The 72,089-nt window shown below is 41.8% G+C and overlaps 2 protein-coding genes and 1 non-coding gene across 4 annotated transcripts; 1 reads left to right on the top strand and 2 right to left on the bottom strand.

Moving 5' to 3' along the window:
* Window positions 1-12,707: 12,707 nt before the first annotated feature.
* Window positions 12,708-12,790, top strand: trnal-cag (transfer RNA leucine (anticodon CAG)). Its single transcript has one exon. It is a non-coding gene; the product is annotated as a tRNA-Leu (tRNA).
* Window positions 12,791-14,380: 1,590 nt separating this feature from the next.
* On the bottom strand, window positions 14,381-32,524 carry gng2 (guanine nucleotide binding protein (G protein), gamma 2). Of its 2 annotated transcripts, none has more exons than XM_069662129.1 (4): window positions 32,436-32,524; window positions 19,760-19,836; window positions 16,112-16,232; window positions 14,381-15,447 (listed from the first exon to the last, which is right to left on the bottom strand). In XM_069662129.1, the coding sequence occupies exons 3-4, from the start codon at window positions 16,196-16,198 to the stop codon at window positions 15,319-15,321; spliced, it is 216 nt and encodes a 71-aa protein (XP_069518230.1). In that variant the 5' UTR covers window positions 16,199-16,232; window positions 19,760-19,836; window positions 32,436-32,524; the 3' UTR covers window positions 14,381-15,318. The 2 variants fall into 2 exon arrangements, with proteins under 2 accessions (XP_069518230.1, XP_069518229.1); XM_069662128.1 differs by lacking the exon at window positions 32,436-32,524 and adding an exon at window positions 32,037-32,272.
* Window positions 32,525-38,220: 5,696 nt separating this feature from the next.
* frmd6 (FERM domain containing 6) lies at window positions 38,221-71,160 on the bottom strand. The gene is made up of 14 exons (XM_069662468.1): window positions 70,995-71,160; window positions 58,668-58,964; window positions 56,793-56,883; window positions 53,599-53,678; window positions 51,785-51,861; window positions 51,510-51,696; window positions 49,038-49,193; window positions 48,450-48,515; window positions 46,965-47,033; window positions 43,440-43,614; window positions 42,088-42,396; window positions 41,842-41,973; window positions 41,629-41,720; window positions 38,221-41,504 (listed from the first exon to the last, which is right to left on the bottom strand). The coding sequence occupies exons 2-14, from the start codon at window positions 58,764-58,766 to the stop codon at window positions 41,202-41,204; spliced, it is 1,836 nt and encodes a 611-aa protein (XP_069518569.1). The 5' UTR covers window positions 58,767-58,964; window positions 70,995-71,160; the 3' UTR covers window positions 38,221-41,201.
* Window positions 71,161-72,089: the final 929 nt, after the last annotated feature.

Below are 72,089 nucleotides of genomic sequence, written 5' to 3'. Positions count from 1 at the left end.
TCCACCAGGCGGTCCACCCCATATATTAACACCTTCGTTATTTTTTTGTCTTTACAGGGTTTGTCGCCGTGAACCTTGCTCCTGAATTTTGTCATAATGCTCAGGATTGACTCCCGGGCAAATTTGCGCAAATAGAGGGCCTTGATTTTACTTGCCACCCTTTCCCTGATTGATTGTTTGATTGGTTCAGGCTGTGATTCGATTTCCTGATCAGCAGTGCCAACCATCTCTTGCTCGTCATTCATTACCATCTCCACAATCTCAAACGATGTCCGTTCTGTGTCCTGAGAAGATCTGGACTGAAGCAGGTCGAATTCTTCACCGTCAAAGCCAGCTGTATTACTCGTCTGTTCCTCCAGGATCATCTGGACTGCCTTGACAGACGACATGAACTCGCTTGTAACAGACTGAGCTCTATATGGTTCCTCTTCTTGCAGAGGAGTGACGGGGGTCTTGAGTGTTTCATCTTCCTCCCCCTCCTGCTTGCTGCACTGTGCTAATGTTGAGGTAGATTCATCATGCTGACCCTTGATTTTAACCCAGCAAAATGAAATCTTTAACACACAGCTTTTCAGGATTTTCCCGACATGTTTAACTAATTTCCAGCGTCTAATGGAGAAAGGCTTGCCTCCCTCGGTCTTCTTTGTGCTGTTTCCACCACTTTGGGAGAGCTCCTTGTTTACTTTCTCCATTATTTCTGTGACCATGAGTTCTGTCACCTCCTCTGCCACGGGGCAGCAGATGTCACCTTTTACACCCACCACCTCAGCTATAGTCTGTGCAATGGTGTCACCCATGTCACCCACACACTCTTGGACCTGCTTTTCAGATAGAACCAAGCTCTTCTGTGATCCTTTGGATCCAGAAGAGATTTTGGATGATCTGGATGGCACGTCACTCTTCTCCATCAAGTCTCTTTTGAATATCTCACTCATGAGATATTTAGACATAACATCAATTATATCTAAACACATGTCCATTAAGATATTTTTCGTTTCTTCGTCCACAGATCCTCCCTCCAGATTGTCCCATTGTACCGCTGTCAGTTGGTCCAAAAACATGCGGACAATTGGACGAATTCTCTCGCTTGGGGCTAGTATATGGCTTTGATCCATGTTCTTCATTGTTCTTGTGGTATTCATTGTTCCAGTTGTTTGTTGTTGCTGTGTTTCACTTTGGGAAGGTGAAAATGTTAAATTTTTTGAAATGCCTGACATACAGTTAAGTCAATGTGTGTAAAGTCGGCCGTGTTGAGAAAAACGATTCAAATTTTTGGGTCCTATTTATAGGAATCTGAGACCATGACTATGACAGCATAATGACATCACAGATGTCTGGCTTTGATCATTCTGGCTTTCATCCTCTGATGTCATGATCCTCTATGATGTCATGACATCCCAGAACATTGAAGACCTGCTTGTGGAATCTGAAACCATATGACTATGACATCACAGTCATTTGGTGACTGTGACATCACTGTGACATCACGGTCATTCGGTGACTGTGACATCAAAGTAAATGGATTTACATTACCATGGATTTATTGTCATGTTAAAATGTATTTCATTTACTTGTAGACACTTAAAATGCACACTTTCAAATACAGTTCATGCAGTGTAATGTCTGCACAGTTCACTCCCTATTAAGTGATGTTGTCTCGTGAGTCGGACGGCAAAATTTTTTCCCTGGTCAAAAATTGTCCCATTTGGACGCTAGAAACCACACCACAGTTGTGAGGCAAACGGCTAGATGGTGATGTTTCTACATCCTTTAATGTTCTAGTCCAACCTTTTCCCATAAAGGAAGAATAAATGACCATAATATTGCTATGAGAAAAGAAAATGCACGTCTTGGTTTATTTTTGATCATAAAACCACAGTTAGTTGTGTTCAGGTGGCCATGGGACATCCAATCCACCTACAAATAGTGCTATTACTCCATGCCTATTTCTAAAATGTAAATAAAATATTCTATTTTGGTACATCTTCAAGATTTGTATCTCACCATTTGAATCATTCGGTGTTCTTAAGAGCCAAAGAATTTATCCAAGCAGTTTTTTTTTTGACATTGACAATTGTCAAATTTGTGCAAAGTATTTCATAAAACATGTTTGATTGACAATAATACATGCTAATTTATTCACATTTTGTACTTCTTATAGATGAAGTGGATGTTGGCAAGCAAGCAAAACTAAGTCATTATTCACGTTCTAGTTTTTTATTAGACAGATAAAATCATTTTATGGTTTCAGTTTGGTAAAAACATCAAATTCAGACTAGGAAAGTGACCCAGATCATTTGAGGCTGATTTTAAAGTGGACCTTGGAGTCACAGCAGGACGTCTAAACAGTGTAATAAAGATGTATACACTTTAAAATGATGAAAGTGTTGTTGATTGATTTATTGGTTTGTGTTTATCAGCTTAATGTTGGAAAATAAACATTGTTTAAACATCCGACAGATGCCCAGATCAGACAGGACGTTGGCCAGAATATTTCAGAACTTGTAGCATATCAAATTGTTCATCTGCACATAAAATGTATAGTATGATATATGCACACTGTGGCAACATGTTTCAACATTACTACAATGGCCAGGGAGGTCACCCAGCTTAAGGCCAGTTATGGTCAGCACGACTTGTATTTTGGGACTATTTTTGAACTATGACGACAAGTCTTGATTTTGACGTTATTTTCCAAACAAACTGTTCAAGACTGAAAAATCCCAAACCACCAAAAGCCACAGTGCATGTGACTGTAACCACAACTATACATGGAAGGGAAGGGTACATGGAAGGTGCTTAACAGCATGATCAAAAAGGGCACAGGGAAATTGGACTATCCAGATCACTTTAATAAAAATAACCAATCAGTTATAACACAAACAAAGGAGACTGCTCGTGAAATCAATGATTATTTTGTGAATGTTGGCTATAATTTAGCAAAAGAAATTGTGGACCCATAATAACTGAGGGTGTAAATGAAAACCTCATTAAAATAAATCCAAATACCACTTTTTTGAAGAAATTGATGAAATGGAGTTAGTTGATGTGGTTACTGATTGTAATGATATTGACATGGCATTAGTTAAAAATATTATAGATGGCATAGCGCAACCGCTGCCCTCTTTCTCAAACTACAGACTAATTTCTCTCCTTCCACAGTTCTCAAAAATCTTAGAAAAACTTTTTGTCCAAAGACTCGATCAAGACTGAAAAATCCCAAACCACCAAAAGCCACAGTGCATGTGACTGTAACCACAACTATACACACAGATGGATACGTTTGACATTTGATACGTTTATGATATTAAATAAATTGATGAGGCTCTTAAAGGGGAGTTAGGGCAGCAAAGATGGACAGAGGTTTATTCAACAAATGATCCAAACATAGCCTATAATGACTTCCTGTCTACTTTTACCACCCTATACGACAAACACTGTCCTATACGAACACTGAGGAAGAACAAATATGAAGACAAACCCTGGATTACTAGGGGACTAGAAAATGCTTGTAAAAAGAAAAATTCACTGTGTAAGCAGTTCTTAAAATCTAGAACAAAGGAAGCGGAACATAAATATAAGAAATATAAAAATATGTTGACTAGTATAATGAGACTAAATAAAAAAGATTATTTCAACAAACAATTAGAACAGCATAGAAATGATACACAGGGTACATGGAAGGTGCTTAACAGCATGATCAAAAAGGTCAGTTAATTTCAGTGTGGTACTGTGATAGGATGCCGACTATGCAACAAGTCCAGTCGTGAAATTTCCTTGCTACTAAATATTCCACAGTCAACTGTGTCGTATTATAACAAAGTGGAAGCGATTGGGAATGACAGCAACTCAGCCACGAAGTGGTAGGCCACGTAAAATGACAGAGCAGGGTCAGCGCATGCTGAGGTGCATAGTGCGTAGAGATCGCCAACTTTCTGCAGAGTCAATCCCTACAGACCTCCAAACTTCATGTGGCCTTCAGATTAGCTCAAGAACAGTGCGTAGAGAGCTTCATGGAATGGGTTTCCATGGCTGAGCAGCTGCATCCAAGCCATACATCACAAAGTGCAATGCAAAGCGTCGGATGCAGTTGTGTAAAGCACGCTGCCACTGGACTATAGAGCAGTGGAGACGCGTTCTCTGGAGTGATGAATCATGCCTCTCCATCTGGCAATCTGATGGACGAGTCTGGGTTTGGCGGTTGCCAGGAGAATGGTGCTTGTCTGACTGCATTGTGCCAAGTGTATATTGGTGGAGGGGGAGTTATGGTGTGGGGTTGTTTTTCAGGAGCTGGGCTTGTGAAAGGAACTCTGAATGCTTCAGCAAGAGATTTTGGACAATTTCAATATTTGAGGACCTCTAATGCAACTGGAAGAATGTAGAACTATTATTTTGTATTTTATAAATTATTTTATGTATTTAATTTCTATTTTCTACCATGTTATTACATTATTATTTTATGTAATTTAAGTCTTCTCTCCTATTCTAATGTACCTTGTATGTTAAGAGGAATGTATTATCGCTTACTGCCTTAATGTTTGTAAATGAATCAGCCTTAATAAAAAAAAAAACTAAAAAAACAAAGAAGTGAACGAGAGCTGCCATCTCTAGTTCAAGTTCGCGCGAGAGCCGGAAATAGTAGTCCTTAATTCTCTTAACTTTTCCCATTCATTCTCTATGGTAGTTCTTATCACTACGGATGTAATATATTTTTGGCCACAAGCTGGATTTTGGGGGCGCTGTTTCACCCGTTTGGTAAGGGTAAGGAGACCCCGTTTTTTCACGTTTGATTTATGATATGGGCAGCATTGACAGCAGCAGTAAACGGAATAGTTTGTTTTCTCCTTAGTCCAACGATTTCTTTCGACTCTGTCGAAAAGTCCATTTAATCAAAAGTAAGTCTGGCACATTTTTTTTCCAACAAGTTAATTAAGAATCCAATGTTATATTGAGAAACCTGTTTAATGATAGTTTGAATTAAGTTTTATGGACAGGTTCGTACTGTGTTGTGTTCGCTAAGGTAGCATGCTAGTACATACACACAAGATAGGTAACGTTAATGCTTTTTTTTTGCTGTATGTCAGCCTTAACAGTGCTTTAAGCTATTTTTATCGAGTACATCTGGAAGAGCTGTCAATCTTATGTTTTTCATTTCTCTCCTGTTGATCCGAATCCCTCCTTTCTTTGACTGTTTTGTCTTTAAAATTCATGTCATGTTTGAAGCCTTTTGTGCCATCATTGTGTTAGTTCATTAATCCTCATTGTGAATATATTGCTGCAGTTGAATTTCGGCAGGGCTTATTGTACTTTTTAAGTCAATAAATACTGCAGTATATTCCTATTCTATAGCCTGCATGTATGATGGAGTTAAATTGCTATGACAAACATACTAATACATAGGTATCACACTGAGACACAAGTGTGTAATATCAGTGTTGTTAAATAGTGATTATTAATGCTGATTATTGTTTACATAAATAAAACTGTTGATATAACAGTTTACATTATCATTATCACTCCATAATACAGTGCTTTGTCTTTTAAATTCATATCAAGTTGAAGCTTAGGGACATCATTATGTTAGTGCATACATTCTCAGTGTGAATATACTGCTGCAATTGTATGTCAGCAGGGCTCAGTGGGCTTTAATGGGTAAATACTGCAGGTGTTTAATATCAAGTTTTGTAACCTCATTATTAAAAATGCAGGTTGTATTTAACTCAAGTAACAGTGTTGAAATAACAGTGTGATTAATATACATTGTATTTTGCTCTGCACAGCAAATGATGAAGAAGACAACTCCCATGAACTTCTTCCCAGGAAGGAAGACAGTGTCCTTCAGGAAGGGTCCATCAGGCCATCTGCGCCAGGACCCCTCTGATGAGGCCATGAGAATCAAGACAAATCCTTTCCTTCAGGCCAAGTCTTCCCCTCAAAAACACGACCTTGTGAGAACAAATGCTCTCACTCTGGTCCTTCAGAGGGGAGGGGATGTGTCTGACCGCCTGGAGGTGATGGGGGAGTATGTGCTGCAGTTTGGGCGGTACAAGGGAAAGTCATTCAGGTGGCTCCTTGAAAATGATGTCGGCTACACCATCTACCTGATGAAAAAGGTAGAAGAGGAGGAGGGGGCCGGAACCTTCAACCCTCAAGGACACAGCAAGGACAGCCTGCTGTCATTTCTTGAATATGCCAACAGCTTCCAGGAGATTAAGGACCTCAGGGAGTACTTACTCTCCAGGAAGCCGGTACCACCAGTGGCATCAGAGGGTGACAACACTGTCGGCTTTGGAGCCAGGGCCAAGGACACCTGGAAGCAGATCTGGGAGAGCAGGGCTGATGGTTATGCTGACTTCATTTTAGGAGTGAAGTGCATAAAAAACAGCAAGATGTACAATCTGCAGCAGTATCTTCTCCAGCAGCAGAGGGCTGAGTCCTGTCCAACACCTGTCATCACTACATCAGCTGCCACAACACCTACATCCAGCACTCTTGGTCAGTTCACAAATATATGCAAATGCTGATTTTATATGAACATTACATTTTTTTAATACATAATTAATGTTGTTGTTTCATCTTCTAGGGATGGAGGAGGACCAGGAACTGGAGAGGGAAATGTTAAACCTGCCCCCTTATAAGTTTGACCCTGAACCCCGTAGGTGGAGCTAGTTTCATAACAGAATTTAAACTCTTACTGTACATGATTAAAGTCTAATGCCACCTGTGCTTTCAGGGCCACCAGCAGCAGTCCCCAGAGCCACGGCTGTGTCTGCATCAACAGGTTTTTCTTCATCAGTGTGCAGGGAGGATTCTGTTTTTAACAGGATTCACCTGCCATTGCTATGTTCTTCAACTAGTTTGTTATTTTGGCCGTGTTCTGGCCTGTTCTGATGCTCATGTTCTTTTGTTCTCCCACTAACCTAAGGAAGTAACATTTCAGCAATGATGGTAAGTGTTTTCTTTTTTTGCATGCTTTCTTATGCTGTCAGTCAATCATTTGGCATGTGAAATACCATTCTGGCTTTGAAATTTAGCTTAGATATAGGTTAACATGCCAAATCCTTGATTGGCAGGAGTAGCGGTTGCTATATATTGATACTGTTTCTGTGCTCTACCTGTTTTCACTTCTAATGTTTAAAAGCATTATGTTTTTCCATTTCAAATAAAAAGCAATTCACAATAAAACCAAAGAGGGTATTTTCAGTCTTTAATGCCAATTAGTGACAGAGAAAACAGGTAATGACAGACTGTGAAGCTAAACAAACAAAAATAAGTAAAGTGAATGACAAAGAATTGTTTTTACAGCGCACAGGACGAAGCCAACCGCCACTGCTACCGTCTCCAGACCTGCTCAGGCCAGTGACCCCACTGCATGCACCCCATGCAATGTTGCCCCTGTGAAAGGTAATTGTATTGTTTTACTTGTAATTTTAAGCGAGGATGTCCAGAATGTTTTACATTTAAATGACGCTCCTTTTTTAATTCCATCGCCACAGCGAAGGCCCCGCTGCCAGTCCCTCCTCAGCTGCTTGCCATTGCCCCACAGCTTGGGATTGAAGAGCCGGAGCCTACTGTGCAGAGACAAAGTATGAAATGTTCTCATAAGTAGTCCTTTTATACTTACTGTGTATCACACATAAATATCAGTTCATTCTGACAAATCAGAAACACATTTTCATTGTGATATATGTAGCACTCGTGTTGAATAATTTGGTGCTATGACAACATCTGGTGTCTGTTGAAATTGATTCTTGACTTTTGTTGTAACTTTTTTCCAAAGCACACAGAGTACCAGTCTCACGCATTTCTACTTTGGAGTCTGGAGGAAGTGCAGCCCCGTCTCGTCCTGAAGGTAAATGCTTGAATGTCTCAATATAGCGCTATGAGTAAGAAAATCTTAAGCACATGTTCATTTTTAATGCATATAACTCACCTGCCTTATCTTTATGTATCCTACCATTGTAGATTCATCTTTACAGAATGTTGCTCCTGTGGAAGCGCAGGGAGATACCATCCCTGATGAAGGTATGGATTTCCTTGACGCAGTTTAAGCATAGCAGTGATTAATGTAGAGCTCTCTTGTCAGTGAATGAGAACGTGCTGTCGTGTTTTATGGTGTTTGTTTTTTACAGCGTTGCCATGTCCTGAACCTCCTGTCAGGCAGCCTGCAGCCTCTGTCCCTGCGTATGATCAGGATGTTGCGCAGTGGAACTGCTCCAAACAGCAGAAACTTTGGATGAAGAGTGAGCTGGAAGTACTGGGGCTATGGCCAGGGTCACGTCCAGTTCGTCATCCCGTGAACATGCTGTCCCTGTGGCGTCATCCACCTCAGCCTGAGCTCATAGACTCAGTCTGTGAGCTGCCTTCACCAAAGTACTCCACCCATTTTTCATTTGGAAGCCGGAGCATCAAATTATGGAGAGGCTGAGGAACAATTATTTGCTTCCTTGTCTCCATGATTGTCCTAACCCCCAGGTAGCTTCTTCTGGCGTTGGAAGGCCAAGAGTCATCATTGGCACCAGCGGCCAGTACTACATTCTAGCCTCGCGGCTCACCTGCAAGGCCTGTAAAAAGTACTGGTATGCTGACAAGCCCCAATGGCTGGAGAAGCTACCAAGGCGCATCAGCAACATTGTGCCAGCTTTCCTGACATTCAAAAAGGCCATCTGCAGATCTGTCATGGATGAGCTGAGGCGCAGTGGCAGATCAGCAGAGGACATGTCAAAGCAGCTGACAGAGGCACTCCATCTTAAATACAAGAGAGCTCACCTGGCCTACCTGCAGAGTGTCCAGAACATCCGGGATGCTGAGGCAGGAGTCTACGGCCAGAAGACCATCACTGGGCTCCTGAGACAGACAGAAACTCCAGCTCCATTTGGTGGATACTCCAATCCTGATGGCTGGAATGGAGTGTCTGTCTCCTCTCACTACCTGGTGGAGTGCCAGGTCAGTGAATATCAGCGGCAGGAGCAGCTCCTCACTCTGCTGCTACAGGGGACCTTCGGACAGGCACTCAGGTCGGATCACACCTGCAAAGTGGCTAGGAAGGTTGTGCTTTCATCTGGCACAATGTCTTCTTACGCCATTATGAATGAGAGCTGGATGATCCTGAGCTGGGTGATGCTGCAGTCTGAGTGTGACCTGTCCCTTCATCCCATGTACGAGGGTCTGGCTCGACGCTACTCTGCAGCTGGAGTGGAGAAGGCCAGCTGCCAGTGGGTGGACAGGTATAAAGAACAAGTGTTAATTCACAACATGATTTCTTTTTATAGACTAACTGCACATTTTTATATATATTTTTGAATTGTCGGCATTGGGTGTATTTCTGTTCTGACTCTTGTTATTAGTCCAAATAAATACAATAAATATTATAGGTAGAACACATACAGTAAAATATTTGATACTAGAAATATGCTACATTTGAAATAAAGACTACTTTTAACAAGATATTTTTCAAACATAATGAAGTTTCTTTTTAATGTTTTAGGGACTGCTGTGCTGCCTTTAAGGTCCTGGACTCTGGGGCTCAGGAGCACCTATTCTGGGACAGCTGGAGGACAACAGAGGCTATTGTGACAGAGGCAACTGCAGGAAACCTGGCCAACACCTGTGCATCAAGGAGCAAGTTTAACAAAGACATCACCATCAAGTTAGACTTGTTTCATTGCATGCGGCGCTTCACCAGGGAATGTGTCTCTGAGCACCATCCTCTGTTCAGCTCCTTTTGCCAGTTCCTCTCTGCAGCATTTGTTGTTGTAGATCAGAGTGATCTGCAACGGCTCAAGGATGCATACACCTTCTGCAGAATCTCTCCTGCTAATCCCACCAAGCAGCACATCCGGGAGCACTGCAGGACAAAGGTGCCAAAGCCCAGAGAGCTGCTGAAGAGAGTTGAAGACGTCCTGCATCACTTCTACCTGGCAAAGGACCCCAATGATGTGCTCCTCTTCAAGGCCTCCATGCTGAAGGTGTGGAGGATTCAGCGCATCCACATCCTGAGAGGCTGCCTGAGTGACCCAGAGCTGGGAGAGGGAATCCTCTACCGGTATGGTGGCACCCTGCAGCTCAACTACACCAAGGGTGAGGGAGCTGCTGTACCTATTTGGATCCCTATGAGAGGCACATCCCAGCAAGAGGGGTTCCACTCTCACCAGGCCCAGTGGGTGACGGGCAACCGGGTGTCCTGTGAGCTTTTTCAGGCCCAGGCCATGACAGGGGTTGTGCGCTGGAACTTTCAGAGGCTGGTGGACCTTAAGCAGCCTGGTGTGGAGCTGCCTGCTGTATTTGACCCTCTACTGATTGCAGAACTGAACACAGCTTCTGTACAGGTGACAGGGAGGGAAAAATACCCAGTTCTGCAGGTGTCAAACAGGGACACAGGGGAGAGGTTTGGGCTGCAGTATGTGGAGCCAGGCTGCCGTCCTGTTGTTCTGAACTTTGACAGGAACAAGGCACCGCAAAACATCTCAGCTCCTGCAGCCGTGGAGACACAGCAGCTGTCCTCTGCCCAGGATGAAGAGCATCACTGCCTTGATGCTGGAGCTGGCACAGACTCTCAGGTAATCTAGATTAATCATTCACTGTCCATTACTGACTGACAGACTGCTTTACTCAATCCCTGTATTTATTGCCTCGATTCAGGAAACCAGTGGCATCGTGCAAGAGGATCCAGTTGGAGCTGTGCCGATCCTGTCATCTCAGCAGGGCTCTGTCGCAGTGTCCCATTCCCAGCCACGTCCTGCACCCACGTCCGCCACAGTCAAAGCAGAAACTCTGGCTTTGAAGGACACAGGTGATTCCAACTGCCCACCAACCATCTCTCACACAGACCTCATGAATAAAAACAGCCTTGAACATTTCTTGGAATTAATGTCATAAAAATTATGTTAATATATTGCCCATGAACAATGATTACTGACGATGCTGCTGTATTCAAGATGTAAAACCAATGGAAAAATTATAAGAGATAACACATTCAACATATTTAACTGTACATTTTTTATATCAAAGACTTTTCCTACATGCCAAAAATACATACAACATACAATGTAATCACTGTGCCAAACCACATTAACAGACATATGCTTTAATTTTTAGACTTGCCAAGGGTGCCATTGCTGCCTGTTTCCTCCTCTCCCCGAGCCGCCCGGACTGGTCCAATTAAGACAGGAGGGCTGATTCAAGTCCTGGACCACAGTCGGTGGACAGAGCCCATGAGAGCTGCCATCGATGGGCTGCTGATAAAGCACCATGGGGCCAAGGACCTCTTGAAACGGGTGGATTGTGATTATTCTGCCATGGTACATACGGCCTGCACTGACCCCAACAGCCTCCATCCTACCACATGCCAGCATATCTCCAGATATGTTAAACATCTGGCCAAATTAAAAAACACAAGCTCCTCCCTCAATACTAGCCCTGAGAAAGTCTTGGAGACGCAGCAGCTTTGGCAGAGTTTGACTACAGGAAGCCAAACAGTCAGTGTCCCTGTCACAACCCTCCCTCCAGCTACTTTTAATCCTCCACCTGTGACTCCCCCCCAGGAGGAGTCAATGAGCCGGGCTACAGTAGAGAAGATTGTGACAGAGATCCTGGAAAAACAGCAGCAACAACAACAGCAGCTGCAGCAGAAGAAGTTGACCAGGAACTGTTTGGCCTGTAGTCAGCCAAAGTCAAGGTATCTTGGGGATGGCTCTTCAATTCATTTTTTTTACCAGACCAAAACTGTAAAGTACTTTTACTGTTCCACAAAGGTCTTTAAGGCCTATGAAGAAGAAGGCCTGAAAAACCCCAGGATGTCTTTTGACGACTTTGCTGCCTCCCCGTTCTTTGAGCGGGAGCTGGAGGCTGCTAAACAGAGGGGGGCAGAGTGGAAAAAGGTTGCAGACGAAAGGGCAAAGAGGAAGTCAGAAGTGCAGCTGCCAACAGGTCGCCTGTGCAGGTTCGGTCACCGGCCACTAAAGCAGGGTCCAGACAGCCCTCACCTACACACAACCTTCCCCGGGTTATAATCGTTATAATCTCAGAGACTTGATTGCAGGACTTTCACTATTAAGTATTTTTACCACATAGTACAAAATAAACAAATAATAATCAAACATTAATATTTATATGCTAAGCTGAATGCTTACACATGTTCAACAGACATCTATTGTTTATTCCTATTGTCTTGATATCAATTCAATTTTCATCAGTAGCAGCATTTTTCTGTTATCTTTAATTTTCATCCTGAGAGATTAATAGTTTCCACATGACACGACACATTTCGGCGTATATGTCACCGTTTGACCTCATACACGTACACGAGTGAAATATTCTCGGCCGCTGCTGGGATGTTTAGTTTGGGTAGTCCTGGATACGAACCCGGTTCTTTCCGAGGGGCCAGCTCAGTCTTCTACACCTATCCGCGTCTGGCCTTCGCGGGGGTGCTTCCTTTAACTTCCCCTTTAACTGCCGAAAACGGAAGCTACGAATCGCAAACTAACTTAAGCGTCGTTGTCGAGTGCCAAATGTAACAGTTGACTGTAAACTGTAACTGATTAGAATTATGACGTATTTCTGCTCTAATATCAGCAGCGTCATGATAAGTCGTTGTTTTAGCGGCTCCTCAAACGTTTAGATCGAAGATATGGAACTACACATACGAGCATATGAGCACAAAAATAGTGATGACGTTATAATGACGTTGTGTGACGTAGCATTTATATGTCAGGATGGCCGAGCGGTCTAAGGCGCTGCGTTCAGGTCGCAGTCTCCTCTGGAGGCGTGGGTTCGAATCCCACTTCTGACAACAATCTTTTTTCCTAGTGTACAATATGCTTTTAATGAAGTATGAATGCAATGTAGAATGAAAAATATTTTTTTAAATACAGCTAACAAACAAATGTTGCTCTTTTTGATATGATCCCTTATGGTTGTGAAAAGTTGTTTGTGGTGTGCAGAATCAACAATCAGTTAACTCACCAGTTATGCTCTCAGATGTTACTTTACCCCAGGATTAGCCTTTAGTGTTAGTTTTGCAGTCTTTTCTGAAAGTCCCACTTCTGAAAGAAACGTTTTGCTGAAGTCTGCTGGATAAATGTTGTCATTTTTTGTATTGTATTGTGTTACTATCGTTGATGCTCCATAGAATAAACATTCAGCTAACACATCAATTTTGTTGTCTGCAACCTCATGTAACTCCTAGGATATAACAATAACAACATAGTCTCAATACATTCAAATACATTTTTCTAGTTACCATTTTTACTGATATGCATCTACAGTATACTCCTGTCAAGTTCCTTGTATGGAAAAAAAAAGATCTACAGATTCTATTTGTGAAGGCCATCATTTTGCACATTGCGTTTTTCTTCCTTATCATTTTACAGTTGAGCACATTATTGCCACAATGAGCAATAATGTCAGACGAACATCACCCTGCAGTTTCCCTAACAGTACCTGTAGAGGGCGTATCATCTCCTGCAACAAAGTAGTAAGTAGTGATGGTCTTTGGAAATGCTTTTCCAAAACTGCTATACGTGTTTTTACAAACTTTTATTTTGCGAACAAGTACTAATAAATGCCAGACTTCTTTATTTTAAAAACATAAAATAACAAGAGTGTTAGAGGATATTTAAGAGAGCAGTATGTCAGTGTAAATGACAGGGGATGCTTCTGAAATTATACCTTAATTTACGGTAAAGGTGTAACCATAAAAACATGGTGGGTGTGTCCGAAACCGCATACTGTCATACTAATCATACTAAACGTGACGTAAAATTGAGTATGTCATGCATTCCCATCTCATAGTATGCAATTTTGTGTATGCGAGAAATGCCCGGATGTTTGAGTATGAGACGGGAGCTCACTGGTTGTACTCAACCGCCCCAAAATGAATTGCGGCTATTCATCAGCTTCTACTATGGCGGAGATGGACCGGAGATCATACCGGACATACGTAAACGATTAAGTCACGTGATACGGAGAAGACGGCTCTGAGTATGATGCGAACGGCATCCTAATAGTCAGGTTAGTATGCAGTATGCAATACATACTGTTTGAGTACGTTAGTAGGCAGTACCATAGTATGCGGTTTCAGACACAGCCGGTGTACTAAGAGCCTCAACTAAGAGTTGTAACTTTTACTTGCAGAATAATTACATCATACATTTTGGTAAAACAAAAGTTAGTTTTAGAAAATAATAAGAGAAACCTAAGTTGATCATTTTATTAGTTAGCATATAAATACATATATTTAAAATATATCTAAGCCACCATATCAGTCCAAAAATCGGTTTAATTTTAAGCAGATAATCTATTAAAAAAATAATAGAAAGTTGTTATTTAGCCTGCAATGCAAAGCTTGAAATTGTGAGTGATTTATATGTGAGAGATGTCCTTGTTGAATCATTCTTTTTTTAATATGTTTTGGCACATCCATCTGGAGGCCGCCCCTGTTTCATACAATGTCCACATGAAAGGAAATAGAGAAGAAGACTGTCTGTTAATTTCATGCAGTAGTTAATGATACAAACACAAACATTCAGATCTCACAGCACAGCACAGTTTACTTGCTAGTCATTTTATACAAATAGTAGAAAGAGGGTTTGTATCTGAAGGAGACAAACTGCATCACATTTGCCAGATAGATGTCGATACACGGAGACTGATTTTCACACAGGTATTTTTAAAGAGAATCACAGGGTCGAATGTTTCACACATCCCATTAAAAAAGCTTTCACTAACCTGTTTGTAAGAAAAAAAAAGTGAACAGAGTCGTTCAGTAATCACGTACAGTTATAGAAAGATATCTAGGTCATAGGTAAAGTTGAAATAAACATAAAATAAACTTAAAAAAAACATTCCAATAATCAGGTGGCGTTTAGCGGTAGGCGTATTCTTGTTTGCTGTCCCCTAGTTTGCCCGACTCACCCACAAGCCATTTATCAACAGAACATTTGGAAGTCCCAGAAGAACCACAAAATATTTTTATTCTCATTTTATCTTTTTTTTTTTTCTTTTGTACACAACCTGAAGATCTGATAGGCTGTCCATTAGTCGTCACACTCCTCCTCCTCCTCATCATCATCCCTTTTGTGTCATCTAAAAGCACAGACCCCCTTCAACATGCTGCAACACCCCTTTAAAAAGCAATCAAAACCCCTTTAAATGGTTACACGTAAACTCTGTGGGTTTTCATTTGTGCACACGTTAGGTGCCGTTCAAGAAAGGGGGGCAATAATCGCCGTGCCCTCCTACTAGAAGATTTCTACGTATTTTTGAACATCCGCGTTCAAAGTCCCACACGGAGCAGGCTGCTGAAGGGCCACGATGTGTTTACAGGATGGCACAGAAGAACTTCTTCTCCCTGAACGGGTTCTCGGACGCTGGCACCGGTGATAACAGAGGGTCCTCTTTGGCGTGGGCTTCGCAGTATGACATTAAGTCTGCTGCTGCTTTTGACACCTGGAATTAAATAGACACACACATGTATACATCAGGATAAAAAAAGCAACGGAAAGCAAAGCTTGTGCCGTGACAGAACAAATCATCACACGTAGGTTTTGTTAGGTTTTTTACTACTTTATATTGGTGAGTTTAATGATTGTCACAGCTCAGTCTGACAGCCTTCAATCGCCAATTTTAAGAGCTGCTTTTTTAATCTATATACAGTATGTTTTATAGTTTTAAATAAATATTTTAGAGTTTGGAATACACAAGAACAAAGCAAACCGCTCTGTTTGCTTGTGTATGCCCTAATATCTTATTGGTTGCCTGAAGAAGCGCAACAGTGGAAATCTTTGATCTGTGGCCATTCATTTTTCCTTCACCCAGGTTTCAAGCTCAGATAAGGAAATCGCCTCCCAGCTGTGACTTTTAAACAAACATGAGAATGTAATATTATTGAGTTTTAAAGGTGACAGTCAGAATAGCTGTTTCTCAAAGACTACCAGGCTTTGTGCTAAGCCAGGATAACAAGCTTGCTACATATTTAACAGATATGAGAGTAGTATCAATCTTCTCAGGGAATCCGTGGAAAGAAAGCAACTAGGTGTACTCCCAGAAGTGTGCAACTATTCCTTTTTAACTCAGATAAAGCTTTACAAACTAAACCAGTGTGTCTGCTCACCTTTATCCTGTCGATGTTGGCCTCCATCTTCAGCTGTTCCACCAGCTTCCTGGCTTGAGCGATGCTGGCTGTGTTATTGCTCGCCATCGCCGCTGTCAGTCACAAGTCTTGGTTGCTCGGCCTGCGTGGAAGACAAAGTTACTCAAACATTGTAGTTCAAACACACCGATGAAAACAAGCACTGTAACATAGAAGGCATGCAAAGACGAGTGCTGGTAACAGAACACATACAACACAGACAGCTTATTATTTATGGTGTCAGTTGCTTGGCAGCCCATGACAGTGAGGGGGAGGCAGAATAGGTGGGAGGAGGGTGAGGGGGCAGTGTTTTGTCCAGCTCTATATTTAAATTATATAAAAGGATAATTAACATTACTGCCTTGGACTGGTAATTATGGTTTTCTTAACTACTTCTCATACTTTCTGACACTTTTTAAGTCCCTCAGTCCAACAAAGTGTTCACACTCTGCAGCCTGCAAAGGACCTAAAATCAATAGATGTCTTATTTGATCCAAGGTAGCAAAGGTCACCTCGCAGGCCACAGATGTTACAAAGCTACAGCATCGATTTATTTGCATTTCTGTCTCTGTCAAACTGTTTTATCACATAGTCCACAGTTTCCATCTGTCAGGATTGCCAATATTTCTGAGCTTGTTTGTCACGTAAGCATGCCAGACTCTGTGGACAAGACCTGCTCTCTCTGTAGGGATAAATAACTCTGAATAAGGTCACAATAACTCTACATTTCTTATATTTATACTCATGTAGACATACTCAAGATTTTTAGATTTAAAGTAATGATCTCTAAGATTTTCATTTAAATAAATGTCTGTTAAGTCACTATCTATCACCAAATAAGGTAACACAATGTTGATTGAGCCTATGGCCCACTAACTGGGTGTCTGGTGCGACATCCCTGGAAAAAATCACAAGCGGCGCCAAGTTAGTGACGTGTTTTCCATCACCCAGCTGTGATTGGTCTGCCAGAGAGGGTAGGCGGAGCTAAGCGACTGCTTTTTCCGCTCTCTGCAAGTGTTGCGAGTAAACAGTAATCTACTATGGCTGAACAAACAAAGAGAAGATGGATGACTACAGATACAACTTAAAAAGAAGTGAAAATCCAAAGAAAAAGAAACAAACTCGACGCTGAGATGAAGGCAAACAGTCTGAAAAGGAAATCGACCGTCAGCGAGGAAAATCAAGAGTTACAACCGGAGCCGACCGTGGACTCCGTTCAAAAGAGTAACAATTCAAATCACCATTTTCCAATGGTGTTTTTTGGTTTGGTTGAGATCTGTGAATTCTGAAGACCAAAGCATGATTCACATTGTTTCATCCTCATTAATCCATTCACTGAGACTCTGAGCCTGACTGATATTTTTCTCATTCAGGTTTTTCCTTTACTTTGTCTGAATCGGGTGACAGTTTTAGTTCAGTGTCCTCAGACGCTCCTCCGTCTTTTCTAACCTCTTTGATTAAATGGATCAAACTGTGGGGGCCCTGAAACAGCGTCATCCTTGCTGTGTGATCAATCTTCCCTGTGCCTCCCCTCCGTCATCCGTCTGTTTGCGCTGCGGTGTGACTCAGCGTGGGGTTAAGACTGATCTCAGCAAGGTGCAGGAGATGAGCATGAATATTGACGTCTCGCAGTGATACACCTGCGGACCGGTGAACTGATGTAAGATTTTCCGTCGTCGCTCTGACCCTGACCCCGATGACCCGATAATCAATTAAAACAACCACCAGATTGTCACGCCTGTACTAGGGTTGGACTGCATGGCAAAGTTAGAAGGAAATACAGACGTGGAGAGTTAATAGACTTGTATATTATTCACTGTCATTGTAATGGTCTCTGGAAATAGTTTTATAATACAATTTTAAGAGAATGTCTCTTTCCTCTCATTTACAGGACTGAAACATTTCCTCTGACAGCGCTGGAAAATCTCGACTCGCTGTCTTTACAAACCGAGTTACGATCTGAAGAGGATTCATGAGCGCAACCTGCAGCAGAGTTCGAAGGTATTAACAGTGTAACATAAACACTATGTTTTATAGTCTCTGCCGTTAAGAGATACAGGATGTTCTCACTCTGAGGAGAGCTTCACCTTCTAGGGTCATTCAAATCAGACTCTGGTGGGTGCCTAACAGTGTCAGACATCAAAGGAATAACTTGTTGGATTCTTTTCCTGTATCAAGTTCCTAGTTGGTACCAAATTGTCTAGTACATGTATTTTAATCTGCCGGGAAAATAATGACAAATACAAAATAAAGCGGGCCACAGACTTACTACAAATGTGTGATTGACAGGTACAAATTAGTCTTTGGTGTCTTTAGTAAAGAGGCCATAATATTGTTTCAACACTCGGGGGAGACGTCAAAACAGGCCATCATAGCACACACTATTGATAGGGAGACATTTCCCTCTTTGGAAAAGTAGAGCTCCTTTCTTTACGGAAAAATAATCAGACACTGTGACACAATAGCCTGGTTTTAGCGAGACATGATGTTTTATATAAATACCATAACAGCAAATGGAAAGTGTGTCTGGAGGGGCACAAAGACGAAGGACAGGAGCACCCAGTTTTGATTGTTACCTCTTGTTCCTTTGGACAGTTTGCACTGTACTTGGTACTACTGTGGTACTACCTAAATGCCATGGAAGTTAAAGAACTGTTTTCATTATAATTAATTTTAAGTTTTAATGTCGCGACCCAGCAATAGTATGCGTCAGTGAGAAGCACTGCCGTGGCATTAAAATCAGCATTAGTGGACACAGGTCCTAAGTAACCGTCTTTAACCAACTGAGTTAGCGGTGACTGACCTTATGGCCAGCTGATGATGATGATGAGCATTTTTATAGTATTAATTAATGAGTGTGGAGTCCTCATTCACAGAAGAAAATCAGCAGTGGTTCATGGATTGCTACAGGCTGTACCAAGGCACAGTGTTGCTTTTAAGCTCAATGTTAACATCAACATGCTAACATGCTCATTGTGACAATAGTTGCAACAAATTTAATGACACATTTGTTTGTTTGTTTTACATTTACTCATATTTTTGACAAAAACAAGCAGATATAAAACATGAGCAGATCAGGAAAGACATTCCTGCTTATCGTCAGTTGAGCGTGTGAGAATGCCACCCTGACATTTTGATATCTAGAGAGGGAGGGGTGAGGAGACGGTGGCATGCAGACCAGGCCAATTATTGTTCAAAAGCTAGTTCCTTCAAGGCAACTAACAGGCGTTATAGAGAGCAGATTAAGTATATTGTTTCCTGTCTTGTTTTCTTTCTGCCTTTGGATATAATTTAGATGCTTTTACCACAGACGTTGCTCATCTGTATATCATAAACCCTCTTGTGCTTCCTTCCTTCCTATCTGTCAGCTGCCAAAAATACCACCCTGAGATGTCGCACATGGTGTCAGCGAGCTGATAACTGTGACATCCGGACAGGCGCTGATAGATAAGGCATTTAAAAGGACACAGGCCTTAACTGTGTTCACTGTTGGAAACTTTAGAGGAGCTGCTCTAAGTCTTTGTCTGCTTGGAAACTGCTGCAAATTCGTACAGAGTTTGGTTCTATCACTGACCACTCATGCTGTAATGTTATGAAACTAAATTCCCTCCTCCTCTTGTCTTAACTTACCTTGTCTGCTTACTCCTCCGCACTCGGCCCGGCTGTCTGCCTGCAGTTCAGTCAGCAGTTTGCGTCCGCCCCGCTCTCTGCACATAGAGAAAAGGAGATAAAGAGAGGTTGAAGAAAGTGAGAATCAGGGGCAGAAGCTTTGCACACATCCTTTCCTGCATTACGGATAAATTATGCAGAGGCGTGTGTGTGTGTGTGTGTGTGTGTGTGTGTGTGTGGCGCTGATCCGATCACTGTGTGTCAAAATGTCACAGCTGGCTCTTTCAAACATGGCTAAGGGGGTTTTAAGGAGAAGCACCACAACAAACTGCAGAGAAAAAACAAAAATGGAACATAATTTACAAGTGAGATGAAAACATTGACATCACTCTGAAATCCGCCTGCTTAATTTGAAGCTAGAGCATAGCTTGGCTTAGCTTAGCTTAGCATAAAGACTGGAAACAACTACCTCTGCTCTTTTTGAATGGAACAAGAGGTAGATGAGAAGATCTGCACCACTCACATATCCCCCTGTCAAACATGATGCTACAGTCAGGAGGTAGTTAGCGAACATGAAGCTAAAGAGAGCTAGCTTAGCTTAGCTTAACATAAAGACCAGAAAAACAGCTACTTCTGCTCTTTCTGAAGGTAAGAAGAGATGGAAGAGGAGATTCATAACACTCTCATAACTGTTTGTTAAATATAAAACTAGAGCCAGATGGTAAGCTTAGCTTAGCTTAGCATAAAGACTGGAAACAGTGGGAAACAACTACTTCTGCTCTGTCTGAAGGTAACAACGGGTCGATGAGAAGATCGACACCTCTCTCAAATCCCTCTGTTAAACATTTGGAAATGTGCATACTTTGACAACATTGATACCACTCTATCATACAGTATGAAGCTACAGACAGCTAGCTTAGCTTAACATAAAGACCGAAAACAGCTAGTTCTGCTCTTGGTAAGAAGGTAAGAAGAGATGGAAGAGGAGATTCATACCACTCTCATAACTGTTTGTTCAATATAAAGATAGAGTCAGGAGATGGTTAGCTTAGCTTAGCATAAATACTGGGCTATGTGTTGGACTATTTCAGGAAGTCGTTGCTCTGAGAAATAGCTGAGAAATATCGGCATATAATCACCTGTAAAACCAAAACTTTTCATCTTTAAACCATGTACAGTTTTTACATGTGGATAAAGCCAGGCCAGCTGTTTCCCTTTGCTCCCAGTCTTTCTGCTAAGCTAACCATTTGCTGTCTGCATCTTCATAGACAAGAGTTTCTTATCTAACTCTTTGCAAACTTGTTGTTCCAAATTATATCAAACTATTCCTTTAAGTTGATATTCTGCTGGTGCTGACCCCTTCACCTCTACTCCTCTTCCTCTCCGTGTGCTCCTCTTTCCCTCTTTCTCTGGACCAACAGATTCATTCTTAACGCATCTGTGACTCTGGTGATCGGTGTTCTGCTGCCTCTGACAAATGGGTCAATTTCCCTGCATGAGCATATCTGCAGAGGAAGGGAAATCCACCCATCGTAAATCATGGTAGCATCCAACGGTAAAGCAACGTAACAGCAAGGCATCCATTACTAAAAACCTTGCCAACAGCAGCTAAAACCCCAGAGGCAGAGTATTCACGCAGTAATGAAAATGCTTACTGTTTGAAAACAAACAGAAAAAAGAGCAGGAGGTCTTACTGCACTGTATTCTCACCTCTCCGCATTTGCTGGAGTCTTTAATCCCACTGTTACACTGTGTTATGTAAGCTGTTTAATCATTTTTATCAGAGCAGAGCAGAGCAGTGATTCTTAAACCATCTGCTGAGCTGCTTCAGTTTGTAGCAGGATTGTGTTGTGGGTCTTTATAAGACAAAAGTATTTATAAAGTCAAATCATAGAAAGGGAATTCAATTTAAATATTGGTAGCGATGTCAAAGAGTATTCATTTGATACTTTTACTTTTTTCTACGTTTTATAAAATTTGAAAAAAAACTGTCAAACTGGTAAAGGAGCAACTCGCCCCTGGAAAAAGCCAGTCAGTCAAAGCTGGTGTTCTCTGTAATCGATAGAAGCAATAATATTTGAAATCGGTGCCATAGCTGTGGAGAAAGTTGTACAAACAGCTCGTGGTTTCGCCCGTTCTACATTCCTACAACACCCAACGTGCACTGCACCCCTCCCTCTGAAAGGAACAGCCCAGCGAGAGATGCTGGAGTGAAATACTACAGTTTCGCTGCAGGCAACGGCTCAGAGCTGTACAGAATCTGAAATACAACGAGAATATACCGGTGGATCGTTTGAAAAATCGTCAGGTCTGCAGTCTACATTTCAAACCTGACGATTTTGAACGAGACATGACATCGGAGGCGGGCGTCCTAGATTGAGGAACTGTAGTTTAGCGAGCTCCCTGGCCTCAGCCAGATGATGCATTTTACATAGTCTGGTGGAGGCTTTCCACGGCCCTCCAAAGACACAGAGAGTAATTGCATTTTTTTCTACCATAATGGCATTAGCTCTCCATAACAGCATGATAGGACTGAGGTTGGAAATCGGCTCTTTAAATTTTAATTTATCTGAACAACAACTTTTCCTGCATGAAGTGGTCGATAATTGGCAAAGTTGTGATTTCAATCAGAAACTCTGCTAACATAAAATAAGTAAAGGAGATTATATTCTGGTGTTTTTTGCTGCATTTAATAACTGACAGTTTTGAATAAATGGTGTTAAGGAAACGTGCAGAAAAACTTTTGCCAAAGACTTGAAAAAATAATATATTCTTTAAATGGAGCTTCTGCTTTTATAAATCAAATTTTAATGGTCAAATATTCCTGCTTCAAATGAAAGCCTTGTTGGCCTTTCAGGAGTCTCACAGCAGAGTAAATATGTAAAACACAGTTACAACTAATCACAAATATTGACATTACCTCTGCTGCTGAAAGATGAACTCATATGTCAAACAAAGTGAGAGTCATGTGACCTGTCACTTGTGACTTGTGGAGTTTTATTTGTTCAGACCATGCGCACACAGAGAGATCCGGCTTGTCAATCATCAGACATCACATTTACACCTGGGAGTGTCCCAGGAAATCTAGACAAGCATCTGATGTTGGTGTTCTGCTGGTTTGGAAGTAGCTCAGATGTGAAAATAAAGACTTAAGAGTGTTTGTGTTTCCACTGAACTTGACATCAATTAATTAATTGATTTATGAAATAATTACTAAACAGAGCCTGGCAAAATCCCTTAAAGTAAACATGAAACCACGTGTTTCAGATAATTTCCATACAATATAGTAGTTAGTAGTAGTATAAGTACACTCTTAAAAACTTGCATGGGATGTTCCATCTTCCACCTTGGACAAAAGTCTACCTTATGTCGAAGTAAAATTATCTATAAAAGCTCATGCAGCTACAAAATTCTGCAAATGTATTTTCATACTGAAGAAATCACGTGCTGGAAACCAGTGGCTGCCTGGAACAGCAGAAACAAGGATCAGAAAATATCTAATGACTACATGCATGAGAAAGATGCCAAACTGAATTAACTCCCCTTTCAGCTGCTTGTTTTGGTTCTATAGTCCAAATGTTAGCTATTTTAGTTTGCTCTCAAACTCTTAAAAACCAACTGTAAACTATTTGTGACCTGCCAAACAGCAGGCAACGTTAGCAGCTAAAAAGCCAGACTTTTGTTGGTAGAGACCAAAACTGGAGCTCAAAGAGAGTCAATATGGGATTAACATGTATTCGGGGGACAAAAAGACAACTCCAAATGAATGATAGTCTTGCTTGTAACTGGGTAGATAAAAGACTTTTGGTGTGTTAGCATTGTGCTTTCAGCTTATTTCTACTGACCTACATCTACTGACTAAAAACAGTTTCAGGTCCTTGCTGCACTCTTACCTTCACTCTCTTTCTGTTTCATTCCTCCACTCTTTGATGCGTTTACTGTATGCTGCAAAAAGGCCAAGAAAGCCAACTGTTCTTAAAAATGAAAAACACTGCTGAGTTTGATTTCCCTGCGAACTGTTTGCATCATCACATTCATGTTGCAGAGCAGCAGTGAGATCAGGGGATGAGAGACAGAGAGATTTAGAACTGAGTGTGCTTTTTTTTTAATCTTAATGCTTTGGTAATATTGTTCTCTACTTTTTTTGCCAGTGAAGCATCGTAAACTAAAGAAGAAGTCAGAGAGATGCATTATGGGTCGTGACTGGTGATCCATTTCTCTCCTGTGTTGTAGCCTTCTGCTTCCCATTCCTCCCCGTGTAGCGGACAGGTGTTCAGTGATGGGACTTAAACACCCCCAGCACGCCCCGTCCTGCTGCTAACACCGTCGAATCAATCTGACCCCCTCTGTCGTCCTTCCCCTGCCATTTTGAGCCGTTTTGAACCCCTTCCTCCGGGTTTTTCAGGGGGTCTGTGTTCGTGACGAGGCCCTCCACAGATGTGATTATAACTGCTGCTCGACTCCGGGTGTCGCTGACTTAAAGGGTGATTAAGCGCCGCGGGAAACATCCTGGTGAGGAAAATATAATTCCTGGCCTGTCGAGAGTGATGATCTCTGACGCACTCCCACACACGCTCGGTTCTTTTTCCACCCTTTTCTTTTGGTAGAGAACACCTTTTTTATCCCATTTTTTTTTACACCATTCAAAGACAGAAAGCGGCCATGCAGGGAGTGATCTGTCCTCTGTGATGCCCAGGGTGTGAAATTAGAGCGTGGTAATTAAAAATCTGTCCCCAGCTCAGCCATCTGGACCCAGGAGAGCCTGTGATTAACCTGCGAGGGTCTGCAGGGACGCAAGGAGGCAGGATGGGAACTCTGCTTAGAGATAACCCGGGCTAAGTTTTTAGGGCAACTAAGCCTAGCCCCCTTGGTTTACCTTTGCTAAGTTTCTGTGTGGTAAATGTAGTTTTCTGCATAAACAAAAATTGTAGTACTTTTGAAACAGTTGGTATTTCACTTATGAAAGGGGGTAGACAAAAGCAGGCTTCCTATTTATAGCCCACAACGGTTGAATTTTTCACCAAAAGTAACCAGCAGATTTTATCAGCTAATGTTAGCTAGCTTATTCAGCTAACGTTAGCACCGAGAGTTGGTGGCAAACACCATGTTTGCCAGTGTTTTTAATATGCCCAACTGTCCTGCTTTCAAAGTCAGTTTGTTTTTGTTTTGTTTTTAGGCGCCTGACACTTGATGGCTGAATATATTCTCTTAAAGGCTGACGCTAAAGCTGCGTGTCCCAGGCTAAACATTAGCATCCTCACAGTCCTGTGATTCATGTGGAAGAAATGGAAATTGAGAAACAGCTTTGTGCTTGTATTCCAGTGTAGATGTATTTCTGGTATTATAAGCAATTTAAAAAGTAAGAGCAGACTGCTTTTCCATGCTAGCATAACCTTGTTTGGTTGCCTTATTAGAGAAAAGGTTTCGTATACCCAATAAGCTGGCAAACGTGGCACAATGTCAGATTATGTTGGCTGGGTAAAGTCCAGTAAAGAGCAGCTAACGTTAGCATAAACTTTAAGGAAACTGCACAGTGGATTTGCTAGTCATTAGCAGTTTTTAACCCCAGAAACACATGTAGATAGCTTTTAATATGTTCCTCTGCCTTGGTAAGTAGCTTCCGGTTAGCCTACTGCTGTATTTAGTTAGCTAGTTAGCCATACGAGCAAACCATTTTAGCTAACGTTAGAGAAGTAAAAAACACAGTTTGATGCATTTATAACAATGATTTTGGTTTTGGAAGTGCTTAAAAAATAGATCCTAACTATTCAAAAGCTTGACTGACCTGTGGTGTCTAATTATACTTGCTAAACTATGACTGGACAAACCTTGTTAGGAGGAACAAAATAGCAAATGGGGAATTATATTTTGCAGGAATTGGAGGGAGCTTGAACCAGGAGCCCTGACTTTAAAGAGTTGTTTATATGTTGCTATTTACCACAAGCTGCCAGTCAGGAAAAAACTACTTTTTCTTCTTATATGGATGAGCTGCGCCCTTAAAACAGCTGAGCGTGTCATGCTTAAGAAAGAAAACTGAGAGGCTACTTTGTTTATCACATGAGAAAACCTCCTGACTCTCATCTCGTTACTGTAAAAGCTGAGACGATTCTTTTCTGTGCTGACCGAGTCACTTTTTTGTGCGTGTTTTACTACAAAAACCCCACTGCGGATTTTCAAAAATGCAAGCCTGTTTCTTATTATTTCTTCAAAGACAAAGCAGCAGCGGTGCATGAGCAGGCAGAAGCGCTCGCACGCACGCAGAAAGTTCAGTCATCGAGGCCTCGCAGTGTGAGCGAGTGACTGTACCGTCCTCAGTTTGTCATAGGACAATGAGGTGCAGACTGAGATGTCACCAAGTAACAAGATGCAGTTAGGGACACACTCAAAGATTTGTAGAGCTGTGAATTGTCAGGAGAAGTTGCACAGAAAGAGAGCAGAAAAGAGAAAGTTAATATAACACCTGGAAAGTTTAGTATATTAGTGTGACAAAAAAAGGCTGCGATGTGGCGATAATATCTTCTTCCAGAGCGGCTTTTACAGCGACCGCAGCAAGGAGAAGTAACATAAAACTGACCTCCAGAGTTATTAATGAACACGATCAAGAGGATATTGACTATTGAATGTAACAGAGCACGGATCCCTGCCCTTGAATCGGAGAAAGGACGCCCCTCCCTGTGCACACAAACACAGGGACACAGGACACAGAGAGCGGAGCGTCCTTCTGCATCACTACTTCTGTTACGCAGGACTCAGACCTGGAGATGACCTCCGGGCTCTGACAGCCATTAAAGAGGAACGTTTGGAAAAAGTTCAGTCCCAAAAAAGTGTAACAAAGACTGTTGAATAATGATCTACTATAAAAACATGTTTTTCTTCTTTAGCTAGATTTATTAGCGTCTTTCCCCTGGAATTAACTTGCATTGACGTGAGCCTGTGCAGTCAGTATTTACAGCATGTTAATGTAATTATGATGCGTCTACTCAATCAATCATTCAATTTATTTGTCACATGTAATCAGATAAAATACAATTACAGTGAAATGTAATCCCGTCAGTTCCTCCAATTTATGCTCCAACAACAGTGAGCTCAGCGTCAGGACTTCTGGTCGCTGAGCAGTGTCATTCTTTGCAAAGACCTCCTGTCCTCTCTTCTCTCTCCAATCTTTACACAGAAAAAGGGTCACCTGGTTGAGCGACGCCATCTGGCTCAAGGTTTGGTGTCACAAAAAGCTCCCGAAATCTCGCCTGAATACAGGTGTCCTTATAGCACCTCAGTGGTTTGGATCCTGACTGCATGTGGAAGGGTTTAGTTTCATTCATGACTTTTTAAAATGCTTCTTCTGTAGAATCTCAAAACTTAAAGTATTTCGCCATAATAATGCACATTTGTGACTTTATAGGTGATGATTGCAGTTTAAATTTAAATTACGTTTAGTTTAAAAGACAAAAACTTGAGATATTAAACAAATTAGCTCAACACAAAAGCCTTGTCAGGATAGCTAGCTAGCTGATAAAGCTTTTGTGTTGAACAAGCTAGGTAGCTAGTTACCGGAAACGTGCCCAACAAAATGGTAAATGCTGGGGATGAACTCAATGCAGCTGTCCAACTTGATTTAAGTCAATTTACATACATAGATCTCTTATATCTGCAATTTGATTTCTACATCTTTAATTGCGCCAAGCAAAGGCTCAGCTTGTCTGTCACTTGAAAATGACAGGTGGGATAGACTTGCTACTGAATAGTCAGGCCAAAACAAACCAAAATAATCCGTCTACCAACAAGTAAAAGGCTGCCATGAACACAATGTCAGGTTGATTGAATGAAGTAAAACAAAACAGCACTTTTTCCTTGTGTGGATCACCTACTATCTTTGTACTTTTCAGGATCACAATGCTTATAGCAAGAATCTTCCTAGGTTAATGACATTACTTTGTGTGTTTCTTAAATATTAAAGTTGTAATCTCGAAGGTCCCAATTTCGTTCTCTTTGGCGCCACCTATGGCGATAAACACGGAGCACACTTCCCAGATATCTAGTGTTGCATGTGTGACGTCCACAGTTGGTTCCGGTTGTAACAGTTGTAACTCTAGACTGTTTGCTTCGTCTGAGCGTCGAGTTTGTTTCTTTTTCTTTGGATTTTCAATTCTTTTTGAAGTTGTATCTGTAGTCATCGATCTTTTCTTTGTTTGTTCAGCCATAGTAGATTACTGTTTACTCGCAACACTTGCAGAGAGCGGAAAAGCAGCCGCTTAGCTCCGCCTACCCTCTCTGGCAGACCAACCACTGCTGGCTGATGGAAAACGCGTCACTAACTGACACGCGCCACAGACACAGACAGGCTCAATCATCTTTGTTTTACCTCATTCGGCGATAGATAGTGACTTAACAGACATTTAATTCAATTAAAATCTTCGAGATTATTACTTTAAGCTATGAACATCAGGTAAGTATTTAACTTTCGTTAAGCATATGCAACATTTGATAATAATAACGTTTATTTCTCGATGTATTAGCCCCTATTAACTCTAAAATTGACCCTAACTCTCTTTTTCCATCCTCGTGCTGCTGCCTCTCGGTCAGACCACCGCCACCCGTGAATATTCGATTACCCTGGACATCTGTGCCATCCCCAGCATGTCCTACCCATCCTGCCATCTTAGAGATTGTGGTGTGTGTGTGTGTATTTGTGTGTCTGTGCTTGGGGTTAATCTAGGTCCCAGAAGGGAGGGGGGGGGGGGGGGAACTCAGTGGCCCAGGAAATGATGCATCTCCTGGGAGTCAAGAAGGCAGCAGGGAGAAGGCTTATTGCTCCGGGGGGCACAAATGTGGTCTATTATGTTTATTAAATCAAACGATCAAGGCCCGGCATGTTTCTTCTTTGTAAGATCAAAGCAGAGACCAAGTGCTATTCCCTCCTCACACAAACGCTTAAAGACTGCTGTTTAAAACCTTTTAAACGTGTGTTATGTATCTGCAGTGTAGTGAAGGGGGTAGAAACAATGCACGACACTACAGCTGCATACTTTGGAAGCATCCAAAAACAGGAGACGTGTTCTTGTGTGATCAGAATTGAAGATTTCCCTGCTCACTTTCCCTGAAGCTGCTTTTCTCCTCTGAAAATTAAATCTTGTAGCGACCGGTGCGATTGCCAATTATGACGGTAAACTTCCCATCCCGTGTGTCAGAAATGATTGCTTTACCAGCCTTTGTGTACATAAAACTCTCTTCTCCCTGCTTAAGCTGTGAAGACTCAGCAGGACTTTTGCAATTGCTTTGAGTGAGGAGGCATAAACATACTTCTCCTCTGGAATCAATCTGCATGCCAAGAATAACAGGCCCGACTCCTGAGCCGTTAACAATATTACAAACATCCGGACTTGTTTAGATTCTGCTGAGAGGATGAGTGTGCTGCTCGGACTGTTCCAGACTCTGACTCGCTCTGATCGTAAGATAAAAGTGATGAAAGTGTGTCTGCTTTGAGAAGTGCTCTGCTAGCTGCCAGAAACTTCATTTTGTAGGCCGTTCTTCCACAGGTGAAGACTTGGGACCTGGATCCAACTTAAGTCACCTAAATCCTAACTGCTTAGAGACTTTACTACCGAAAGACTTAAGATTAGAGAGTACACTGTTGTAATTGTTAAGTCCAAGAAAAGAGGCTACAGGCTTGAACATCAAACTCAAATCAAAGTCCCAAGTTTTGCCCTCAAGTTTTCCATCAGCCAGCAGTGGTTGGTCTGCCAGAGAGGGTAGGCGGAGTTAAGCGACTGCTTTTCCGCTCTCTGCAAGTGTTGCGAGTAAACAGTAATCTACTATGGCTGAACAAACAAAGAAAAGATCGATGACTACAGATACAACTTCAACAATAGGTGAAAATCCAAAGCAAAAGAAACAAACTCGACGCTCAGATGAAGGCAAACAGTCTGAAAAGGAAAGCGACCGTCAGCGAGGAAAATCAAGAGTTACAACCGGAGCCAACTGTGGACGTCACACATGCGACACTGTCTGGATATCTGGGAAGTGTGCTCCGGCAATTACCGTTTATCACCACAGGTGTCGCCAAAGGGAACGAAACTGAGATCTTCAAGATTACCTCCACAGCAAGACCCGACTTAAGTCACTAGAAGAAGAAGTAAAAAGAGAGACAGTTGTTTGGACAACTTGAGATCGACTCCTCAAACAAATTAATAACAGCTTTGTAGACTTGGACTCGAGTCAGACTCAAATAACATAAAAATAGGAAATTGAACCTTCACTTAGAACTGACACCTTTGAGACTTGACTCTCTTTAGACTTGACTTTAGATTTCAAAAGTCTCTTTTTGGCCTTCAAAGACTGCAGATGAGACTGTCAGACAAGACTTGACTGTTGACTTGTACTTTTCCCAATAGGCTTGAAAACTCTGGAAGAAAAATAAGATCATAAGACTTGAATTGGATTAGATTGCTGTGAGATTTACTTTCTTGAGTCTTGACTCCTTAAAGACTTGAAAGCTAAAATAATCAAAGTGTCAGGTTCTGACCTGTTAAACTGAAGGCTTGAGTGGACTTGGAACTTAGAATTGAGACCTGAGATTCGAAAGCAAAAACATTAAACCCGAAATGTTTGCCACTAAATCTGACTTGTGACTTGACGATGAAGAGATGCCACAGGATAATTGAAAACAGCTCTGGAGACTTGGACTCGAGTCAGACTGAAATTACACAAAAATGAGGAGTTGGAAATTCACTTAGACAAAACAGCTGAGAGACTCGACTCCTACAAGAGTTGGCTTATGATCTTAAACGCCTCATTTCTTCCTTCAAGGAGGAGAGACTTTAGGTGAGAGTTGAATTGAACTTGAACTTGAATTGATTGAAAGGCCCTAAAACTTGGACTCGAATGATCCTTAAAGACTTGACTTGAACTTCCTTTGAAAGACTCAAAAGCAGCTGTGGATGCTTTTCATCCAGACGGACCACATCACGGTCGAATAAGCTTAAGACCCAAAATCAACAGTCAGAAGCAAACAAGTGCAGCGAGTACAAAGGTCGAAGCATTCAGCGCAACAACATCCTTCCTGCCTCCCTATGACGCCTCCTGAATCTCTTGGAAACAAGCTTGAAGTATGAAAAGCACAGGTTCACAGGGAGGAGACTTCAACAAGAATGAAGCTTTTAGGAAGACAAGCCGAGAAACTTCTCTAACTTTTGCTTTGCCTTTTGTTTGAAGGCAGCGATGGGAGTTGGGAGGCGTGGATGGATGCTCATTCTTTCGTATTCTTTCCCAATATTCCTCCCTTACTACCTCCCTCATTGTGTCCGGGAAAACTCTCAAGGTTTCTTGTAAATCCTTGAACATTTTTTTCCCCCCAGTCTCAACATCTCTGTGTGTGTGTGTGTGTGTGCGGACCAATCTTTGGCCTTGGAGCAGCTTGCCTTCGAGATACAGTACGAGCCGCCCCGTACGTGAGCTCTTGCGTAATTGTGACTCGCTGTGTGTAACAGGCCTGTATATGTAACACACAACAGCACACGCAGGATTGGACGATTCTAAGCGTGAGTTGTACGTGACGATGCTTTTGTGTGACGAGCCTGCTTTCGTTTTCTCAGTTTTCCTGTGAACGCATGACCCTGTCAGCGGCTGTATCTGTCTATGAGCAACATAAAAACACAACCCCCCCCTCCCTCCTCTTCCTCCTCCTCCTCCTCCTCTGACCATCTGCCTGGTACAAACACTACATAGACCTTGTGTGCTTTCTCCTCGCGGTAAAGAGAGAGTTGAGAATGAAAGATAAAACCCTGACAGAAGGCTTTTGGCATTCCTTATTGGTTTCCTTTTCCTCTATCCTTCACGCCCCCTTTCGCCACATCTCCCCTCTTCATCTTCCCCTCTGTGTCTCTTATTCATCCCCTCTGCTCGTGCAAATATCCCTTGAAACAGATGCCCTTAATTCCTCTGGCTCCACATTATAAGATCAGCCCAATCCTTAGGGAAGAATGAGAAAAAAGGAGGGAGAAGGGAGGAAGGGAGTCCATTCTCTTATTTCCCCTAACATGTAAGAAAGGAGGTACAAGATGGGGGGGAAATAAAGCAGCAGCCCACCTGACAACGAGGAGGTTTTACAGATTTAAGAGGGAGGAGGGGATTCCAGCCAGTGGCATCAATCTCGCCTCTCGAACGCTGACAAAATGACAGCGTGGAAATGAAAAAAATCCCCCCTCCTCCACTGGATCACACCCTGCTTTAGATGCAATTAACCCATCTGCTACAGAAACAGAAAATAAATAACACCTGCCCTCAAATATGGTTACAATCCTACCTTTTTTCTGTGTGTGTGTGTTTCGTCTCCGTCTGTGATCCCAAACACATCCAGTCCTGTGGAGTAGTATCCACGCTCTTTCTGTCACACACAAACACACACACAGTCAGTCAGCGAGCAAGGGAAGGCGAGTGCATCCACGCTCACAACACACACTCCTCTCTCTGTATGCCTCCCTCTCTCTCTCTCTCGCTCTCTCTGCTCCAGCTGAGATCCTCCCTGCCTCCCTCCTCACTGCTGCTCTGAGTCTCCACCCTTCAGGCTGCGAGAAACTACCCTTCTCCTCCTCCCCCTGTCTTTCTCTTTTCTGCTATCTCTACACACTCCCTCCGCCTCCCAAAGGTCCACAGGAAAAGCCTCGGCTGTCTCTCTAAATGCCGACAGTAAACAAATGCATACCAGGAAAGCTGACAGTCTGGACAAGCTGCATTTCCGTCGTGATAAATATTCATAGTGGTCCCAGCGTACGTGTCAGCTGCTCGTTTTGTTTCTCCTTAACTCACATTTGCCTAATTAAGTCTGCTGTGTTAGCTTCCAGGCGTTGCATAGGAAAAATACTCAACCAAACCCTCAATGACAACAACATCCTGCAAAGCGCACACGACACATGCCCTAACAGAGTCGAGGCTTTAATCATAAAACCACCACAACCATCAACGACTAAAATAATCAAGAGAAAGACCTTCCCTGCAATTACACAACAAAACTGGAACAACAGTCATGATCAACAAGATCATGTTTGCATTCAGCTGGTGTGTATAGCTGTGTGTGGTTATCTGTTTAGTCCCATATGTTTGGATACATATGTTTACATGTTTGTTGGTTAGAAATCTGGTTGAACATGTTTTTTAAAGTAAATATACATATAAAACACAATTTTCTTTCTACCATTGAGTAAGTTGTAAAAATAAAACATCTTTGTTTTCATGTCCACGTTCAGGGTGAGAAGCTAAAAAAGGTTGTTTTAATGTCCTACAGCTGTGTTGCAGCTCTGCTAAACGTGTCAACAGAGAGAATCGCTTCATTTCACGGCTTCCTGACTGATGAGGCGACGGATAGTGGTAATCCAGAGCCACATTTAATAGGACACAACATATATTAGCTAGCTATCTGTTAGCTACCTAAACAGCTAGCGTGAGCATACCTCACTTTCTAGCTAACTTTACAATACAATAGGTAGACAGAAATTCCTAGCTAACGGTAATGATACTAGGAATTGGTTGAATGCTAACATTAGCTGCTGTGACTAAGCTGTCCGACCTCATGAATTGTCATGTTTTTTTTAACCTTTAAATATCACCTGATGTCCCTCTGGTTTTCTCTTTCAGTTGGCTTTTTCTGTCGCTGATTTATCAAGAAACAGTAAAACGGTAACGATTTGTCAGACTCCCTATTTTATTGTAAATGAAACCTTGAACCAGCAGTACATTAAAACAAGATTTGATGCTAATATCACCATATTAGCACTATTATCTTGATCATGTTAGCATGCTAAAGTTGTTGTCAAAATATTACTTGCAAATTTGATGTGTTCAATATTTCTAGAAGCCTGAGCTTATTATATTAAGCACAGTTTCCTTTAGTCTACATTTAGCATGAGCATTGCCATAAGCTGCCATTCAAATTGCAATCTTCAATCTCAAGGAATCCTCCACATTTTGCTAGTAATTGGTGCTACAGCAACATGTTTAATTTAAAAGAACATAAGAAATATTGTAAGTCAGACTCGCTCACAAATATTATAGAGTATAATCTAACAAAGCCCCAGCAGTCCCTCTACAGGAATTAAAAATATTCCAAACAATGTCAGCCATCAGCTTGTCAGTATAATTGTATGTTTTACATTTTATTAGCATTGTAGACTATTTAAGAGCTTGCTTTCCGACTGTGCACGTGTTCAAATGTTTGAACCCGTGCTTCTGTCAGCTTACCGTAGACCTACATCCCCTTTCGCTGCATGTGCGTGCTTTGCCTGGAGGTACACTCGGCTAGAGTTACTCATCTTCGCCCTACTGAACTGAACGTCAGGTTTTCTGTGAATCACATTTTCCTCAGCTCCATTCATGCAGATGTTTTTCTCTGTGGAACTTACAGTACACATCCAAGCAGAGACGGAGAGGGAGAGGAGGAGGAAGATGGAGAATAAGTGAGTCATGGTTCATGTGGAGGCGAACACAGGAAGCCTCTGTCACCAGGATACCACAGTGATCTCTGATAGCCCTTCCTGGGTCCCTGAATGAACAGTTTATTACTTTTTATCTTATCCCTAACTGAAAACATTTAATCAGTTTAATCATTCTGGCTGTTTCAACTGTTAATTTGTGCTTTTAATGATTAAACTCTTTATATTAATTAATTTTAGCGAACTATCTTTAAGCTAACTACTGGTGTATGCTACATTCAACAGCTAAAAATGTCAACTTTGTACTTTTAGCTAGCCTACTTTAAGCTAACAATTTCAGCTGTTTCCATTAGCCTTTTTTTAGCTTACCTGTTCATCCATTAGACTTCCTTTAGCAAACTATTTTCACCTGTTTTTACACATTAGGCTACCCTATTTTAGCTAACTATTTCATGGTTTATCAATAAGCATACTTTAAGCTAACAATTGCAGCTGTTTATCCATTAGCCTTAAATATTTTAACTGTTCGCCTTAAATAGCAAACTAGTTACAACTGTTTAGTCATCACCCTATTTTAGCTAACTGTTTTAGCTGTTAATCAATTAGCCTACTTTAAGCCAGCTATTACAATGTTTTATCCATTAGCCTGCGTTAAGCTAACTATTTCAAATGTTTATCCATTAGCCCACTTTGAGCGTACAAGTTTATCCACTAGCCTTCTTTAAGCTAACCAATTAACCATTATGTTAAGCCATACATAAACAGTTTCTCCATTAGCCTACTTTCAGCTTACTATTTCAACTGTTAGCTATTAGCCGACTGTAGGCGTACTATTTTGACTCATTACTTTAGCTAAATACGTCAACCATTTACCAATTTATTTGAGCTCTTCAACTTCTCTTCTCATTTGCTTTCTAGTATTCATGTACATAGCTTTTCACATATTCCCTGGCAACTGCAAAGCTCCTGAGGTACACGTAGGCTACCCCTGGGAGTCACGACCCTAAGCTACAGTATCTTGTTGAGCATCAGCATAGACAGTGACAGTGAAAGCCCTCCCTCCCTCCATGGCTAGAGACGAGATAAATCCAGAGATTTGTTTATTTGTAATCTGATTACTATGTTTTATTATCAGCTCTGGGGATCATCTCTGAACCTTGTGGTGTCAGTGCAGCTGTTTTGGTTAATAGGCTGGTTTATTAAGTGCTGTTAATCCACCTCTAAGAGGACAGGGGGCAAATGTGGTGACTTGCAGACTTAATACAACTAAAATGACCTTTTCTACTGAAATAAACAAGCTGAAATATATGTCAGCTTTTCAGGAAAAATTAGAAACTTTCTTGGAATCTGACTGACTTAATTTTGGAGGTTATATGAGCCCAGTTGTGGCACAAAAATATTTAAAGCACAAAGGCTGAGTAAAAATGTAATATAGGTTAAAATATAGCTACAGATCACAGAAATTTCACACAATGATTTTGGGTGAGTAGTATGAAGATGAATGTTGCTCGAATTATCCTGTACTAACAGTGTTTTTTTGTGTTTTTCCATGAGGGTTGGGGTTATCACGACTGGCGGGGGAGGGGCCTGGATTTTATTTCTGATTTGCGACCATCTGGCTCCTCCAGGCAGCTGCCGGCCCGAGCCGAGCGGAGCCGCCCCGCCTTGCTAGCTGCTCTGCCCTGATGCCCCATGGGATTTACAGAGAGGTCACCACTGCTGCTGGAGACACAGTGTCATCAAATACTCTCAAACAATCAGCTCAAATGATCGCCCCGCTCACACACACACACAGGCTTATAGATAAGGAGATAAGATGTATGAGAGTATCAGAAAGGATGCAAATGGGATAAATCTCAAGATAAAATAATAAAGGTACCAAAATTAGTTTTTAATTGAAGGCCTCAATAAGATCCACAAAATATAAACAAAAAAAAATAAACGCACGTACATGCTTTGAATGGAGCTACACGTAATTCAGCAAGACAAAAGAGGCGATGGGAGGAGGGGGGAGGTGACAGAGAGATGGAGAGAATGGATTTCCCCCCTCAGTGTTGCCATGGCGACAGCAGTGGATGGTGGATGACTGACTTCCTGTACAGCTGTGGAGCTCGGAGGGGAGAGAGAGAGAGGGACGGAGGAGGAGCTCACCGAGTAGAGCATCCATGTTTCTCTTAAATTCTACATCAGCCTCTCGTTGTGATTTCTGCTTGGATGATGCAGGAATAGGTTTTCAGTAAATCAATCAATCAGTCTTATTTATATGGCACCTAATTATAACAAAAGTTATTTCAGGGCACTCATATAGAGAGACCCAAGATTGATTCCCCATGAGCAAGTGCTTCGCTACTTTTATCATGCAGTTATCAGCCATGTTGACTTTTTGGTTTTATGATGTGGGTTTTTCTCTAATTAAAAAAAAGAGGCCCTTCCAATTCGCGGTGAGAAATGTGTGTGTTTTATAGACTGTTGTAAAAAGAAATGTCAACAGAAGATGTTCTTACTTGGTGTTTGAGATGTTTTTGACCACATCCTTAGCTGTTGTGCGTCCTCACAAATATAGGGGGATGATCAAAGGCTGAGAGCAGAAGCTACAGAAGCAATTAAGTTAAGAAAAAAAGGGTTTAAAGATGGCAGACTGACCGGAAATAAATTGTAACCACTTCACAGGTTTTTATACTTGTATTTCTTACCTTTTGTGTTACATATACAGTCAAAAAACTAACAAAATACCCAAATGACGCCGTATCCATCAATAAAATGTTTTCTTTCAGTGGCTGTGTGTCAGTTGGTCTCCTACAATACAATATTCATATTTATACTGACATCAGTAACAAATCTATAAGCTAATACATTTAAAATGTATTAAATTGTTGATTAATTTAGAGGTAGTTTCACCACAAAATCATGTGAATCAGAGGCTGAGATGGCAGTTACTACTCTGCTAACATTAAGCTAGCTAGCTTTAGCAGGTTTTTTTGTGTGGGGGTGGCTAGCTTTCAGTTGTTTTTCTCTTCCGTTTTGATTGGACTCATTCAGTAATGTTGAATAAGTTTAACTTTACATATCGATCCATATTAATGTGTATTGTTCAGTGACAGATGACATAAGTTTGTGAAAAACTAGCAACATTGTAGCTTTATCTACGGCTAGTTGTGCTATCTCATCAGCTAGCTAACTTTAAGTTGATAAAATTAGCTCATAATGCTCTGAGTTTGGCTATCTAGGTTACATTTGTTTGGTTATTAAGTATGTTTTGTAGTTACATTTAATGTTTTAATCATGTGATAATGATACAGTTCTGTGGTGTGCTTTTTTGTTTAAATGAATAGTCCAAAAAAAATCAATCAAGCTAAAAACGAGGACAACAAAGCTGGACACAGGCAGGTAATATTACACAAAGAAGTATTGTACTCGGGTCAGTAGTGTCAGATGAAGTTGTCAGGTAGATATAGCTGGTAAGGAGGAGGAGGAAGGGGAACCAATGCTTTACTTAACTTTAGGAACAACTAGGCCAGCTGGGAAAGAGAGAACCTTGTTGGAAAGAATCGGCCAAACAACATTATTCTTTTGTAATTGTTTAAAACTCAAACAAAAATGAAGCCAGTCCGTGTTAAAATAGAAAAAAACTGCCACATTAATATTTTTGTTGACCTCGATCTCTTTATGTTCTGCTTTTGTTTGAGCTTTCAGAGGGCAGGTGGAGTCTCATGTGTCAGACAGTACTGCCACCTTCAGGCCAAACTGAAACCTACATGAAAGGCAGTTAACACCAGAGGGCAGCACACGCTAACAAAAAGCTTTGATGATCTTTAAACCATCACCATCCCTTGGATTCATTTAAAAATGTTCTCATCTAATAACCTCCTTTATTATATTGTAGTGACAGTTTTAGTTTGCAACAAGTAGACTATGTGCCACATATAAACTGAATAGGAAATCAATGTCCCTTTTCCCTTATATTTTCTTAATAAATTCTATCATTAAATTGATTTTTGCAAATGTAAAAAAGCAAATAAAATGCACCACTATGAAATCACCACAGAACAGCAGAACTTTGGCAAATAAATGTACCTTTTTATTGATATTGAGGGCATTAGTACCAAGAAGGCACAGACCAGACTTCATAGTAACAATTCTGTTTTTTTAAACTACAGGGTGACAAAAAAAAAATCATTTTTCCTGAAGGGCGATCCTTTCACAGAAAGGATTATGGACACAGACATACAGACTCTTACAAATTGTAAGTATGACCATATATTGAAGTCAGAAAAGGAAGTAAGAACTAATTAAGGACATGGGTTATGACTATGGCTATGTACCTTAACACATACTGTTTTCATATAGAAACTTTGTCCATCAAAATATGACATTTTCATTAATGAGAGGACATACTGTATACGTTTAAAACAGTAAGAGGAAAAACCTGTAAGAAATACAAAAGTTGTTTTTATAATATAGCAGTATCAAATTCATGTATTTGTTACGTATTACATAAATGTATTTTTTTTAATTGTTTGGATGCTGTATTGCCTGCATGTGAAATCTGTGAGCTTGAATAGATGTGGTTACTTAACTGGGATGACTCAGAACAAAACAGTGATCTAATATTACTTTAAATCGGAAACACCGGCAGCATTTGTGAGACAAAATTACACATCATACTTAGCTTAGCTTTAGTTGTAGACTTAATCTAGAGTTAGAGTTTTGAATTTAAAGTTATCACACAGTTGAAAGAAATCTTCTAAAACAACTGAACCGCTCAACTCAGCTCAAGATGTCGAATAAAAAAGCTTTAAACTCATGATTTAAAATCTGAAGGTGACACGTATCAGTGAACAAGTTGTTGGGCAACATGATTATCACTCAGTTTTCTTGCTGAGAGAAAGACGAGAAGATTGATACCAAACACTCTCAAGGTTGTAAAATAAAGGAGATGCTAACACCTGCAGATGGTTAGCCTAGCTTAGCATAAAGAATGAAAACAGCTAGCCTGGATGTGTCCAAAGGTAAGGATAAAAAAAACAACCTTCCTGCACCATATTACTCACTAATTAACACATTACATCAGGTTGTTTGATTCATACAAGAAATAAAGTGTGAAAGTGACATTAATTTCATGGACAATAAAAAGTCCTGCACATGTAAACCTCTCTGAAACGTTGAGTTGTCGTTTTTTCAGCTTGATTTTTCATACAAAAGAAAACAAACACCAAGTGAAATACAAAGTTTAGAGGTGCTAGATGGTAGGTTGTGTTAGCTAGGCTCTCTATGCTATGTTAAGCTAATTGTTGTCTAACTGTGGCTTCATGTTTAATCTACCAGCATGAGTGTGTTAGAGGTTCTCGTCTAACTCTCGGCACAGAGTAGTATTAACTCTTTTTTTGTATATAATTTAAGGTAATAAAAGTTCATTTCAATTAAAAGGTAATTCTGTGGTCACAATAATGCTGCAGCGTTTCCCTCTGTGTGTGAGGAGCTAAATATGACTCTTTTAAAAGCATCACAATATTTTTTTTAAAATAGACAAAGAAGAAAGTGTGGCCCTTTGATTTATGAGTAAAATCACCTTCCTTTTTTGCTCTTTTCACCCACAGCACCCTCCTGTCCTCAGTTACACGAGCTGAATTAAAACATGAGATTTGTGAGTAGTAACAGCTTTTAACACATCCTGTCAGTGACCAAAGTCTTATTTTGTCCATGAGATTAAAATAATAAAACTAGTATTTCTTGTTCGGAGCCACAAACATCACTCGTCCTTAATACTGTCACATACATTATGTTTGTAATACTGAATGAAATCAACCGCACGCAGAATAACTGTTCAACATACACAAGTCTGGACAGCTTATACAAAAACACACACATGTAGAAAGCTTTCATGTAAAACAAAAGGATGAGATAAAAAAAAAAATGTAACAAATTCCAGTTTAAGATGAAATGAAACAGAAGATGACGGACTGAAATAAATCCAGGCAGAAGGAAGACGCGTGCATGTGTGCATCGACATGTATGGTTTGTTTTGGCCCACAGCTCACCCGGCTTCCATTTTGAGTCGAGATTACAGGGAAGCTTTCTGGCCACAAAATCCACGCAAGTCAGGACATGTAGGAACTTACTCGACCTCATTCCTGCAAGAAAGCTCAGTCGGATTTCACAGGACATAAAACAGTTTGAGAATCGGATATTTAAGACGCTGAAAAACTGGCTTGATCTAAAGAAGAAGAAGTGTGAGTGCTATGATAAAAATAATGCTGAGCTTTGAGTTCTGATGGCTTGGATCTTGTGTGATTGTCAAGGCGACGGTTTTGACACCTGCATAGAGTGATGAAGGCACATCGGGTGTGTGTGTTCACATGATTAAGAGTCCAGTCTGAGAGGCGGGAGTTGGCACACTGCACTTCCTGTTTAAGCACAATGAAGCGGAGTAGAAGAAGAACAAAGGGAAGGTTCAGGTTCATCTTCCCTCCCAGCGTCCATGACTTTTTTTTGTGTGAGGATAAGTTGGACAGTTTTTTTCTCTATTTCTCGTCTTTGGTTTGTAGCTCAGAGTGATTTTGTCCTTTGTGTCCTCCATAGAAGATCTTTGATATGCCTTTCATGTCTGTGCATGAGTCTCTGTCACCACCTGCATGCACACACTCTCTTTTTATGACCTTTAAAAGGAGGCAAACACGACGTGTGGTTCTTAAAAACAGTCTGAAGGAGACAGATTTGAATAAAAATGTTTTTTAAAAGAATATGACACGATCCCTTTTGTTTCCTTTCACAGGGGGGAGCAGCTCAGGTTACGTTTTTAAGACGCAGGTTCTCTTTTATTTGTTCTTAAAGTTCCCATTTCAGCCAGAATCCTCCATGTTTGTTCATGTGTTATTCGCATTAGGGAAAGCAGACTTGTTGCCAGTTTCCTCCTTGCTGCTGCCAAGAATAGAAACCACCTCTCCAGCACTCTTCTCTCATCTCGTTCCCTGAGGGCTGAAACATCTCAACATCTGACTCTGAGTCGGAAAAGGTCACCCTGAGGTCGCCTCGTTACGCTTCCGTCACACCACAAACTCAGGGACCTCGTCGCTGGTCAGGTCCAGGGAGAAGTACTTGTTGGTTCTCTTGATGGGGAACGGGTGCTGCTCACTGAGCATGCCGGCCCGCTGCTCGGCGAGACCCTGGTAGCCGCCGCTGCCGCCGCCGCCATCGCTCAGCTCCTGGGCGCAGCCGAACGTGTAGCTGTGGGCGGTGTCCTGGCAGAGCTCCGCCCACTGCAGGCAGTCCTTCTGGTAGAGCCGGATGTCGTCGAGAGACTGGCTGTGTCGGTCTGTGGAGGACTGAGGCTTCCTGCAAGCTGATGTCTGTCGGTAGAAAGAAACGAAAACAAAACTATGAAATAATCAGTCATTTAACTTTTTATGATCAAGAAGAATAAACAAACTGCAGAGGAGGATCCTGTGCTGTGATGACTGAAGGCTGCTTTACCTGCGGCAGAGACTCGATGCTCTGTCCTCTCATCTTGACGACGGTCTCAGAGGAGCTGGAAGTGGAGGAGCTGACATCTTTTACTATCAGTCCTGCAGAGAACAGAACAAAACATGAATTATAGTATGAAGCAATTTGTTTGGTGGCAGCCATTAGTAATGAGTTCACCCTCTTATTAAGCGAGTAGATCAGAAACAGTGCCAGCCTCTTTACCTGAGTATCCGTTGCTTTGATCAGGCGACATGGTCAACATGTCCTCCGTGATGTGGATGCACAGCTCCTGGTCCAGAGCCATCTCATGAAGCTCCTCGTAGTCTTTAGGGTCGTCCACCAGCATCTCAATCTCTGTTGGAGAACAAATTAAACGATGAATGTTATGTCACTTCTTAAAGCCTTTATCTAAACAAAGGAATTATCTTTCTCTGAAACATCACATCAACATCGGCTCTCCACTCTCACCGTCATCGTCCAGTATTCTGTCCTTGCCGCTGCTCTCGATGCCGGATGTGTGCGAGCTCCCGTGGCTGGTTGTGGACGAGCTGCAGGTCCTTAGGGGCCTGTGGGGGGCCTGACCCGGGGCCCTGAAGCTGTCCGTCTCGATGCCGGAGGTGTGCGAGCTGCCGTGGCTGGTGGTGGAGTGGCGGGACAGGCGTTTGTGATGAGACATGCTACCCGCGCTGCTGCCGCTGGCTCGGGAACGTTTGTCCAGATGATCCATGTCCAGCTCGAGAGCGTCGCTGATGTACGACTCCCTGTACTGCTTCTTCTCTGAAATCAGCAAAACACACATTGGTTAATTTATAAGTCGATTCATTCTCAATTGTCAGTTTTTTTTAATCAACATTTTTGATAATCAATTAAATGTTTTGGACTTTTTTTAGCAGAAATGTTTAAATTGTCCAGCTTCCAGAGAATTTGTTGCTGTTCTTCATAATTTATGACAATAAATGAAACATTTTGGGTTTTGGACTATTGGTTGGACAAAAGGAGCAATTTACAGATGTCAAATTGGGCTCTTGGGAATTTGTTTGTAACACATTTTACTTAATTGATTGATAAAGAAAATATTGTGTATAGCCCCTAAAGTGATAATCGCAAAGATTTTTATGTAAATAAATGTCTGTTAAGTCTCTATCTATCGCCCAATGAGGTAACACAATGGTGATTGAGCCTATGGCCCACTGATGAAAGCCTTTGTATTTGCAGTATTACAGACTGGGTGTCTGTGGCGTCACAGGAAAAAATCACAAGCGGTGCCCAGTTAGTGACACGTTTTCCATCAGCCAGCAGTGGTTGGTCTGCCAGAGAGGGTAGGCGGAGCTAAGCGACTGCTTTTCCGCTCTCTGCAAGTGTTGCGAGTAAACAGTAATCTACTATGGCTGAACAAACAAAGAAAAGATGGATGACTACAGATACAACTTCAAAAATGAGTGAAAATCCAAAGAAGAAGAAACAAACTTGACGTTCAGATGAAGCAAACAGTCTAAAAAGGAAAGCGACCGTCAGCGAGGAAAACCAGAAGCTCTAAAACTCACAAAGTAAAACATTTTTTTGTTGAATTTGTACAGAAACAGTAAAAACCAGGATTTGCTATTTTACAGGGGTTAAGTGTTGGACTAATTGTTGGGTAGAGAATCTGCCAGGTAACTAGGAAGTCACTGGTCCCTCCTCTCTTGTAAATCTGACAAAGTAGCTGCCTCAGGACTTACTACTACATTGTCTGTGTTTTCACATAATTATGTTTTGGCACAATAAAACACTTATGCAGTACAACAACATAAGGAATGAAAAAAAGACTTGCTGGGAAATACCTTCGTTCTCCTCCAAGCGGCGGACTTGTTTGAGGACAGGCTGCAGGTTCATGTAGAGTCGGTGGCTGTTGCTGAGCAGCTGCAGGAGGTGACGGGAGCGCACGGGACAACCTGTGTAGTAGATGAGTTTACGGGCCGAGGGCAGGCCGTCAGGGAGGATTTCAAACTTCTTCCCCTGAGAGAGCGGAGGAGGAAAACAGAAAAGATAGCACATGATTACAGGAGTGTTTGATTTATAGCAGTTAATAATATAGGATAATGAGGAATGTGGATTATGATGAAGTGCCAGAGAGGCCCGAAGGCAAACCGCAGCGGAGGAACGTCTGCTCGTGAAAACTGTTCTGTAGCGGAACACAATGCAGCAATTAGTTCTTATTCACTCTTCATTTCAGCAGAAAGACACTGAAACAAAGCTTTTGGAGGATTTTCCAGGAGGAGGACATGTTGGATGAACACATGGAAAAACTAAAATGGTGGTTTGTTCTTTCTCCCGCGCATTCTGGCAAAGGCTCAGCCCAAAAACAGCTGTCTTTAGTGTCAGCGGGGTTGTTTTCAATACAGACCTATAAACATTTCTGCAAAGGTTTGGACTTTCAAAGGCGACGGGCGGGTGTAGAGCTCTGGAAAACGCACAGAGCTGCACATTTCTGACCACAGCACTGAGCTCTCCCTTTATTTACCCCGACATTTTTAAAGAAACCAGCTCATTCTAGGTATGTTCAGAGCCTGTGCACAGGTAAGGAAGAACATTATAGATATGCAGCTTTGTGCTAAAGGCATAAGAAACTGACAGTCTGTTGGCAGTGGCTTTCTCCGTATGATCATTTTCTCCGGGCAGAGTTATCCTTGAGGCTTAAAGACTTCCTGCTCCAGTCCTTGGACCTTCAAAAAAACTGTGTGGGAAAATGAAAGAGAAACTCTCTTCCTTTCCTTCAGCTGAGTATTTTTCTTTAACCTCAAACTGCCCCGCTGCAGCTCCTGCTGGCCACCAGTAAAACACTGGTGGCAGTGAGTAAGTATGAATGAGCCAAACCGTGTGAGGCAAAGGTCACTGCTGGAAAAAAACCTCTGCTCTTAACTCTTTGTGCTCTGCTGTCTTTGTACTTTGTGCTTAGCTTTCACTGCTTTTATGCCTTTCCTATGTCTTAGTAATAAAAGTTCTTTTATTTTCACGTGATGTTCAGGATGTTTTGCACGACTTGTTGAATTTTGTTTTGAATTGTTTGAATTTGCCAAATCTGCACCATTAAAAGTCCTGATTTATTAGCTCCTTGAAGTCCCTGTTTGCACTATAACTATGAATCTATCTGACGTATGTGTGTTCTGGATTGGCTGACTTAAAGTTATAATCTCGAAGATCTCAGTTTCGTTCTCTTTGGCGGCACCTGTGGCGATAAACGGTAATTGCGGGAGCACACTTCCCAGATATCCAGACAGTGCTGCATGTGTGACGTCCACGGTTGGCTCCGGTTGTAACTCTTGATTTTCCTCGCTGACGGTCGCTTTCCTTTTCAGACTGTTTGCTTCATCTGAGCGTCGAGTTTGTTTCTTTTTCTTTGGATTTTCACTTATTTTTGAAGTTGTATCTGTAGTCATCCATCTTTTCTTTGTTTGTTCAGCCATAGTAGATTACTGTTTACTCGCAACACTTGCAGAGACCGGAAGAGCAGCCGCTTAGCTCCGCCTACCCTCTCTGGCAGACCAACCACTGCTGGCTGATGGAAATCACGTCACTAACTGGGCGCTGCGAGAGAGATTGAGATTGAAAGTCGCACCAGACACCCAGTCTGTAATACTGCAAATGCAAAGGCTTTCATAAGTGGGCCAGAGGCTCAGTCACCATTGTGTTACCTCATGCAGTGATAGATAGAGACTTAACAGACTTTTATTTACATGAAAATCTTCAAGTTTATCACTTTAAGACACCGAGATCAAGGGATGCGTGTCTGACTCAAACTGCATTTATGAGACTCTTTGGGGTTTAAATAGATAAAGACCATGGTGGCAGACTGTGTGCACACAGCAGCAGACTGGTGTCAAGTGTCAGGTTATTAAAAGGTTTTCAGATGCCACTTTTCTCATTTCATGCAGCACACATGGTCACTTCATCTAAACTCTCTGCTGAAGACAGCTGGACAACTTTCTCCCCTTTCCAAAAATTCCTCCCAAACAGGCCACACACATCGAAAACTCCCAGCGTCACCCTGGAGGCTGATTCATCCAACAATCCCTCAACACGACCGGCATCCACCAGAGAACTGGCGAGGCTAAGAAAGACTCTCAGATCCAACACCACAGGACACGAGGGGATGATTTCATTTGGAAATTCAGGGGGAAACTCTTAGGAGCGTTTTGCAACTTTCTTCTGTCTTATTGCATCAGAAATACTGAATCCCACCACTCCTCTTTCCTCAAACCTTGATGCAAAGATGGGATAAAGTCATCCCGGCCAATATCCTGAACAGAAAATCCCCCTGAAAGCCGTCGCAACATCTGGTGTTTATCGACGCGCACGTCCCTCCGCCCCCGCTCCGCACTTTGTACTTGTACGGCCGAAGCTGCAGCCGTAGCGGCAGCGGTGTTGGATGACGCGACTCGTGGGTGTGGTGGAGGAGAAAGCCTGTTATTCAGGAGAAGGGTGGGACGGAGCCACGAGAGGCCCTTTCGCGTCCACAGTGAAACCACAGCGGCCACGCCACGGTCGCTTCTCTCTCACGGCGCAAAGAAAAACAACCGAAGAAAACAGAAGACTGAGGAAAACAGGATGTCTTTTTATGAACCGTGTGGCAGATGCAAAGGTTGTTTGTGCCAGAGTGAGACCCAAGCAAAGCTCACAGAGGACAACAAAGCAAGTTGCTGAGCTTTACAGTCATATTCCCCATTTTTAAAGTCCCTAACAGTGTGTTATAATACAGAAAAGGCAGCTCAAATTAGATCCACAAGGGCTCGATTAGTGTGCAACAGCAGTGATAACCAATAATGACCTCTTAGGGATGTGATTAATAGCCGACTGGCAGAAAACGTGAAGCCGTCACAGTGAAACAGATATATAGTGAGCTTCTCCCAACCCTCCTGCGATAACAGAAACCCTCTGGAAGCAAATTAACCGACTGCTGCGCTCAGCTCAACGACAGGCTGAGTCAGAGCCTGATGAGGAGGAGAACAGGGTTTCCTTTAAAGGGTACAGGGACAGCAGTGGTAAGTAATAAAAGGAGGAAATCAAGGGTTTATCATAAGAGAGAAAATAAGTCTGCAGTATACAGTGTCTGCGTGTGTGTGTGTGTGTGCGTGTGTGTGTGCAGGGAAAGTCTCCCTAAATCCCTGATTAGTTCCAGAGGACTTGCAGGGCTAAGATAAAACAGCAGTGTGGAGAAAAAGGAGCCCTGCGTAAAAATTTCCACGACCCCGAGCAGGAGCTGGGCTTTCGCAACCACCGCCAAGAGTCAGGGGGTGTTTGGGTTTCGTCACCGCTGGAGCGAGTGTGAAAGAATACAACAGAAAGGTGTGATGCTGCGCCTGACTCACCACAAATACAAGTTTTCCCACGTTGGTCCACGGGAAGTCGTACAACAGTTGCCTCACGGAGCCGACGTTCTGCAACACGCAAGCACAGAAACATGGGAGTCAATAGTCTTACTTAAGGTAGAGTAATGGTTTTCAGATGAAGAATCCAGCAAAGAAAGGACACCACTGTTGCAACACACTGCAAAAAAATCTCTTTCCTACTTGTTTATTTAAACTGTCAACTTGTTCAGAGGTTTTCCTGAATAAAGAGCCAAAAGTGGAACAATAAGCTTATTCTTTTTGCCTTTATTTATAGGACAGCTGATGAGAAACAGGAAATATTTCGGGGGAAGAGAGTGGGAAAAGACAGCGAAGGGCCGAGGGCGGGAGTCCAACCTGTGGCTGCTGCACTGAGGACTGTAGCCTCTGTTTATGGGGTGCCGGCTCTACCCACTGAGCTAACCCAGCAGCCCTGTAAGAATATTCTCTCTGCTGGCTGCAACTAAAGGCTGCGTTCAATCAGTCTGTCAACTTCTTTTTGATGTATGAAAATATTTCATATACGTTGATATAAAACACACAAACACACTTTTGAAGACTCTTTAAAGAGGTTGCGTAGATTTTAAGAGAACTCCACTCTTAGGCAGTGTTAATTTCGTTAACTAAAGTTAGGACGAAAATCGTTCGTCAACCATCTCTCTTCCACGACAAGGCATTGACAAGCTAAAAATAGATCGTTTATAATAAAGTCTGACGGCACGTATGTTTCGTTTTCATTAACGAGACGGGACTAAATGTTAGCGGTGGCCGTCAGAAATTTGAAATGCATATTTTCCCCCGCTGTACGTCTAATCTGTCTGTCAAAATACAAACAATGCATTCCTGTGACTGGGTAATCGTGTTGGAGATAACGGGTATCATGAAGGTTTTTGTGAACTTTCTCTGTCAGCTTCAGGCTCTGTGCGCGCTCACAGAAAAAGAGGCGCGTCTTTGACAAAAAAAGGAGCGCTCATCGGCTGTCTGCTTCAGTCAGACTGTTTGATCATGAAAAGTCATCTTTAGATGCTGTGTCTTTATCGCTCTTTTACCGCATGGATGATCTGCTGAAATTCAAAGTGTTAATTTGACCTGAAGCAGGTGAAAACAAGAAGAGTGAGACTGGAGGGTTTTGACTTCAATGTGATGACTTTTTATTGTCTAAAACTGGACTAAAATGTTTTGAGTTGTCGTTAACTAAAACTATAAAGGGTAAAAATGACTAAAATGTGACTAAAACTAAAAAGCATTTTCATCTTAAGACTAAGAATCTAAAATAGCTGCCAAAATAAACACAGCTCTTAGGACAATAAACCCAAATTAGTTGTTAGGATAGAGGTTTGCAGTTCTCTTTCTTTCAGTAATTAGAGAATAAATAAAACAGGAAACAAACAGCAAATCACCAAAGTCTAATCAAATAAAAGAACACCTCAGTCACGACCTCATTGCTAAGTAAGAAAGGTTGAATACCTGAAATATTTGGATACCACGTAAAGTCAGTCCCAATGTTAGAGATGCCTCCACTTCCTTCTTGTCCTGTTAAGAGAAAATATATAATAACAACTTTTATTTATAGAGCACCTTTAAAACAAGAGTTTTGACAACCAAGCACAAAACAAGCAAAGAAAAAATCACATCAGGTGGAGTCGAATCCAACAAGCTGTCGAAGCATCAGATGCTCCGTTAGCCGAGTAAGAGGCTGTGTGCTCCAGTTTTAATGTCAGTTAACTTTTATTACTTCCTGTTTATGACTGTAAGATCTCTCCTTTCCCTCATCTTTAACTCCTTTTTGATTAGATTTGAGATATAAAAATAACTCATCTAGAATCTGTAAGTGCATATGAATGAGTGTGTTTATAGCTGTATGGGTTTATGTACATTTACTGTTTTTATTTGTTCGTCCTTATGTGCTGGACTTTCTGTATGTGTTAAGGAAGGCATGAAAACAGCCTGGTTATCAAAAGGAGTTCATTATTCTAATTAATTTGCATGTAGAGATAAATCATGTTAGCCAGAGAGACTCTCATGTAGCTACCTGAAAACAGTCCCATCTCTCACCTTGTACAGTCTGTAGTAGTGGACAGTGACATCATCCAGCTGTGCACACTCCTTGATGTATTTGAGATGAGCCTCTGAAGCCGTGAGAGCGAACTGGTCTTTGTGCATGTTGGGGATGTGCCTCAGGATGTACTCGCGGCCACGCTTTGCTATCACCTGAGCGGAAAGAGGAAGAGTGACACGTCAGACTTGGCTGCCCTCGAGTTGTTCAGACTCATTGCAGCAGATTGGCCGCGCAGGCTGCCAATAAGGGTAATGAAGCTCCTGCTGCAGGCCAAACAGATGTCAACCTGGAGAGACTGAGAGCGGAGGCACAAACCGGAAACGCTCGCTAAGCTTCACGCGTGGTTTCTGGAGATTTTTCTAAGCATCTAAATCTGTCGGAGGCTCGCTGTAGAGTAGCGCTCATCATCGAGCAATTTCCTGTCACTGCTGGTTTGGAGTGGCGATAAGAAGGCAGGGGGTTAATTACAGGAAGTGAAGGGCAATCAGACGGGTGTGGCTGTCAGAGCCGGAGAGGTGCAGAGGGGGGAGGGTGCCAGTGTGGCCAGAACAGCCGTGTCAGCGGGAGCATTTCTCAAGTTTAAAAAAAAGACAGTGTGTGTGCCACTTTCACGGACAAAAATAAACTTGGTGCCCCAGTTCTGATTATCCCACATGCTCCGATGTGTTTGGACGGGGTGATTAATGGAAGGTGGCTACAGACCCACATATTGTAGACAGGTCAGGAACACTAACACACCTTTACAGTATGTTTCAGCCTCTCAGTCGGTGATGCAGCAGTTTAATTTCAGCTGAGACTTGTTTAAGTTACTGATGTTTTACAAGGACATTCACTGTGACTCACTGGAAATCAGACAGACTTACCACAGAAGGATTTAAAGCAGTGATGTGTTCACTGTATTACTCACATTTAACATCACTTTTAAGCTTCTTGCGTATGCTGCAGCCTCTCACCTACATGCTATTTAAATATAGAAAAACTAAATGCTTAAAAGCTCATACTGAATAAATGTCTTCTGATTTGAATCTGGCTGTTTGTGTTGCAGGTAATACCCCTCTATCTATTTACACGTTTCCTGTCTGTCTCCATACTGTCCACGATCTAATACATGTCAAAATCTTTTAAAACAATCAAATCTTTTCAAAAAAAACTGCAATTAGGATTCTCATTATAAGTTAACAAGTGTTTACATTTTAGAAGAAGATATCCTTCATAAATCCCAGGGGGGTAATTCAATGTTTTCACTCTGTTATTATTAGAAACATGCTGCACACACACTGGCCCTAGATACACACATGCACTCTATGGACATGCTTTCATGGAGAGATGTCAGAGTGAGAGGGCTGCACATGGACATGTGCCCCGAGCAGTGGACGATTCTGTGCCTTGCACAAGGACATTTCGACAGTGCCCAGGAAATGACACGGCTACCAGTCCCAATTTCCATGATTAGTCCATACTGGGACTTGAACCAGCCACCCTCCAGTTCCCAAGCCAAGCCCAAACAGACTGAGCGACCGTCTAGCCCAAAACAGTGTCCTAAAAAGAGCTGTACGGGTTTGTCAGAAGTAGTTGAAATCTTCCTATTCTGATTATAAGTTACTTCTTGAGTCATAGATTTAGCCTGTAATGCCAAAAAATAATTTGATTCAGCTTTTTCAGAAGATTTGCTAATTACCTAACATTTTAAATTGCATTAGTCTGAGATTTTAAGATGTTTGGTGGATAAAACAAGAAATTTAAAGACATCACTTTGGACTCTGGGGAATTATTATTAAATTTTACTATCTATTCTTATCGCCAGATTAATCCATAACAAAAGTAAGTATTAGTTGAATCCTTTAAAGGGGACATATTTTAGCGGTGCAACCAATTTTCTATTAGTCTACTGTTTTTGAATCACGTTGGTAAAGTTTGTTTCATTTTAAAAATTTGATTCATTATTAAATAAAACAATTTTTCAGAGCCTCTCTTTCCTCCTGAAACGAACAAGCCGTATGGCCATTCAAGGGTCAGACTTTAGCCACGATTGGCTGACAGTATTTGGAGTGACCACGTAGCCCCTCCCCCACCCGTGCGATCCCACATGGGGGAGCTGCCTCATTCCAAAGCTGGAGAAAACATGGCCGCTCTAGGATCGGTTATTCGGCCTTATATGTACGAGCCAGAATCGCCAGGAGCTTTCAGAATGACTGAGGTGAATGACGGTGAATGACGATTGGTCCATTTCAGTCTAAGCAGGGTTCTACGTAGAAACCTGCAGCTGTTCTGAACGACCCATTTCAGAGGCTACCTTTTTAAAAAATACGGAATTATGCAGTTTTGACTTTTTCATTGTGAACAATAAACACCCAAAAATGTGAAACCCATGAAATATGAGAAAGGGCGGGACGATCAGTCATCCTAAATCATCTCTTCTTCTACTTTCACATGCGAGCCCACATAAGGTGCTCGTTGGACACACTCACCCATTGGGGGAAGTAGGCTTCGGGTTCAAAGTACTTCCCAAAGTGCTTGTTACGTTTGAAGTTGCCGAGGTCGGCCTGCAGGGCGAAGGCTGCCAGCAGGAAGTACGCCTCCTCTCTTTGGATGCACTGAGAGAGCAACACCTGTTTCCTCAGGTGCCAGTAGTAGTAGTACCTGGCTGCCCGGTCACTGCAGGGCACACAGAGAGCAACGTTAGACCAGATCATAGGTTCACTGAGTGATGTGAGGACAGTTTGTAGCTTTAAGTTTTACTTGCCTGATCAATCTCCCGTTCTCGACGTAATACTGAGCTCTGAAGTGAATGATCATTGGAGGCCCAAACTGGTCGATGCCCTGGAAAAGAAACAAGGGAAGATCTTTGTTTACTTCTGTAACAGCCAGGATTAAACATTTATACCAGGCTACGCATGTCATAGTTTCAAAAGTGGGGAAAATGAGCAGTTTTGATAAACAACTATATACAACGAGGAACCTGTGTAACTGCTGGAAAAAGCTTCATCTTTGCTGTACAGGACAGGCTTTGTAAACTACTAAACTGATTTGGCATCAGTTTATATGCCAGAATGCCAAAGTTATAAGGAGCAAAAATATCTTATGTTGATAGCTTCAGATCATCTGCTGTTGATGCTGCAGTAAAGAACAATAGAAAACAACAGCTAAATAAATAACTAAATAATTCATTTGAGTCTGCTTCATCAGTAATGTTGTGTGTATAAACACATAAAACAAGAATCAGTTCCCAATAGGGCCGTCAATCAATATTCTAAATTTGAATATGTAACCGGATTGTATTAAAAAACAAGATATTCGATTGTTAAAATTATTATTCGATGTGAGAAAAATCAGCACTACCGCGACCGTCTCGCAAACTCTAGCGTGCTCATTTGTACTCGTGTGCACTCGCTTGGTTATGGAGCATCTTTGAATGCACACGTAACTTTACACTAGCTGAAACGCGCAAATACAACAACCGTGTGGCGTGTGGTAATGATGGCAGTCGGGGAGAGAGAGATTCTCACCCCCGTTATAACAGACAGGTGTAGGTACGTTCATGTTCAAATAGATAAACCTGCCACAGCACAGCTCGCTCGGAGCGCTGGATGTCTGGGTTTTGGTTTTTTTTTTTAAGGTGTAGGAAGCCTATGTTGATCTTTTAAAAGGGCATGTTTATGTTTAAATAAATATATCTTTACAAGTTAGCTTGTCTCTCGTTGTATTGGTGTTTCCTCTTTCCTCTGAGCAAAAAAACATATTTGAATAGTTTTTTTAGAAGGAATAATCGAAAGTCATTCTTGGCCAACTTTGACAGCACTGGTTCCCAATACAGGATGTTAAAGTAATAGATTAACAGTTTGGGAAAAGAGAAGAGAAGAACGACCTGCTTTCATGTCTGCAAACCTGAGGTAATTAGCCTAGCTTAGCAAAAAGACTGGAAGCGGATGGAAACAGCTAGCCTGGCCAGCTCAACAATAACTCAGAAACCTCTCCCGAGTTCAGAGAAAAGGCATCCAGCGCCACTTAGGCTAACATAGTATTTGTGTTCCTCCCACACAAACAGAAATGTGAAAACAATAGTTTGTGGGTTTTCAGACTGAAACTATGTGGAGTGTGTTTCTGTCACAGTGAGGTTGCCGGCTGTCACGCCTATACAGAAACTAAACCTGTGTTTAACAGCTACATCTGGTAACTTGGCCACAGCTGGAGACCCTGCAAAGAAGAGCCGGACCTATAATTTGTGACCGAGAATATTTCCCAAAATGTTGAACTGTTTCTCTTTTATATTCTGCAGCTTCATAAGCAAATACACCTGCACCAGCGGTTTACGGTATGTAGAGGATATGCCTTCAGGTAACCGGTTTATTATTCCCCTCGCTGTGGGCATAAAAGCCAAACTACATGATGCTGAATTTTATTTGAATAAATCTTGATAAATCTCCCGTAGAAGACCCATTAAATCCAGTTCTGTGACTTCGGCTGGTAAAATATGTGAATCTTGCAAAGTGTGGGTTTAAACCTGGGACTTAATGTCCTCGGCTTACTGTGAAACTTTTTAATGAATGAACTTCTTACCCTGCTGGCTTCTCTCTTCCATTCTTTGGGGCAATATTTGGATAGCTTTTGATCCAGCTCCATATAGATGTGTTCATTATCTGTGGGAAGAGGAGAGCAAAAGTTTAGCTCAGACACTGTTTAATCAGTGTGTGTGTGTACATGAGGATGTATAGGCGCCTTCATGTTTGCGTGTGCACAGAGAAATCCCCCCTGAATGCATCCTGTTCAAAGTCTGCCTCCGAGCCATCACATCAGTCAGCCCCTGCACTTCCCTTTGTACTCAGAGCCTCTGGTGCTCCTCCTCACTCCCTCACCTCACTCTGTCGGGGCGTAATCTGCTCCAGACACCTTTCATGAGCTGCAGCCCTGCTGATCTGACAACTCTGACTTCTATACAATGAAAACTTGTTGAAAAGCAGAAAATAAAACGAAGAGCAGGAGCAGAGCCCCTCTGGCAGAACATCAATGTTTATTTCCTTAGTGTATTTGTAAACTTCTGAGCGGAAACGAACAACTATGAAGTCCTGAATGTACTCGTCCTTGTTAACACCTTGTTTTGATGCGTTTATTCTATTATCTGCCCATAAACATAGTTCTGGTTTCATGTCCTCCAGCACAGAGACTTCTGCCGCCATCCAGACACATCTGAGGTCCATTATTTCTTGTTTTGTGGCGCTGAAAGAATCCAAATATTACAAACTCAACATCAGTATCTGCTTCCAGAAACAACATCCCTGCTGATCAGGCCGATCTCTGGACAGCAGTGGGAAAAGTTTTCACTGAGAACTATTTGTGGTCGTACCAGGGTCGGTGGTGATTATGAGAAAAGTGATTATATCAGGGTCAGTGGTTATAAGATAATTGTTTTGGCTTTTCTGCCTTTATTCGATAGGACAGACAGGAAATGTGGGGAGTAGAGAGAGGGGGATGACTTGCACCAAATGATCGGCAGACCTGGAATTGAACCTGCGATCAGTGCGTCGAGGACTGTAGCCTCTGTATACGGAATGCCTCCTCTACCAACTGAGCTAAACCAGCGCCCCCAGGGGTTATTCGTTTTTCAAGGGCAATTTTTACCAGGTGTATTAGATGTCCAATCAGTGTGTCGCTGAAAACAACTGCAGGTGTTTTTTTATATGATAATACCTAAGGTTGAAAATCTGCTAAATTTCCTCTTTAAGATTTGACAGAATTGAACTTTGAACCTACTTTTTGTTGTCTGTTTATAGAAAATCACATTTATTTCCCTGCAGATTGCATGAAGATAAAAAAACTGCTTGATCCAAATCAGACTTGAATCCATTGATCGTGGCTGGCACTGGCTCGTGGCTAAATGTATGTAGCCTAAAGGAAATGATGTATATACTTTGGAGGGATGCCATGAGATGTTTGGCTGAAAAGCAAAGTGATAGAGGAACAAAACTGAACCGATTTAAAAAATATATATATATATATATATATATATAATTTTTTTTAATCTATTATTATTATCAAATAATCTGCCAATTATTACACTGATTATTTGATGAATTGTTTGGTCTATTACTGCCAAAAACAACAGATAAAAGGGTCCGTGTGACGTCTTTAAATTGCTGCACTCGTCAGGCTCTCGCAGAGAGATATTTTGTTTCTATCGTGGAGGACTAAAAATACAGAAAATATTCACATTTAAGAGGCAGTGAAATTGTGACAGTTTTTCTTTAGAAATTATTAACATGAGTAAAGCCACTTTCCCACTGGTCAAAAAACCCACTAACACCCGCTAACATCCGGCTTTTTTGCTTAATGGGAAAAGTTACAATCGACATTCACCCGAGTCAAATGACTCTGCAGTAGACCCGGGTAATAATCGTCTCGGCTCCTACCGGCATTGATGGGAACACAAAACCTGTGTCGACACGCTAATCTCCGCCCCCTTTCCGGCAAGATGCTATGCTCCTTCGGTAACTTCTGCGACTCCTTGTCATCTCAGCTACAAATCTCGCCCGTCTCCATCCGAGCAGCGCTCGAACATTGTTCCAAATTTGTCGCGGCAGGTTTGATACACAGACTGAATGAGCAATAGATACAATAAAGACCTAACCACCGTAACATCTTCACTGTTTACTAACCCTGTTTCAGGCACGTTTGTGACGTCAGACGGTGACGCAGCAGAAAAGAGACCGACAGGAGTATACGCCACTGGCAATGGGAACTGAGACAATCGGCATTTATAAGTGGGTCTTCCCGGGTCTGAAAAAGTTGCATTAGCATTCTGCTGACTGACTAATCCACAAATCTAAGCCATTTAAAACAAGGTGAGTCGCGGGCAGCTAACAAAAACACACAGCTCACAGAAAAGTACACTTCAACAACCTAATAATACCTTCTTGCACTCATAAATGCTGGTTAAACAGATTTTTTTGTCCTCCAAACATCAAGCACACAAAGACGTATTTGAACCTGTATCTGATGGGCTCGGCTGTGGTCGGGGGGACAGTGGGTGACACACAGGGAGTGGGTGGCCTCTGTTTGCCTTGGGGATTTCACGCTGTTCAGACAAGCACTTCAGGAATGTCCCGCAATCAGACCCATTGGCTCCTACCCAACTGACCTGCTGGGCCGCCATTGGCTCATCTGGAGGCCAGCTGTCTGAAAACACTGCCATTGCAATTTACTCTCCCTTTGCATTTGCCTACAACTGTCACCCGCTGTCTGCCCAGCCGTGGTGCAGACACAGTGACTCACTCCGCACGTAGGACCCTCACCGTGCCGTCACCGTAAAAACAACTGTAGCCTCGCTGCACAATGGGGGCCAGTCAGGACGAGGAGGCCCCGGTTCCTGAGCGACCGCCATGACATGTAGGTGAGAGACGCTACGTTTAGGGCAGATTCCTGTTTCCCAGCCGAGTTATTGGTCTGAGGGCAGAGCCTGCATAGTTACTCTGTTTCTGCGTGGCTCTGGTGCTCTTTGTTACTGCGTTCACTCCACAATGAGCATGATGTAACCACTAATTGACTATTTAAAAATAAAACGCAGGGTTGTCTGCACAATTGAGGATGTGAGGGACAGTTATAGCAAACAATGGCTGCTCTGTTCAGCCGACGGGTAAACAAGTTGCAGGACAGATAATATGAGCAGAGCACAACACAAAACAACATGTGAAACTGCTCAGACGATGAAGACCTGGTTTGTTTCCCCCCGAATAAATCCCTGAAATAAAAAGCCTTACTCTGAATAACGCTGAGTCCAAACAGGTGACAGTCCTTCAGCCTCAGGAGGTCACACACCTGCACCAACAGTTCCTGGCACAAGGTCTTCACCTGAGGAGGAGAGAAGAGGAGGAGGTGTGATTTTCAGCTTTGTAGGATCACCTGATAGCTGCTATATAAACAATACAAACATAAATACTCAAACAAATATGATACCCTGCCTCCTATTTTACGTTGTTATGAAAGTTGTGCAAGCCTTGACATATTTCAGTTCAATTAGGAAGCTTGTTTTTGGCCACCAACAATGGAACAGTGTATTCAAAACTGTTGTTTTAGAAGAAATAAATGATCCGTCCGATAATCAAGAGATTAATTACATTCCTGAGATTCTGCACCAGAAAAAAGATTGTTGTTTCGTAGGTTGCAGCTGAAATCTGCCAACAAACACTGAGCACCATTTAAAATGAAATCCGAACCTCAGTGTGGGCTCTGAAAGGCAAAGTTTAACAAGCTCATTTACTTTCAAGGAAAGGGTTCGATGTGGAGCTCGAAACAATGTCTGTATGATGAATATGAAGTTTAAGCTACCAGTTCGTTAGCTTAGCTTAGCATAAAGACCGGAAATATCAAGTAGCTAGAAATAACTCTAATTTGAGTTATCTAACTATCTATCTTTGATTTATCTAAACAAAAAATCAATTAAACGCACAGTGGGTAATGATGCCTTGAAGTAGCAAAGGATCATGGGAGTTGTTGTCCTAACTGTTTATCGATCACCATTAATGAAGAAAAACCAGAAATTAAATTTAAGGATGAGGTAATGTGTGGGGCTGTAAACGAATATCCTAAATCTGAATATATAACTAAATTGTAATAAAGATTGGATATTTGATTGTTAAAATCAATATGCAATGAGAAAAAAATCTGCACTACCGCGGCTGACTCTCTTGACGCACTCTCTTGGTTACGGGGCGTCTTTGAATGCATCACAACGTCACGTTATAGTTAATATTTGTATTAAATGTTTTCAGCTAGACTAAAGTTAATTACAACATCTGTGTGGCGTGTGGTAATGATGGCGGAGAATTCAAATCTAAGCCCGGTCGGAGGGACAGAGATTCTCGCCCCCAGCATAACAGACAGGTGTAGGTACGTTGAATGTCCATTCCACTATAACCTAATTATTTCATTTGTTTATTTTGCAAGGTGTAGGAAGCCTATGTTGATCTTTTAAAATGCATGTTTATGTTTAAATAAATATATATTTGCAAGTAAGTTTATCTCTCGTTTCATTGGTGTGTCCTCTTGTGGACATACTGAGCAAAAATAGATAATCGAATAGTTCAAACCGTTTTTTTAGAAGGAATAATTGAACGACATTTTTGGCCAATTTTGACAGAACAAGTATGTGTATGTTTTATTTATGTTACTCAAGTAACATTTAGTTAAGATAAACAATTTGCCTACTTCCTTCCTGACACTACTAAAATTACTGATATCTCTGGGTTTGAATGCTGTTGGAAACATTTGGGACAATATAAGTAGCCTATGCAACGCAACAAAATATATAGCACAGGTCTAGATGTCTTAGACATTTAATTGCGCATTTGTTACATATTATACATGTAGATATATATATATATATAGAGAGAGAGAGAATTATGTTCTGCTGCCTTTAAAAAGAGCAAGGCCGGCTGTTTCCTGTTACCAGTATTAACACTGCGCTAAGCTAAAAAGCTGCTTGCTGTAACTTCATATTAAAAACACACACATGAGAGTGGTATCGATCTTCCCCTTAAGCAAAAAAGCCTGTTTCCTTAACTGTCTCCTTAAATACTGTTTTAGTTTCTCTATCTTTACATGGAGTTTTATATATTGTTTCCTTGTGTACTCACATTGACTATGACGTTGAGCGTGTCATCATTGGGCAAAAAGACACAGACACAGCGGCGGTCCTGCATGGTTTTGTTGTTGTGGAAGCTCAGTTTGTTCATCTTCGAGTGGCTCAGACAGGACAGACCCCTCCGCCTGCTACCACCGCAGGCACCGACACCACCACCACCACCTGCAGTCCCTGTGTGTGTGTGTGTGCTTCAGCTGCAGCCCAGTCCAGACAAACCAGCACCTTCAGGCTCAGCAGGCCAAGCAGCACTCACAAGGCAGAGCATGTGGACCCGAGCCGCAGTCAGCCACTGAGGAGAGATCAGAGGAGAAGAAGGATTTAATGTTGGTGCAGCAACTTTTCATTCTGCTCTGTTTGAACTATGCAGATGTGTTCTGCAGAGACAGACCCGATGGATGTTGTTGACAAAAAAAGATGAATCAAAATCTTGATACGCATTTAAAATAACACTGCAGAAGAGTATGTTCCCAATAAAGGAGTCGGAAAGGATAAAAGACAGACAGAGGAAAAAGGAGGGCTGCATTCCTGCTTGTGTGGATGATTATGTGACATCATTAAAGGGGAATGTCGGTGACTCCGGAGGAACATATGTCTGGAGAGGAACTGATGAGATCTAATGATGGCACAGATGACTGAGTGACTCATACCAGAGAAACTTAACGATTTCTGTCACTTAAAAAACACAACAGAAATCTGATAACATCTGTTCAAGTCAAAGTGCTTTTAAAGAAACTTATGCAAGTCGACTGAGTGTCTGACTTTGTTGCATCTGTAAGCCAAACAGCTCCACATTTTCCTCCTGGCATCAGTATTGTCAACTCATTCAGTTGCTTCAGGCTGTTTGACTTGTTTGACTATTGCACAGTCAGCTGGCATCCACATAAAGGAGTTCAACTATTCTATACAGAGGTTTTGTTCTGAGAGAAATGTTTAAATTAATAGAATCTCTTATTACCGGAGAGCAACGACAAAGTGTTACAGGAATGTGAAAGAATGTCTGCATGCTGGGATTTAAGTCGCAATGTTCTGACAATAGCCCTTTTTAAACTGCGGTTCCGCCACAGCGCTGTAACAAAGCTCTGCCATCAAGCAGCCTTTGTCACTCTACATTGGACCACGCAACAGAAGCAAAAGGTGCACAAGGTGTGAACAAACAGTGGGTGCTCTTTTCGCCTCTGTTACGCCTCTGTTACTACCTCTAGCCCTTTGTACACTGCCAGTTCAAGGCGAGATTATTACGCCTCTGTTACGTTCCGTCTTCTATGTAGAACGCACAGAGGCGGAATGGTGGGGCGAAATTGTGCGGCCTCTGAGCCGGCATCGGAGGTAGCAACAGAGGTGTAACAGATGCGAAACGTCGACTGTGTAAACTGCAGAGCCAGCAGGGCGGAACAGCGCCGTGTGCGTGTATTTGAAACACAAGCTGTTTGTTTACACCTCTCGCGCGTTTTACTTCCGCAACGCCAGAACGCTGCGTTGGTATGAGGACGCAGCTTCGTTAAAGCGCTGAGGCGGCACCGCAAAGTAAAAAGGGTTTAACTCTGATGCTGATATGGGTCAACTCATACCCAGATAACGATGCATGTTAAGATATAGCACAACAGAAAATATGTAACACATAAGGAGACCTGTCTGCGGCATGATTTGTAAAGTACTGTTTGTGATCTGTGAGAGACTTTCATACCCAAAGGATGTTAACTAAAGTAACCCCAAAAGTATCACCCCATTCAAAACTTATAGCGTCGTGAATATGCCAGGAAAACTGCCGTAAACATTTCACTTTGCAACACAATGAAATAAACAATATAGCAAAATATCCAACGAAAGATCACACAGCCCTACTACAAACTATGTTCCTTTCTTACACACTAGAGAGAGACAGTACACACACACCTCCAACGTTATCACTTGCCCTGTGAGCAGTGAGCGGCTCACAGCATGAACTGAGCCCGGGGACGTGTGGGACCTTCAGCAGGTGTGAGAAGTCTCACACCAGACAAAAGAATGTTTAAAGAACAATCAATCCAGATTATCACCTCTTCCTGTTGAAAGTCACTCACCTTGAAGCCGTGTTGTCATTATAAACAGATAGCACAGACACTGGGTAGGCTCACATTAGGGAGTGAGAAAGAATTAGCATTTAAAAAGACGCAATCAGGGGATTAAAGGTTCATTCATAACAAAGACAAGGTGAGGAATTCACATCGGTTTTTGTTCATCTAATTCTTAACATTTCTGCTGCAGTGTGAGGCTTCTTCTAGATATTTAAACACATGAAAAGATGTAAGTCTCACACTCTCTTCACAACCTGAGACTCTGAATATTTAAGTGCAAACCCTGCATAAACATCACATTAATAAAGCAAACAGAGGCGGAAACATCCCTAGAATTACCGTCCAGAATGCTTCTAATAAACAACAGCTTTAACTGCAGGCTTGGACTTCTGCAGCAAAGTCACAAAGTGCTTCTCCAGCTAAGTACCCATTCAATACGCCGGCTGTCCACATATAACGCTGCTTTGTTGCAGCAGAGACAGGCAGCACTGTGGGCAGCGCGGCCATAAATACACATACTGTTGACATTCAGCATCAGTTCTCATTAGAGCTGGTCATTGGATGTGCAGCGTGGCGGGCAACCAGCTACTCAGCAAACTCTGCTGATGAGCTCTGACTGCGACGACTCGCTGCACTGCTGCTGACCTTCGCTAAACACAACACTGCACTGCAACCACGGATACAGACGCACACATATGTAGATGCAGAGAAAAATAGAGACACATCAGATGCACACACACACAAACACACGCAGAGTATGGGTATGTTCCTGCTCCCTTGCCATGACCATATGTCAGGTGTTACTACAGAACAGCTGAGCTGTGTGTGATGGCAGCGGGGTTAATTAGAAGTGAGATCCAACTAATTGGATCACTTCCCTCCATCCCTCACTTACCCTTCAGAGATCAAGAGTGGTGCCGGTAAGCTGGGACTGATATCTGCAGAACATACTTACTCTGACCTGTTTTGTTTGTCAGATTGGTGACATGTCAGAGACAGGGAACATTAAATAACACAGTCTGACTAAAGCTGGATTCATACTTAAAGAAAGGGCTCAATGGGAGGCTCATTGTAGACAACAAAGGAAGAAGGGTTTGAATAACAGTATAGATAGTTTTGGATTGAGGACTGCTTGAGGAAACTGCTGCAACACTAGACGTCTGTATTGTGGATGTGAATCATGTTTACATGCTCAGCTTTGTGGTGTCAGGAGACAACTGGAAAATTTGTCATAATATGAACAAGAACATAATCCACCGTAATGACATCCCGGCTCCCATCAGCGGCTTTCTGACAACGATTTACCTTCTTATTAATCTCTATAAACAGACATCTGCATGCTAACAGCTAACAATCCATCAAAAATTCAACTTCCTCGAATGCATCAGATCGATCCGACCTCGGTTCAACAAACGGGCATTTTAAAAGTTGTTTTCTCCTCTTGAGGACAGACCTGACAAAGCTCATCATCGGGTTCTTTTTCTGTAAACAATGAAGCACGCGCAGAAGGAAAAGTCTTGACTGGGAGTCGTTTATCACTAACCGCTGGCTACACGCCCGGCATTTTCACCATCATCCCCAGAGGCTGTATCGTCGTCACACTACAGCCGATGGCGTCCGAGATTGTGAGGCTTTAGGGGGTGACTAATTTGAGTCGCAGTAGGGCTGTCTTTTGGGCGTAACTTCAGCTAATTTGTGTAACTGAATTTGATTTCTTTCCTCTCATTCGAAATATGGTCACTTCTGACTCTAAAGAAACAGTTGGTATCAGCCAAAACAAAGCAAACATCAAGCTTTCAAATAAGCGTTCAGCAATAAGAAGGTGACATCACAGCTGCTCTGTCCACCTCTTATGTACAGTCTGTTTCTGACGGAGAGCAGGAGGAACCAGGTGATACACAATTATTTTGTTTACCTACTGCAGGACGACTATAAAGAACACATATAGACCTTTTTATTGTGTAGGCATCAGGCAATCTGACCTTAAGTCACTAATCTGCGACCTTAAAGGGTTTTTAAAAGATTAAAGAAGCACAGTTTCTCCTGGGTGTTTTCTTGCCAGGGTTTTAATCTCCGCATTAGGTTGAAACATTCCCTCATCCAGCGCAGTCTCCCTGTAGAACAGTTAATGGCCCTTGAAGTGGGCTCTGCTGAAGTCATATCAAATTGCGTTTTCAGACAGAAATATGATTCCAGACTTCCACAGAAACGTCCTACTTAGTACTTGTTTATCATATTTCTGAATGTTAGCGGTGAAATTGGATGCCTCAGTTGGTCTGTTGTAGAGACGGGTAACTCAGACGTAAAGTCATTACTGATGGCTTTAAAAGGGCTGTTGTGTCATGTCTGGTCTGCACATGAGACATCACCACAGAGGGAATGTCCACCGTGAAATGAGAGGGTGGATTCTCTTACACACCGTGGAGCGTGAACACTGTGTGAGGGAAGAGAGTGCTGGGTAATGAAGTTACTGTTACCCTTTCACTGCCGTGCAAAGTGTGATGCAACACCAAAGTCCATCTAGAGCAGCGCACGCACAAAGAGCAGCCAGTCGAGCTTCCTCCGGCCTTTCAGCCCCGAACAGGGATTCTGTCAACGTGGCAAACCTCAGAGTTCAGGCTTGACACCAAATCCCACGTACAGAGAAAGGGCCTCCGTCACAACCATACCTCTCTCTCTCTCATTCTTTCCCTCCTCCATCCACATCAGAGGGCTGGAGAGAGGCTCTACGTCCAACAGTTGGATGGCGGAGCCAAAGACAACTTCCTCCGCTTGGAAAAGAAGTAACAGACCAGCAGTAGGAAGCTGTCACCACGCTGATTTAAGAATAGCTTCAGGTACAGATGTGTCAAAGAGAAACAGAGGAGAGTGCAGGGTGGATATGTGCAGCAGAGAGAGAGAGCAGGAGGGAGGCAGCGCGGCGAAGCTCAGGCATGAAAAAAGAAAAATCTGCTGCAGTCAGGAGAATTCCTCACCAACATCTGCTTCTCATTCCAACAATGGCGGCCTTTGATTCCTGATGCACACACAGCGTGCACCACCGCCACCGTCTCCATGTGCTCACAAACTGCAAACAGCATCCTGGACCTGCGCTCGCTGTAATCCCTGATCTGGAGCTGAGCCGTGTTTGTACACAGGTCTTATTCAGCTTAGCTAATAGGTTTTGTTTGTTATCGCTGCTTTGTGAGCTACACGGTGCATCAGGGTCATTGACTGAGTCTTAATCAAATAGTTGATTAACAGAAGAATAATCTGAAATTAAGATAACAGAATCATTATTGAGTGATTATTAAGTTAGTGGCCAAGCCAAAATGTCAATTACTATTAAGTTTAAGCCTCTCTATTCTGAGTATTGGCTGCTTTTGTTTCTTTGTCTTATGTGGTAGTAAACTGAATATTTTGGGGGTTTCGACTGTGATTGATGCTTTTTACTTTTTTCTGACTCATTAACCAAATGATTATTACACTTGGATGATGGATGAACTGAATAAAAACAACAGTCGAAGGCATTTCTATTCTCATTCTTAACCTTGCTTTTCTACTAAAGACAATTTATCATTTGTTGTTGTGATTAAATTATATGAATACATCATTTTGATATTAATTTTTCTTCTCTTTTCCTTTTGTTATCGCCAGTATAAAGCATTTTAGATCCCCTGTGTTGCGGTTAGAGCTGAATCAAGTTGTTCAATAACTGATTAGTGGATGTACAGAAAATTAATCAAATATTTTGATGAGGGATTAATCGTCTGAGAGATTTTTCAAGTAAAAATGTGTTTTTTCAGCAATACATTTAGCTGTTTCCCTGTTTGTTTTTATAGTCAACAAAGGCTTAATGGTCTGATAAACATTCATTTGATTACGTCACTTCACCTTGGGAGAAAAGTGGTGAAAATTTTTGGTGTTTGAAATTATATTAACAAAATAATAAATCCATTTATCAAGATAGTGATAAGAAAACTGAATTAAAAACTAAGTTAACTATACTTCTGTTAGATCTTTCAAAGAGGTAAGTACGCCACAAGTCCTGTATGCATTCAAAACTTCCATCCGACAAATATATACCACAGAATCAAAGCGACATTCACACAATAATATCTCAATATTTAGTTTTTCCTCTATTCTTCTTACGACCCTAAAAAAGACTTAACAACGGGCTTGGTCCTTCAACAAAAAGTCAAATCCTACATGGGAGGAAGTCTGTTTCGTGGGCTGCAGACACCGACACAAACTGCCCTTGCAGAAAGGGCACGACTTTTACAAACAGTGCCAACGACTGGATCCGAGTGGGGAAACAGTCATTCTCCTCCTGCAGTTCGCTGCCAACAGATCTGTTTATTCAGCTGATGAGAAATGCTGCTGAGCTGACGAGTAGCTCTAAATCACATCAGTCACAAGATGGCATAAGCCTACACTGTGAAGCTTCCTTCTTCTTCTTCTTCAGTTTAACCTACTGATACTCTAAAAGGAGGGGCTGAAAAATGAACAGGAAAAAGCACGCTCGTGGGCGACATGCTTGACCACCCAAACCTCAAACTCTAGACTGTCTAAACATCTATTTTGGATTCAGGCTGGCTTGTCATGATGTCGGGAAGTGGCTGTACCGGAAACAGGCTATTATGCTTAGCAAATAAAGCTATTCTGTCGTTTAGTATTTACTTTCTCTGCTGCCGACAGACTATATGCGGCGTAAACAAATAACTGTGACACTTGGTATTAATAGCGCCTAGAGGCATGTGTATCTGCTCCCCCATAAATACCTGGATGCTCTGCCTCTGAGATTAAGCTCTAAGGCTATAAGCACACACAGAGGGAAAACACACAGCATTATTTAACACCCTGATTCCCATGAGCCTTTGCCCATAAGATCATCGAGCAGATATTTGTGATGTCTATTTCCACTGAGCTGACAGGGAGGATAAACACCGTTTTCTGGCTCAGAGTCAAAACAAAAGTCTGAGAACCTGAAGCAGATTTTAACGACTAATCTCAAGTTGTTGAAATGTAGGATCAGAATTATGGTAATTATCCACAACACAAGCAAACCCAGAAAGTATCATTTTCTGTCACGCTGAGTGTAATCTGTATGTTTGCTCACACAAATCCAACATCTGAGACGTGAACGCCTGCACGTCCCCCTTCGTCAAATGTCACACTCATTAACCCCAAAAGGTCAGGTCTGTACACAGCATGGTATTGTAGTGCTGTTGCATAATTCACAGAGAAAAGTCGAGGAATTGGATGGTGGGTGGCCTCAGGCTCAACCACAGCTTACAGTGTAAATGTGGCTGCAATATTTACCATAAATCATCTGAATTTTCCTGAGAACCTGTCCATGAATTTTAGACTTTTCACCTCAGTTGGCCTTTAACTTTTAATCATCCTTGTATCCACTCCCCTGGAAATACTCCCAGATTAAGAAGATGAAACGCCTTCCTGCTTGATGAATCATTCTCCTTCTTGATAGAGATATAATTATAAAAGTGACAGTGCAAGCCTTCAGTAACAGCCTTCAAAATGCCAACACACCAGCAGCCTCCCAACTGGCCTGGTGGAGCCATTAGTTGGCTCACAGTGGAAGACTTGTGGCACCAGCTTCATCAGCAAAGAAATATGTGTGATTGTTTGTTCTTGGCAAAGATTTGTAGACAGGTGAAGGTCAAAAGCAGGGTGGGAATGTTTGGGAATCTGATGATTCAGTTGGGATTCTTGGTGGCCTGATTCAATTCATAATCCGTGCCGGATTTAAGGGCTCAATAAGTACAAAATGCAGGCATTATTTTCTGTAGTCTGATGAATTACAATATGAAACATAACAGGAAGATAAACTAGTTGGTCTTAATAGGATTACTGTCTGACAAACATAAACAAGTAGAGAAAAGAAAAGTTAGCTACAATAATTTTAAAGTGATTTGTAGTTCATGTCTATATGGAAATATATAATCACAATCACTAGCTAAATATTTTTTTTAAGAAGTTTTCTTGAGTTTAAGGAGAAGAAAGTGCTCTGCTGTTACCAACATTGCTGTATGTCTCTGCTCCAGCACCACTTGTACTTGGGACAGCCATCTTTATCCACAATGCTGTACAACTACAGGTAGGAGTTATGTTTGACACCACGGCTGTGTTGGCACATAAATCTGGTGATACACGATACATATTGTGACACAGCGGCAATTCAATATATTGCGATACTGTAAGAAAGGCAATATATTTCAATTTTCTTATCTAATTTAAGGAAAACTGTCAAAGTATAAATAACACACCACCACATGCATAAAATCAAAGTAAAACTAGTTTACTTTTTCATGCAACAGCGGGATCTGCGTTCAACACCATCATAGTTGCTGTAACATCCAAAATCATAGCAGTAGTTTTAGTCCAGTCTGAGAAAAGGAATTAACATATGCCTCTTTAACTAAATCAATCCAGTGTCACAAAAAATGGTATTGCGATACTGATGTTTATCGATATTGTCTTACACCCCTACTCTAGAAAAGGCAAGAGTAAGCTGAAACTTTCTGGAAGAGTTCAAACAGCGTTGGCCAGAGTTCAGCACTCAAAGGATGACTGCAAATGTATTCACAAAATATAATTAAATATCAATTAATAAAGAAGTGAAGTAGACAAAGATCCCATTGTACATATAGTGTAAGGATTTCTCAGGTAAAATGTCGACAATAACAAAACAGTACCACAGGGCTCAAACTCATCAGTTCTCACTGAAGAACAGCTCGAGCTCAGTTACCTGTATGGAAAATTATTTCAACATTCATAGCATCTGGCTTCCATGTGGCCCCAAGCAAAGAGTGGTGCACACACACACACTTACATCTCAAAGTGCCGGCACTGCCAGACATGTTAGAACAGAGTCAGCAGTCGCTCCCTTCCCTCCCCGCCCAGCATTCAGGCTTGGACTGTGCATGAGTAACCCAACATAACTAGCAATCGCAGAGCAACACACCGCGGAGACAGACAACCCGACCATTACGTACGCTCAAAATAGTGCAAGTAGCCTTAAAGGAGAGGGGTAAAAAATGAGCTGCAATTATAACAAACCCCGACCAAGCCCTGCTGCTTTGATTTAAGCGACAATCTTCAGCTCTCCTTCCGAAAAAGGATGTTGAAGGAGTGATCTGTTTCGTGAGCTCAGATTTTGCAACATGACTGTCTGCCATTGTTTACACTGTCGCACCTGAGGAGAGTCGCAAAACGGAAACTGGTTGTCTTTTCTTCTCAGGATAATTGTTTTACCTGAACAGAAAGTGAATTGCAGGAAAAACAAGAGCACCTGTATATAAATTAAACTTGGCACAGTTTGTAACATACAGCTGCATGAATTCACCAGCATTTCCTTTATGAAGCACTTTAAAGCCAGAAAATGACCTGAAATCAAGACATTGTTAGCCCGAAATTTGGCCCTATTGCTCACTATGCACCAAAACCTAAGCTAGGCCACTTTCTGCAATAAGAAGACGTATAAATAAGCTTCTCAGAGTTATTCCTAAACTCTGGTATCTGGTGTAAGTGCCCCAGGACTGAACCTCGGTCTCAGTAACACATCTACCTGCTATCAATCCCACCAAAATCAACAAAATATCCTACAGGAAGCTCTGAGATCTGTAGTAAGAAGCATGTGAGATAAGATGATAATATCCTCAGGGGGGGATGCTGGCAGGTTAAGTCTCTTTGGTCCACTTCCTTGAAAGGACTCGAGCTGCACTAAGGAGGCGAAGTAAGCAGAGGAGGGGGAAAAACACAATCCAAGGAAAGGGGAGAAAGGGAGACAAATGCAGGAAGAACTGACCTATTTTTTTCCTTCTGTCCCCTTTGGTGCACTTGAGACATGAATGTGAGGAGTCATGCAACGTCCCTGCAGTAACTGAGGAACCATGGTTATGCCACTGGACTCAAAGGGCCATAAACCCCGAGAAAAATAAACACGTTAAATCTTTAAAAAACACATGGCCTCCTCACTGCATCTGGCATATTTGAATGCAGAAGTAGTAACATGGACCAGATAGTGTAGAGTGATATGAGCAGAGAGCCCAGGGCACCTGTATAACTTATATCCACGAGGGATATTTGACAGCACGCACACAGTGGAGATAACACACGCTATAGGACAGTAAGAGATAAAGTTTCTCCTTCTTTATGGCAATAACAGTAATATCATCCTTTCTCGTGAACCTGCGCCACCCTCATTCCTCGGTTACATGGCACTGACACTTATCATATGGTTCCCCTTACACCTTATCTTCTAGGCAACAAAGAAGACTGAGTGATATATTCAGGACAGAGCATTTTATAAACACGCTTCTAAGGGTGGTATGAAAACCCGCTCCTCGTCAGGCTTTCCTGGGAGAATTTGCATTACGAGGAGATAATTATGCATATAACAGGTTATCTCCAGTTACCCGTGTATAGCACTGCAGATGCTTTCTTCTTCAGCTCAGGTACTCTGTGTAACAGTTTGTGTATTCACAGCAGAGTTTCAGCATCAGAGAAAGCCAGCCCTGAGGCTAAGGAATCAGTTTAGCTTTTGATACTGAGTTTAAAACTGATGAAATCACTGATGAATTCAGGATCCAGCATTTGCCAAAGCATTTCTGTAATGACTATTGTTACAAATAATTTCAAGATAGCACAGTAAAAGCTCCAAAACATGATGGCAGAACGTATTCATTACTCATATAAAGTTTTACGTGGGATAAGGGGTTACCTTGTGCAATTGTGGACCATCCCCTCACACATTCCAACACAGACCATCTGAATGAGTCATTGACACTCACACACGCCTACCATCTTTGTTCACGTTTCCTTTTTGTTTCCTACTCAAGCTGTGCTCTTCCTGTCCAGACCGCACCTGCACTATCTCTCTCCTTCTCCCATTCACTTTGCTCTGTGACAGTGTCACAATAACAAAAAATGGGTTGTTTTTCACCAGTTTTCCGCCACACAGCTGGAGCAAAGACCTAGTTGACATGTCCCACACTGTATACTTGGGAATGGGCCACATAAGATAACCTACTGATTACCCTACCATGTGCACTGGATGAGTTTCAAGTGTTAACAACCCTTGCAGAGGGTCCACTGACTGACTGAACTTGAGTCTTCAAAACAAGCCAGCAGCTTGGATTTGGAAGTTTGAGAAAAGCAACAAATATTATTGTGCAACTTTTTTACAGTGTGCAACAATGTTTATAACATTACATAAACAACCTCATTATGACTTGGCAATGGACAACTGAGTGACAGGGTAGTTAAAACAACCAACCACAGGCACAAGTTCAGTTGACAAAGCATCCTCTCTACTCAAGTGCCCTTTGGCAACACATTAAGTCATCAATAGCTGCGGGGAGTAAACTCTGACCTCTGGCATACCTAGACACCTGGACCCAAACACAGCAAACTGCCTAAAATAAGTTACACTTTGTTGGAAAACTTGAGGATTCCCATTCCCGTTTTTCCTGATTGCCCTCTAGTCTAATATTAAACAGAGGGGGAAATTGTTGGCATTCCTGAGCACTAAGAAAACAACTTTTCAGTTTGTTCCAGGGAGAAAAGAAAATGGGAATTTGCAGCTCCAAACAGGATAGGTTAACATGGTTTGCACATAATTTTGGGCCATTTAAGACATACTTCCTTGCAGTACTATTAAAGGATGTTTGGGGCATAGCTGGCATGGTAACTACACAACAATAACACGGGAGGAATTTTTGCTAGGATTAAAACAAATAGGGTTTAACCATTACCAGTGCAATAGATAGGAACGCTTACTTTGCACATCTTTGCTTTTCCAAGATAGTACCAGGTTAGTTTGGGAGCAACGTTAAGTATGTTTAAGAAGGGTACGTGACTATGTTTAAACAAAAAAAGTGAGAACATGTTTAAAGTTAGCGGTGGTAGTGTATTTGTTGCACAAGTCTGTTTCATATTGGGTCAAATGCCTCAACTAACAGAAAAAACTCGACTCGGTTACTCATATTTCGTGGCGACATTCCCTGTAAAATATCCTGGCAGCATCACTGTGGGTGAAGCAACATAACTAAGCCTTCCCTTTTTTCTTTCTAAACCGCCGTTAAACAATGTTTTAAACTAATACAAACATAAACTACATAGAGCGACTTCATTTTAAACATTTAAATTGATTTTAACTGCCGAAATGACGTCACGGCCATTCTTAACCGTTAAGATTCCCGGAGTGACGAAATATAAACGGATACAGACAGTCACAGCATCTCGCTTGTAAAGGAAAAACTCACCTTTGGAAAAGAAAACAAGTTATTCCTGTTTTTAAAAAGTGTTAATCCGAATGGCTCTGTAGGTGTTTTTATTTTTCTTTAAAGTTGAGGGACAAAAATATCCACAGTTTGGGAAAGTATTCAGTAAGTTTCAGAGAAGAGTCGTCGTTCTGCCGCCTTCGACGAGAGCCACATTCTGTCCTACTGGAGCTGTAACAAGTAGAGAGGAATACATGTGCGGTTGGTGGATGCGTAAAAGGGGGGAAGCGGGATAAAGATTAAAAAAAAATGTAGTTATGTGAAAGAACGACGCTGACAGAAAAAGCAAAGGCAAAACATATACTTTGATAAAGTAAAAGTACACACAGTAATATACTTAAACCCTTAAGTGTGAGCGTGTTATTCCCCGCAAACTCGAGAATTAACGTGGTGCTTGCAGTGCACCCCCCTCATGGAATTCCAAGTTGGTATCGCCCACGGCTGCCTCTCATTCCATTCCTCCCAACTGTGCTGGACTGGAGCTCTGCCGCATTAATTTTGGAAGTCGGCAGGGAGAAATAGTAACGGCGTCGCCTGTATGTATTAAAAGCGCGCTCAGAAAAAAATAAGTTTTGTGATGTAGGGCAGTTTATTTTTACGTCCGCACCAACACCATGCAGCTGGGTGTCTTTTATAAGGCGTATTTTTGAACAGGACCATAAAGAAAAATGTTGTAAACTCGCAATAAATCTTTTCATAGGAGAGGACGAATTGCACGCTTGCAATCGCACAATTAAATTATATAATAGGATATAAAATGACCCAAATGCAGCCTCAGAGGATTACTTTGATTATATGAATATGTGTGAGTGTGTGCATTTTGTAATGTGTGTGTACATGTTTTCAAAATAAAAGTCTGTTATAAAAATCTTTAGTAAATAGAGCTGTCAATGAAGAGAATGATGTGAACGTGATTTTCAATAATACCACTGGCTTAAGTGTTGAGTATAATACCATCAAGACCAATGACTCACTGATGGCCAAAAATAAACAGGCAACAAACCAGACCCCTTTTGCAAACTGTCCTGTTTTTGTGCTGCTATACTGAATAAATCCTGAACTGAAGAGTAGTTAGGA

This window comes from Semicossyphus pulcher, unplaced genomic scaffold, assembly GCF_022749685.1.
Source record: "Semicossyphus pulcher isolate SPU_LCO1_2020_fin unplaced genomic scaffold, fSemPul1.0.p SCAF_14, whole genome shotgun sequence".
Taxonomy (NCBI): Eukaryota; Metazoa; Chordata; class Actinopteri; order Labriformes; family Labridae; genus Semicossyphus; species Semicossyphus pulcher.
This window is presented reverse-complemented; position numbering and strand designations above follow the sequence as displayed.

Coding starts and splice junctions, on each gene's coding strand:
- gng2 (XM_069662129.1), bottom strand. CDS start 16,198: ATGGCGAGCAATAACACAGCCAGCATCGCTCAAGCCAGGAAGCTGGTG. Junction 15,448..16,111: donor CCAACATCGACAGGATAAAG/GTGAGCAGACAC, acceptor ATTTAATTCCAG/GTGTCAAAAGCAGCAGCAGA.
- frmd6 (XM_069662468.1), bottom strand. CDS start 58,766: ATGAACAAACTGAGCTTCCACAACAACAAAACCATGCAGGACCGCCGC. Junction 41,974..42,087: donor CAGAATACTGGACGATGACG/GTGAGAGTGGAG, acceptor GTTCTCCAACAG/AGATTGAGATGCTGGTGGAC. Junction 41,505..41,628: donor GCATCGAGTCTCTGCCGCAG/GTAAAGCAGCCT, acceptor TTCTACCGACAG/ACATCAGCTTGCAGGAAGCC.